A 72,089-nucleotide genomic window follows, 5' to 3' on the forward strand; every position below is an offset into this window, starting at 1 on the left:
TTTGTCTAATTTTGAGACCAAATTTGTCAAATTTTTTTTGTAGTGTAGATACTGTGGGTGAGCGTCAATATAGATGTGCAGAACCTAGAAGGATTGTTAAAAGAGGATTTTAAAATATTCTGGCAGCATTTATGTCACCTGATTTTTTAAAAGAGAAGGGTTGTTTACGATAATTGTGTGAGCAACTAAGTTGTTTTATATAGTATATATTGTAATATTGTAGGGTCGAGTTCACTGGCAACCATGGTATCAGTATAGCGATTGTACCTTCATAATATAATATAAAATCGGAACTAACCGGAAACTAACATTGTACTGATTGGTAAAATGCTAACAGATATAACTTTTTACCGGGTCAGGCCGTTGAATCCACATTCACATCAATGATGAGAATCGGCATTGTTCCAAACAATATTCCATCGGCAAAACAATGCACTAGAATGACATTGAGGATAATCACTCCATAGTTGGTATCAGTGGCGGCTCGTCCTATAGGGCAACTGGGGCATTGCCCCACCTACAATTCTGTTCAATAACAATTCTTTACCATTTATAGACGCACACCAATCTATACATACCGAAATCACAGCGAAAATCGTATTCTTCTTGTCCTTTCGCTTGTAAATGCCCATATATAGCGAAGTCTCTGCGAAAATCGAATTCCCTTCTGTGTTTTCGCTTCGCGAATGCCTAGCCGGGGCATGCCCCGGTAGCGCTCATAACAAGCTTTCACTGTCTATTCTCTCAAAGTCGCGCACAATAAAGAAACGGTGATTTACTCTCTCCTATTCATAAAATTACCGAGCAACCGGGGCACAATAGCTCTGTGCCCCTAAGGTGTGATGTAACAATCGTATCTATAGCTGAACTCGGTTACCGTCATATGCGTTTAGTCGACCTTTGCTGGTATAGGTCGATTTTGATGGTGTTTCACACCATGAAAACTCTTGAAACTTGGTATTTCATGTCGTGATGGTGGTATTTAACACTGCCCCAAGTTCCATGGTTTCTACTTAGAGCAACCCAAAGCCGCGAGGAAATTGAAAAGGATTCAGGGATCTTAATAAAAGTGCAAATCATTATCTTGTGGGATTTCGGCACGCCAGGCCGTCCATGAGAAGCAACCATGTCATGTTCCACTTTGCTTCAGACATTGAGATATTTCCAAAGATTGTAGTTAAAATGAATAATACTTTGACGAATGGTGCCGGATTGGATTGATACTCATTGGATCGATTGAGGCAGAGAAAAATAGTCTTGCTGAAAGACTATACATATTATTCGAGTACGAGAGGTGAAGAGATGGACACTACAATGCAACCTGTGGATAATTTCGTGTGCCTTGTGAATATGACAACCAAGTTCAGCTACAACTACCATTTAAAGCCATATTGCATTCCAGATAATATTGCTTCACTTGTACTAGCTGGAAAAAGATATGCCGCTACAGCAAAACGGGAGATATTCTTATGCCGCAGAAACAGCAACGAAATTCGTGAGCAGGGAAGCTTATCAAAGAGACAAGAAAACAACAACAATGATAAATTTCATACAGACATTTTTGCCAATCCATCGAGCAGACTACCTCATTATCACCAAGAGATTGAGTCTTGATCCGTTATTGGAATCATTTTTATCCTGATCAGGAAATCTGGCCGCACCTGCGATATGGTAATTTTCAAAGAATAATTGATTTCTAAAGAGGCTTGAAACATACTAGTCTTCAAATGCCATGGTACTTGATGCTTGAATGCCCTCCGATGTTCAACGTCATGTGAGATCGCTGCTCTACCATCCAACTGCTGTCCTGTTATTGTCATTAAGAGAGGATAAGAAAGCTCGAAAAAATAACATTTGAGAATATGTATTTTTGTTACGTGACAAGAAACATTGACGTTATCAACTACTAGGCACAGTTATTCGTTTGTTCATAATAGCACAGCACAGTTTCATAAATTACAACAAAAATAGATGCAGACAGTACATTTATCGAATGGCTTAAACATAGGTATATCTGATTTTGTAATTTGCATAAACAACAAAATCCCTTTTTGCTACATATTCACTTGACTTAAATGCTTTCCGTTGACTAGGATTTTGGTTCTTGTTATTCTGAATTTAGATGACAACAAGTCTGACATGATAACAAAATTTGTTTATGCAGTTTTCAAGTGTTATAGTAAATGAAATATCCATACCCTGTATAAAATTCTCAATGATATTATGGTGTTGGTATCCTCATTGAAATTTAGACACGACTAGTATCAGAGCATTTAGGAGTCCATGAAGAGGTGAGGTATTTAAGCTGTTCAAAATCCTGCTTCTGTAATACCCATGCGATGACACATTGTTATGATGCTCGGATTCGATCAACTTCTTCCATGATCACCTCGACCGTTGAGGGAATAGATGGTGATGTGTAAGTTCGGAGATTTGTTGAGTGAAGGGGATTGTTGGATAGTCTCTATTCCTTCCCATTCTTCGAAGTCACCATCTTGCAAGTCAACTATGATTGTAAGAGTTGACAAACTGGACTGGACATGGACAACATTACAATTTAATGACCATACAAAGTATATGCTGTGAACAATCATTTATAGATCATTGGCTGTGCACAAGTCTATCAAACCTGACATGGACAGTGGCAGGAACTTTCTACCTATTGTGGGTCGCTCTTGCGCACACATACACTTATAAGATATACCATCATATCATGTTAAATTGTACTCATGAACAATGTTCCCTCTAATTTTTCACGAGTCTGCGCAAACACGTTAACTCACTGCGCAGGCCCTTGGACAATAGTGCGCAACCAGCCCCCCACATAAGGTGATAAACCGAACTTATCGGGGGCGAAGTCCCCCAGACCCCCTATCGGGCTCTGCGCTTTTTGCCGATATCATCTACATCGGGGGGGCTTAGTGGCTATCTCGCCTGAACGCGCGAAGCGTGAAAATTCTATATGATTCATGATTGAATCGGTCAATATGATCGGGAATTACATAGCATATATCTATTGCTATCCATTTTTATCATCTCTCTGCTCACATAATCAGATTTGCCGGTAAAGCTGATCAAGTGATGTGTGCTAGAAAAGGTAGGTCCTCTAAATATTAATTAAACATCTTCGCGCGCACTCGTTGGTATAATGACTTGGTTATATGATGCTATTTCGTGACCTCCCATCGGCTATGTCAAAAGACATTGAAATCGCTCAAACGTACTAAACTAAAACACGAACACGATTTAAATTGGTATTTCTCAACTGGCAAATAATGTTCCCTCGACATGGCATTTGTCTTGTTGTGGGACTCGGATCGCCAGCACATGAACATTCAGCGCCAGCCATTTACGCACCTGTGGACAATTAAACTTATATGTATGAATCGAAGTTTTCGGTCAGCATATAGGGCAGTCCTTTTCGGCCAAGCTTTTCTCGCTGCTGATCGTTTTGGCGCACTTCTCGGAGTCGCATGTCACATAGCCTATAACTTCATCTATGTCTTGGTGCGCCGTGGCATAAGGTAATGGCCGACGCCCAAGTGCCCATTTCTCTTAATCACGCCTATTTTTGTTGTGGGACGGGTACCCAATAATCAAGACATTTGACAAAATTAATTCGCGCACGGCGCGATAAATATTTTGAAAAATTCCCAAAAAATACACCATGATTTATGTTAATTCACGAAATAATTTTGGGTTCCTTTCGATCTCGGCCCCCTAATTGAGGGTTTGGGTGCGGCAGATACGGTCCTGAGGAAATCTTACGCAATGTTCATGACACGCGGAGAAGACTATGCGCTAGTTTCTCGCAGATTAACTTCGAGCTCGCCCATTGTTATTTATAACTATGTTAAACCATGTTATTTCGCCATTCCCGGAAAATAATGCGCTATTGAAATGATATCAGTATCGCTCACGCGTAAGAGACCATACAAAAAGAAAAGATTTTTCGTTAGGCGCTCGTGATTGCAAAGTCTCATTTCTTCACGGAGTGCAGTATTTACCTTTGCTGGCCGCACTTGTACCTCAATGTAAGACTTCAGCGATAACACTATTTGCCCCTGGCAATGTTCCCTCTAATTTTTCACGAGTTTGCGCGCCTGCGTGGTGCCATGGACAACAGTGCGCAACGACTTCAAAAAAACATCACTTCGGATTTTCTGTGCGCAACCTAGATTTTCTGTGCGCAGGGACCGCTTCAGCACTGCGCATTTGCGCACGTCCGCAGCTTAGAGGGAACATTGCTCATGAAGTACCGTAGTTTGAAAAAGTAGGTTAAGACCAGGTTTTGCAGACGTTTCTTAGTCAATTGGATATTGAAATCTACTTGTTGAAGCAGAAAATGAACGGTCTGAAAAGTACTCGAGTAGTATGAAGAAATGAGTTAGACTTTACTTTGTATACATCTGTTAGTCAATTGTATACTGTATCTACAAGCTGCTGACGATTACTCCTGATAGGTTGCCAGTAAACTCGCCCCAAAGTAAATTCGGCCCGTCGAATTCGGCCCTCGGTCACTTTGGCCGTCGGTGAATTCGGCCCTCGGTAAATTCGGCCCTCGGTAAATTCGGCCAGGGCCAGAGTAACAATAACAGTTACAATACCATTACCTGACCTGAACCCTAACCCTAATCCTAACCTAACTCTAATCCTAACCTAATCCTAATCCTAACCTAACCCTACTCTTAACCTAACCCTAATCCTAACCCTAATCATAACCTAACCCAGGGATATCTAGAACTAGTTCTAGATATCCCTGCCTAACCCTAATCCTAACCTAACCTAAGCCTAATCGTAACCCTAACATAATCCTAACCCTAACGCTAATCCTAACCCTAAACGTAACCCCTAACCTCCAAATCACTTGATAATATTATAATTATGTAATATAATACACATTATTAGTTATTAGTTATTAGGTTTAGGGTTAGGATTAGCGTTAGGGTTAGGATTAGGGTTAGGATTAGGGTTAGGTCAGGTTAGGATCAGGGTTAGGTTAGGATTAGGGTTAGGTTAGGATTAGGGTTAGGTTAGGGTTAGGTTAGAATTAGGGTTAGGAATAGTGTTAGGGTTCAGGTTAGATAATATTATAATTATGTAATACAATACACATTATTAGTTCGTAATACAATTTCACACAATGTTCTCCGAGGGCCGAATATACCGATTGAATTCGGCTGTCGGTAAATTCGGCCCCGTAAACATCGGCATATATATATACATATATATATTTATACGCATACCCTGTTCCCCAAATCACTTGATAATATTATAATTATGAAATTAATTCACATTAATAGTTGGTAATACATTTTTATAAAAAATTCTCCGAGGGCAGAATTGACCGAGTAACCAGTGAATTCACCGGTGAATTCGGCCGTCTGTAAATTCGGTCCCCGTGAATATCCGCGCTATCTCCCGTGATTACGCGATCTACGCATACCCTGACATCCAAATCACTTAATAATAGTATAATTCTGTAATTAATTCATGTTAACGGTTGGTAATACATCTTAATACAATATTCTCGGTGGGCCTAATTTACTGATGTAATGGCCGAATTTGCCTGGGCCGAATTTACTTTGGGGCGAGTTTACTGGCAACCCTCCTGATATGTATCAAATAAAAATATTTTTATTTTTATTCAATTGTATATATGAGCATTCGGATCACAAGATGAATCTCTGTAACAAAGGAATAATGACTATTATTACTTCAAAAACGTGATGCTTTTTGCGATATCCTCAAGTAGGTTTTGCCTACTGTCACAACTTCAGAAGGCCTGACTTCAAAGTCAGTTTTAGAACCTGCCTGAATTGACTTGAAAAATTTAGAAATGACTTCGTGACTTGATTAACAATTTGCAATGACTTGAAGATAGTGACCTGATCCCAACTCTAGCACGTACTATGAAGTATCCACCTTTATTTGATACTGCGAGATCACCTCCGATCACAATGTTCATCACGTAGGCACACTGGTACATCAGTTTCGTCTGAATATTAAGCCATGCTACTGGTATCGGCCAAAACTTGTACAGTATGCACACATTTCACGTGCAAAAGAGGTCTCGATAAAAAACTTTTCACTACGTTAACGCCAGTTCCTGAAGAAAGATTGCTGGCGAACCGTTTGTTTACATCGATTTCATTCCTGTAGTGAAGCATGACTCGCGACGCGCTCAAACGCAGAGCTCACTGGAGTTTCCAATCATTGTATATATATCATTGTACTAACCGACTCTGGTCGCATCAGAAGATATGTGAATCCGGCACCAGCAGAAATGAAAAGCTCCGGCTGGACATCCAGTCCGGCTCTGGTACATGCCCAGCTTTGTTGACTATACCACTTTAGCACTACGGCCCTCTCATATATAGTCTATGCTTCATCCTTTCGTCCGAAAACTAGACATAGCACGGTAGCATGATATGGAAAAGAAAATTTCCATATTCCCCCTTTCCATGCCACACATATTCATTTCATTCGTCCATACCATGTTTGACACATTTTTAATACCTTGGCAATTGCCGAATATGTTTTTCATATGTTGAAATTTTTTGGTGTATACATTCGAATTGATATGGATTAAATTATCCACTATAAGAAGCCCAGAAGCATCAACTCCATTCCCATTGTATGTGTATCATGATCCGGATTCCTGCAAATGTGGACAAGATTACAGAATGCAATATCTTTATAAATTAAGAAATATGCACGATGCACATGGCTGTGTTTGTACATTGGTACCTAACATACATGAACGTACTCATTGGGAGTTAACGAATCCAAGTACACCACGCTGCTGTGTTGTGACAACATCATATATTCGATCGGCCATCGAACGACAATCTAATGTTATTGAGATAAGCAAAGTCATACTTGTTCCCCTAAATAGTGTACACGTACACAGGAAATATATATATACATATTTATAATTATAATTATGGACATGGAGAATGAGTTTCACAAATGTTTTGATATACGTTGCACAAATCACGCTATTCACTAGAACAGTGGTTCGTAACCTTTATGAACCTGCGGAACAGTTACGCTGGTATAGAAGCTTTCACGGAACACCAGATTTTCGCTGCGTCATGAAAACAACAAATCTATCCAATACAAATCTTATTAAAGCCTCGAAGTGAGCCGTGCTACAAGTAGGCAGCTACGAAATAAAAATGAAGATAATTGGCCTTGTGTAAATAACCAATGAGCAATACGACCATAATAGTCGACAAATACCATGTATACTACAAACAACAACAACAACTACAACAACTACACATATAATACATCATTATAGATCACTGCTGCACAAAAGGAGCTATGCACCAACAAAGTGTTGAGTGAACAAAACCACAATATATAATTTTCACACAAAACGAAAACATGATAATGAATATTTCTTGCAGTTCAGAGCAAGATCTACTGTTCCCTTTCAGATACCAGTTCAGAAACGCGTGCCTTAACCTTGACAATTGTCATTGTTTGTTTGATTGAAACGCTACAGCGAGACACCAATTGCTTAATTACAAATACGCCTTGGAAATGCCATTGGGATTTCTAAAGGACGGCTTTTCGATTTCGCCTCCCTACGCCACTGCACACGACGTATATCACCATAACAGTCATAACTAATCATATGTAGGCGTTGAGTATGTCCTCTGACCTCTAGGGAACCGTTAAGACTGGTTCAGGGAATCCGTAGTGTTCCATGGAACACCGGTTAAGAACGACTGCGGTAGAAACATGTCTTTCAAAACGAACAAATGGGTCATTAGATGCAAGACCATAATTTGTCATATAACACAGTTGCGCATTTAATATGAAATCCTTATCACAATATTGCAATATCCAGCCATTGGGATTAAATAGTTCATCTGACGGTTCAAATTATTGCCAGATGCAGAAGTTGAACAGTAGGAATCCTTGCGATGTAGTTTACTTAGACGTTACCCAAATCGCCATTCGAAAGAAGTCCCGTAGTTTCTCAACGAAACTCTTTACTCAGTAGTTACACCGTAAATTATGTGCGGGATTCAAGGAATTATTACTTATGATGGCGAAATTAATCGCCATGGTGTACGATTTCCTTGTTGGAAATATCATATAGCTTCATATGAAATGGCGATTTCGCGTCAAAAAAGTAGACTCGTTCAGATGCATATTATTGCAATGTAATACGCTTATCCATTCCTTCGTACTGGTCTCGTGCAATCAGTTGTAGAGTTGTTATCAGATGGTGAAATCGTGGTGTACTTTCGTTCGAAGTGACTCTGTGGCGAATCGCATTTAGGGCTGGATCGATGTAGTTTGCGTGTTCACGGTTATAGTCTGACCTGACGATTCAGGCTCTTCTGTTATAATATTGTTGGTTGCAGTGGGGGTACTCATGAATGTGTTCGTGGACACTAGCGTAGTGTGACCTGACGATTCGGGCTCTTCTGCGATATTATTGTTGGTTGCAGAATCGTTGGCCGCAAGTCTACTCTGACCTGAAGATTCCGGTTCTTCTATCATGATAATGTTTGTCGAAGTAGCCGTATCCACTGAAGAGTCTCTATCCTGGAGAGAAGTCTGGCCTGACGATTCAGGCTCTTCTGTCATAATATTGTTGGTGGCAGCAGCCGTTTTTGCAAACATGCCCGTGATCGCAAGCGTTGTCTGACCTGGCGATTCAGGCTCTTCTGTCATTCTAATGTTTGTCGAAGTAGCCATAGCCACAGCCACATATGTGTCTGAAGCCACAAACGTAGTCTGACCTGACGATTCAGACTCTTTTATTGGAATGCTGTTGGTGACGGAAACCGTACTCACAGCTGTGTTCGTGGCATCAATTGTAGCCTGACCTGACGATTCAGGCTCTTCTGTAGGAATATTGTCGGTGGCAGAAACCATACTGACAACTTTGTTCGTGCCCTCAAGTATAATCTGACTTGATGATTCGGGCTCTTCTGTAATGATACTCTTTGTCGAAGAAGGCGTATTCATATATGTATCTGTAGCCCCAAGCGTAGTTTGACCTGATGATTCAGGCTCTTCCATCGTAATATAGTCGGCGGTAGTAGCCGTATTCACATCTATTATCGTGGCCGTAAGTGTAGCCTGACCTGACGATTCACGCTCTTCCGTCGTAATATAGTTGGTGGCAGTAGTCGTACTCACATCTATGCTCATGACCGCAAGTGTAGCATGACCGGACGATTCAGGCTCCTGCGTCGTAATATTGTTGGTGGCCGCTTCCGTATTCATAACTGCGAACGTGGTGGCTAATATTGTCTGACCCGACGATTGTGACTCTTCCGTCACAATAATATTTGTCGCAGTAGTCGTATTCACGTATGTATCTGTAACCTCTAGCTTAGTCTGTCCTGATGATTCAGGCTCTTCCATCGTACTATAGTTGGTGACAGTAGCCGTATTCACATCTATGCTCGTGGCCGCAGGTGTAGCCTGACCTGACGATCCAAGCTCTTCCGTCGTAATAGAGTTTGTGTGAGTAGGCGTATTCACATCTATGCTTGTGGCCGCAAGTGTAGCCTGACCTGACGATTCAGGCTCTACAGTCGTAATATTGTTGGTGGCAGCTGCCGTACTCACAATTGTTTTCGTGACCGCAAGGCTACTTTGACCAAACGATTCAGGCTCTTCTGTCGAAATGATATTTGTCGAAGTAGCCGAATGCACGAATGTGTCTGTAGCCGCAAATGTAGTCTGACCTGGCGAATCGGGCTGTTTCGTCGTAATAGTGTTGGTGGCAGCTACCGTACTCACAATCGTGTTCGTGGCTTCAAGCGTACTCTGACCTGACGATTCATGCTCTTCTGTCGTAATAACGATTGTCGAAGTAGCCGTACTCACAACTGTGTTCGTGCTCGCAGATGTAGTCTGACCTGACGATTCCGTCTCCTCTGTCGTAATATTGTTGGTGGCAGCTTCCGTACTCACAAACGTGCTCGTAATTTCAAGTGTAGTTTGTCCTGACGATTCAGGCTCTTCTATCGTAATATAGTTGGTGGCAGTAGCCGTGTTCACATATATGTCCGTGGCGGCAAGTGTGGCCTGGCCTAACGATGCAGGCTTGTCTGTCGCAATAATATTTGCCGACGTAGCCGTATTCACTAATGTGTCTGTAGCCGCAAGCGTAGTCTGACCTGACGATTCAGGCTCCTCTGTCGTAATATTGTTGGTGGCAGCTACCGTGTTCGCAAACGTGCTCGTGGCCTCAAGCGCGGTCTGAACTGAAGATCCAGGTTCTTCCGTATCAATAATGTTTGTCGAAGTAGCCCTATTCACAGATGTGATTGTACCCGCAAGCATGGTCTGACCTGACGATTCAGGCTCCTCTGTCGTAATATTATCGGCGACAGCTGCCGTACTCACAACCGTGTTCGTGACCGTAAGGCTGCTCTGACCTGACGATTCGGGATCCTCTGTCGTTATAAGAGAGGTCGCGGTGTCCGTGTTTAGATCTTGTGTAGCACTGGTTGAAGTTATGTCGCTCGTGAAAGGAGTGGCCGAATCAGTGACTGCGCTTGTGACATTCGTTGGTACTTCGGTTATGTTTTCGTTTGATTGTGTGGTTGATTCATTTCCAGATCTGCAGAGATTAGTAGAGAGTTACATGCATTTTGGAAAGATATGGTACTGCGATGATCGAAATAAAGTGCCTGCCTCGACGACAATACAAAAAAGCTCGAGTGTTCGTGGCAATTGTGACATAACATTTAGTCGTCCAATTCCAGTAACGTAAATTTGGCAATCCTAATATAAACGAACACGATAGTCTGTAAAATTCTCTGATCGACGTTGTGCGTTCCCGGACCACTTGGAATAATATATGTGGTCAATAGGCCTTGCTAACACAAGTGAAATTTTCCACTACGTCGATAGTGAACTAGGGATGGTGTTAACGTGAGGTTCACGTTCGTGTTCTGTGTGTGGACCTCAGAAATTTGGAATGCATTGTGTACATTTTATTATGTAATACAATGTTCCGCGTCGTTATAACGTCTTTGAATGAGCTTTCCGTTTGTGAATATTTAGTGACTCTGTGCTGAGAGTTTTGCACGCAAACACACAATAGCAAGAATGCAACACACGACATTTAGGAAGTCAGCGAACTGTGCTTGTCAACCAATCAATATTATTTACGTCTTGATTTGATATCTATATTGTATCATAAAAAACAGATCCATCCGATTTGGGTTTTGGCTAGGGTTACCATATGTTTTATTTTAAAAGGATTTGCCCTCATTTTTCGTCCGACGATGACGTCTGAATGTCCTTCTTTTTGGATATGCGTCCTCCTTTGTAGCTTTGACAGCCAGTTTAGTGGAAATAAAAGACGTGAACTCTGCAATGCAGACGTTCGGGCGAGTCATTTGGGAGTAGGACTGGACAAATGACCTTTTATTCGGGCAACGCCACATCAGTTTAGGCAAAAAATGTCTAGTCGGGAGGATTTCTTTTTTTTAGTCAACACAAAAAAAATTCTAGTACAATTTATAGAATCATGAGTTTTCTGGTCCGGTAATCTGACTTCTATGTTTTGTAACAAGGTGTCCTTCTTTCCGGCTTCCAAAATATGGTATATATGGCTAATGTATACCATGTTTATTTGACATAATATCTGGTGCAAGTATAGAAACCGGTGTTTCACTCTTACGACTACATCTGTCCTGTCTAGCCGAGTCCGTGTCGAAATTGTTGGCTGTTGGGTATCTACCTCGGCATTGCGGCAGATGCGTACATTTACTTTAGTATATGACTTGACGGAAATGTAGAGTTGGATTTAGCTATTTAATGTCACGTGACGTTATAGGTTCGTACCTTCCAGGGGTTCGTACCACCCCTATTTTAAATAAATTTAAATATTCACCCAGGCTGACCCTTCGGTCGCAGGTAGGCTTACTGACCATAGACGTCCAATTGTTCACGATTAACTGCATACAAAAATGAGGTTGAATTATTCGCGCAGCACGAGATTGATAAATGTACCGACTGTTGCAAGAGCAGCGATTAGTGATCCATTTTTCCCATACCTGTTTGCCGGAATCGTATAGAGACGAATAGTATCGTAACTGATGTAAAGAAGGTTTAACCGTGGTTAATTCCATTTCATTGATGCTATACGACCGGGAAACGTCATGGTAATTTGGTAAAGATATTGAATAACCTGTATCGGGCTGCAAAAGCCATATTGGTTGCATTACGGTTTTCATCGTTCTGCCTGGATTAAAAATACAAAGCCCTATCTGCGGTCGGGACCTCCAAGCGCGCCGCAGTGCTATGGCGGACATTTCCCTGTTAGCCAGAAATAGGGAAATAGAAGATGTAGCAAAATCACCTCGATGTAGTAGTCTCGTGTGCTAATGTTGAAGCCGCCGTGGTTGAGATGTTTGAAATTCTTCTGAATAGAGATTGAAACGAATCGAACACAGATGTATCCAGAGAGTACAAGTCCAGCCGAACTGGAACTTTTAAGCTCCGAGAACGAAAGACTGTCCCAGCAGTGGACTCTAATAAGATTGATTTACATATAGAAATGAAATCGGTTACAATCACCACAAGAGCATGCAATTCAGGTACGATGTCTCCGTTTTCCGAATGTAAATATATATTTCACTCGAAATATTAGCACAGCTCGAATACAAAACAGATGATCTTGCTAGTCACAAGCAGACTTGGACAACTAGAAAATTCTAGTTGTCTAATCTCACTAAATTAGAGCGAAATGCCAGTAATCTAATTCTAATCTAATTTGTGAGATGTTTCTATGCTCTAATTCTAATTCTAATCTAATTTGTGAAATGTTCCTATGCTCTAATTCTAATTCTAATCTAATTTGTCAAATTTTCCTATGCTCTTATTTTAGTTCTACTCTAGTTTGTTGTTTTCCTGAAAATCCTTCTTTGTCCGAGGCATTTTGCAACGAGTTAACAAGAATATCCGTCTCATACAGGGAAATCCAGTGCCAAGCAGCCAACGCATTATTTACATACACCGTATAGTCATAGTAGCTATTGTGACGAATAATAGCCATGCTGGCATAGTGGCGTGTAGTCTGCGAACAACATTCTAGTTTCGATCAGAAGCAGAACAGCAGCGAAGAAAAAGAGATAGTTAACACAGGCTTGTTCACCTTCATTACCTTAACCACATCAAGAAAAAAGAGGATGATTGCTTTAGATCTAACCAATGAAAAGAGATCGAAGCAGAGCGTGAGAGCATGGACTGCGATGTTTTGAGTTACTGGAAAAGAGAAAACCGTTTTCCTCATGTTAAGGCATCTGCTCAAGAACTCGTAGGCAGGACTGCAACATAATATCCATCGGAACGAATTTTCAGCCATGCAGGAGAACAGCAGGGGTCGCCAACTCAAAACGGGTCGCGGGCCACTTTCAAAATTTTGTAGAGGCCGCGGGTCGCACTCATGCAATATTGAGACAAAATATCCAACACAGTTGATCAACCATGCTATTAAAACTTTGCGTTAGTACAACGCCGTGCTCGCTAACATGGGCGATTGGCATAGTTACCACAAAAGGAGTAATATTATATTAAGGAAGTACATATAAAACCTGAATATCATGATCATAAACTTCATTTAAATTTTAAATATGAGCTGCGCACGGTACCTGGTCAGACTTTTCAGTGACAAACGAATCGATATTAGGGATAGGCAGACATGTTACTATATCTGAAAGACTATCTCATCCTATAAATTGATCTTGTAGGAAATCCCTAGGCCGTTTTCTAAACGCCTCGTTCCCGGTAGTGTCTGGGCCATTGTACGTCAAAGCAATATGCTCATTGCTCATATCAGCTTACTCTTCATCGATGTTTCCATGGCCCAAGTCTTTTCAGCTAGTGAGGAATAGTGTTGTTGGGTACAGGCGAATAGCTTATTTTGAAACAAACACTAATTTGATACTGAAATCGATTTCAGATTTCAAAATGCTTCATCACATTCTTCCAAAATCACAAACCAGATCGTCGGTCGCATGTGGCTACATTTCGGTGACCACTGGTATAGTGTAAAACGAGACAAGCTTGATCTACAGACGTTAACTATTCTCATGCTTATAGGAATGCACTGAGATTTGATATGAACTGAGTTTGATTTTTGCTGTAGGCTATTTATTTTTCATTCACAATTTCATTCAATTTCCAAGTTTTTGGAAATTCAGAAATTCTAATTCTAATTGTAATCTAATTTGGAAACACTGTATAGCTCTAATTCTGATTCTAATCTAATTTGGGAAAAGCTGTGCAGCTCTAATTCTAATTCTAATCTAATTTGGAAAAATTGTGTACCTCTAATTCTAATTCTAATCTAATTTTGAAAAAAACTGTGTAGCTCTAATTCTAATTCTAATCTAATTTGGAAAAGCTGAAAACTTTCTAGTTGTCCAAGTCTGGTCACAAGTGAATGATTGAAATATAATCCGTACTGTACCTTACAAACCGAAAGTAGGCTTCATCATCGACGTCGTTGTAATAGCACCGATAGTCATACTTTCCGTAAAACGGTCCGTTCGAACTCACTGGGATCTCTCCCGATTGTGGAATTGTAATTTCGAACGACTGATATCCAGCGCTGCAAAATTTATCTCCCAATGTGACACGGTGAGAAAATCGGTCGTGATATATAATGAGTGTAAGAATGAAATTATAAATGAATGTGACAATTTCAGATTACTATGAGAAGTAAAACCTGGATAGAGTGGATTGGTATGTGGAAAAGTTTTTAAGGTATCAGTTACATCAATATCTTACGGCTAGCGAGATGAGTTGAGGCATAGTTCAACTTGAGAAACAGTATATTTGGGTGGGAACTATTGAAAGAAGTGTAACAATAATTGGTAATTAGGTATTAATCTAAAGTATGGAGTTTTAGTAATATCGGGGAGGTGACCATCTCTGAAATGACCTGATCCCAGTTCATTATAACAGAGTTAATAAATATGGCTCGATACTTGGTTCTGGAATTATTCCGTCCTCATTATTTATCATGAAATACGTCTTTACCGATCTCGAATAAGTCGGTAAAGATACTATTAACCAATTGCATTTGCTTATTTTGGTTCGCAATTTTATTACCTGTACGACACGCCATTCTTGACATCTTGTGAAACTCCTCGCGGTTCGTACGGTAGCATTCCGTAAACTTCAAACATATAGAGACAGCATGTCACATGTAGATTACTGATTAAAATGTCATGAAATTCGGTTTGCTAGTACTTTTGACATTATATGCCAGAGATAAAGATGTTTGTAATTACGCGATATCATAAGCAATGTATATGCCCTCGACGATTGGGTACGCGGACTCAACACATGACATCAATTATATTTTGACAAGTACAAAGGTCAGCTATAGAGTTACAGTAGACATTCAATACATATAATTTGAATATAGAAAATGTAGTACTGTCATGAACAATATCATGTGGACTGGGGTACAATCAGGTATTGAGTAATTCCGTGCCTCACCTATCGGCATTATAGCAAGCTATATCTCAGGTAATCATGTCGACGGTTCACCGTCCAAGAGTAGAGTAATGTAAAATTGTACTTTCTTTATCTAGCAGGTCAGTACGCGATGAGGATACTCAATAACATAATATTTATGCATCGGGCATTTTGTAGTTTTCCATTTAGTGATCGCGATGCACAACTGCTGTTTGATGTCGAATTAAAAGAGCATGGGCCGGGGATGAGCAATTTTTTTCTCGGCGGGTCAAATGCAAAGCAGAAGATACGTTGGCGGTTCGAGTCAAATATTTTAACTATATTCTGCAGCGTATTAGTTTTATTTTCTAATTTGAAGCAGTAAATTATATTGTTAATGCATGCTGCTCAGTGGATGTGTTGCTATTATGTTATGAACAAGTGACGGTTAATTCACAAAAAATAATTTATAATAATTCAAAACAATGTTAAACTTACATTTTAAACTATTTTCCACCCCCAGACACGTTTTTCCTATGAAGTCATGAAAATATATCACAATGACTCTACAGATTGTATTGGTCGCTGCCTCCCAAGCAGTGTGCAGCTTGATGAACAAGCCTCGTTGTTTAACGAAGGTATCAGTTTTTCCAAAATTCGACCTTCCTTGGCCAAGTGTATGTCTTTGTGTTTTTGCCATTAGACCGACTTAAATTATACTTGTTAAACACGGCGATCTGCTCGATACAAACTACCAAAAAGACGGATGTAGGGCCTACCTCTGATTCTAGTAAACTAATATTTACTGCTCCAAATCTTATTGGAATTTCGGTCTTCAGCCGGTACTTTTCTTTTTGTGACTTGTCTGTTCATTATTTATGGGTGATGATCACTCAGTCAATAACACTCGTTGACTTGTCTTAAGAATAAAGGATTTGGAATTGTATCACGTAATTATTTGAAGCACAGACAGTGTAATGCGTTTTGTGATAGTGGCAACAAAGAAGGTTTGAACTAAATTATAGTGAAAAAAGTGACTTCTCATGACTTCAATTCTGACTGCATTGACTTTATTTTGAATCTGGATTACGCATGCGACGTACACAGGCTACGTAACCACGCCACATAAATAGACAGAATTTAAAGCAAACGAATTTACGGTACAGTTTATACAGCCTATGATTTTAGGCCACGCATTAATACTCAGAAGTAGATTTGATATTTTGAAATACAAGCGACTTTTCGCTGGCCGCTCAGATCTCGGATCGCACATTGCTCAGGCCTGGTACAGGGCCACAAGGTAACTTCTAGTCTGAACGTATGTCAAGGAGTGGTAGGCACAGCGAGGGAGTTCGCAGATACTGTACATTATAAGATGTGCCTGGTTGTGAGCATGTGCAAAACATAGGCCTGCATGCGAAAGTGTGAAGAAATGTATGTAAATAAAACAAGCTGTATCTTTGAGTGAACACCGTGCTATGATGTTTTGTGGTTATCGAATGCTCACGACTACGCAACACTCATCGTTCTATTAATCAGGCTCCACATTGCATACGTCAACATGTCTATTACGTAGAGCAGGCCCCTATACCCGAAATATGGACTTTATCGACTTCTGCCCATCCTGATCTGCTACATGGCACGTTCACACATGCTCCGTAACTCCACGTCCGGCGATCTATGTAATTCGTCCATTCCCCATTCGCCCGTCTATAGATGGAGGTTATACGAGTTCCTCTGATTTGATTATGTTGAGAAACTTCCTCGTTGTTGAATACACGCACTGCGATAGAAGCAAATACTATCTCAAAATGAACAGATTACAGGAACAAACTGAATGAAGAAATTGTCACCAAGCCCCATTCCTTTGGGCCGATTTTATCACTTATTGACATACATTCATAATATGGCAATTCTGTTTGAGGAAAGGGATATAGGTTCCGCTGGTGAAGAACGTATGGAGCTCTGTGCCTGTGCTCCAATCCTGCCCGATTCATTCTTATCCTAGATATGGAGCTCTACAGTATGGTCCATTCAATCTGTTCTGTCCATTGCTACCATGACCAGTAACTAAATTGCTGAAATCCAGCCACGTAATCGCGATGCCCGTACCCGCGCTTCACATTGGGAAAACAAAATGTACCAATGTAGGACGTTTGGGATTTCAGCATTACGACGTGGTCATTATTACAATGTTGCAGTAACACTTTGAAGTAATCAGGTTTTGGCCGAAACCCAATGGATGTGAATTTCAGTTGTGTGGTTAACTTGAGATTAATAATGTGAATTGTCTTTTTGTCATTGATTCTGGCTTTCGTTGACAACTAGCATTCGTAAAAGCTCATGTTCACACGAACACACACATTTTAGCGGTTCACATCATCCCTGCTATATACCATGTTATGACTGATTTATTGCCAAAGATGGACACATCGTAATATTTCTACATTAATACCTTTCATGTAACAATAGGAACCGACCAGGGCGTCTAGATTCCATATTCTCCGAATCGAAGACAAATCGATTGACGCTGTCAACACCGTGCTTGTGCTTCTCGCCATTCTTCCTCTCCGAATTCTTGTGTCTGCGGCGATCTGAAATAGGATCGTGAAACGTTTGAAATCTAATTTTGTTGTGGCTTCATGCAGCAAGCAGGAAACTTGGCCACCTAATTAGACTTTCTATGACGTTGAAATAGGAAGTCATCAGTAGTACGAAGTACTCAATTTGGTTTTTACTTCCTGCACGGCAGACTGAAATGATTACTTGAACAGTTGGGAAGCGAGTGGCGCAGTTGGTAAAGCACCAGCGTCACGACAACAGTGGCGATGGTTGAAAACACAGTTCTGACTAATTTCCGTATGTCGGTGGTTATATGGGCTCCTCATCGCCGACCTCGCTGTAATTGCAGTGACGGAAAAAAGTTCAGAAATTACAATAGGCAGCAAAAGAACCAATGAGCCGCGCCTGACAGAGACTGCCAGAAGGAAATGAAAGACTGCAGAAAAAGTCATTTCGTGGAGCACAAAACCTAACGCACTTCTGTTGTGTGAAATAATTAGGGCTGGGCAAATCGAGTAACTGAGTGATTCGATTCTGAATCACGTATTACGCTTCGAGTCGAGTCGAGTATTCGAGTATCACTCATTATGACGTCACAACAGAATGTACTATATCAAAGTTCAAATATGTACCTTTTATCCCCCCACAAAGAACACAATGCCTGTTATCCGTCACAACAAGGATACTTCGGTATTTTTCGACCATACCGATTTCATTGCACTTCTTGACAATGTTGTGTGATGATCATGGCTTCCAAAATGTGTTATTTCCAGTAACGTTCCTAGGTTTGTACTATGTCTCGTTTGCTGCGACACGGCCAATCAAGGTTTCAAGGCTTTCAAGGTAGTGGAAAATAATATCAAAACTATAATTCTCTTTTTTAAATTAACTTTCAGTAGCGAGGAGCGTATAATTTCAGTACTCGAAAAAATGGTCTTTTACTACTCGACTCGAATCATTGAAATTAATACTCGATTCAGATTCGAGTACTCGAATCATTGTGCCCAGCCCTAAATAATATTAGCGATAATTAGGTCAAAATTTTAGCGTTACGTCCAAAAATGTCAAAATTTTTTACAAAGTTGAAACTGTTTTGCAACCCGCATTTCAATAGCTGTGGTTCGAGGTACAGAACTTGAATATAGCTTTCAATACAATATCCATTGTATAATAATATTTATTAACTCGAAGACTTTTCGGGTGCCTCTTTTCAAGAGTTAACGGCACACTAAAGGGATTTAAACAGATTTAAAAGCAAAACCAAAAAGGCAAAGTATGAAGCAACAATCAAAATCACAAACCATGAAATTCGCATTGTACCAATGGCAACAATAACAAACTATGAAGTATACGGACATACGGTACTAACTATAGCAGCAACGCAATTCGTAAATAAACAGTTACACGCACGAAACACATGCACTAATGAGAAATTTGTAGGTTATAGAGGAAATCTGTCTGTCTGCATAAAATAGGTTTGTTCAACTGAATAATAGTAGACTCCAGCACTTTTAGATGAAACAGAGACCTACCACGCGCAATGAAAGTGAACATATTGTCATCATAGTGCTGTGCACAAGCGAGGTTTTCACTCAAATGCTGACCGATTGACGAAGCATATGCTTGGTAGTCGTCATAGCAGTCTGTTTTGGCAGCCAACCCGCATTTCGTTGGTATCGTAGATTTTAAACTGTCGGTGAAATCATCATTTGACATTTTACAGCTTGTAGCCTAACGTTGTCTAGACGGCCCATTGTCTGCTCCTTGTGAATCATCAACATTCAAAGGAAACAAATAGGTTGACACGGTGTTATTATAGAGTATGACTGGAGTGACGACTCGATTGTTCTCCCATTGTTCGCCGGCAGAATGGTCACGGTCAGATGGATGCCCCCAAAACAGGATAGCTCAGTGCTTGTTTCAATGGCGTTCAAGGCGATTCTTCGTGTATTTCTTGAAGTTGCGTCGGAATTAGTTAGACAGTTCAACATTTAGGTAGCGGTGGCGAGTCGTTATGACTAGTGAATAATACCGTGTAGCCTCTGTTATATTTTTCGCCAGATTTAGATCATATTTCGTCACGGATAGAAATCGGTATCATGACTGATTCAGCGAGATGGGTTGAAAAAAAATGAACAATATGCTCTTTTAGTATGGTAGTTTTTTCTCTCTGTGGCAAATGCTGCCTATCCACATTGAGGTTCCCTACCTAAAAAAGGAAACCAATGCGTTGGTCGAAACCTTGACGTGGTGCATTGGCTTACTACTGATGTCGACCGGCATACGTCTTGCTGTGTTCTTGGCAATGACAACGAGTTCCCTTCAAGTGCGATTTTGCACACTTTCAAGGAGTAAGCTCTGGCTATTGTGAGTCGAGCTCAAGCAGAACATTAACGTTACCCAAGGCTCTTGTTCTATTCATCAGGGCCGTAACAGCACTTCGTCAGCCCCCCCCCCCAAACGTTGGTCATGGGGCCCCCATAGGGTGATAAACCGAACTTCTGGGGGGCTTGGCCCCCCCAGACCCCCACTGGCTATATGCTTTTTACCGCTACTCATCATCTGTGTTCACCGTCCGTTTAGTGGTGCAGCATTGGTCGACCACACGCGCTAAGCGCGAAAAAATTCAAATTCATGATTCAATCGGTCAATATGATCGGAATTGAATATATAGTGTTATCAATTTTTATCCTCTCTCTGCCCACGTAGTCAGATTTAACGGTAGACCTGAGTGAGGTGTGCTTGAAATGGTAGGACCCCTCAATAATAATTGAACATCTTCGGGCGTATACCCGTTCGCAGGAACGGAACAGCACTTGACCAGGCCCCCCAATAAAACTTGGGTCTTGGGCTCCCAAAGGGTGATAAACCGCCCCCCCCCCCATCACGTTGTTCGCTTTTGTCACGAAATAAGGGCCACAATTTAGTGAGCCAGCGCGAAGCGCGAAAATGTTCGATAATTCATGATAAAATCGGTCAATAATATTGGGAATTGCATATATATTGCTATCAATTTCTTGTTCTCTCTGTTCACGTTGTCAGATTTACCGGTAGAGCTGAATGAGGTGGCTTGGAAACTGTAGGGCCCGTAAACAATAATTAAACATATTCGGGCGGGCGGCCCCGTTGGTATGACTTTGTTTCATGATGTCATTTTGTGATCTCCTGTCTGTTATATCAAAAAATACAGAATCGCCCAAATGTACTAGACTAACGACGCACACGATTTCAAATTGGTATTTCTTTGCGGGCATACAATTTTTCCCTGCGGAATGGTATTTGTCTTCTGAGGTTCAGATTGCCAAGACAGGAACATTCGACGCCAGTCATTTAGGCGCCGATGGACAATAAACCTATATGCATTTTGCATAAATAACGAAGTTTTCGGTCAGCGTAAGCGGGCAGTCCTTTTTGGCCCAGGTTTTCTCGCTGCCGATCGTTCTGACACACTTCTTGGAGTCGCATGTTACATGTTCTAAAACTTTAAATGTCTCGCCGATATGTCCATTTCGATAAATCTTGCGTATTTTGTCTTGGGGAAGAGTAGGCCACCAAATAACTAAGAAAGTTGGCAACTTGAAATCGCACGCAGCGCGGAAAATTTTTGAAAAAGTTGCATAAATATTTGAAAAATACTCCATAATTTATGCTAATTCGCGAAATAATTTTGGGCCCCCTTCGAGCTCGGGCCCCCCGCAATTGGGGGGTTTGGGGTGCGGCAGTTACGGTCCTGCTAGTCATACTCAAGTTTCTGCGGTTATCGGACAGGCATTATATAAGACTACAAGACAGTTGCAATATTATTTGTTATATTCATACTCGAGTTTCTGCAGTTAATATAGGACATATTTTCAATCAACGATATTGTGAATTGCATATCGGTATAGTTCAAGATCTTTCCACTTTGTAGTATTCTTCAGTCTTTCTTTCCATGAATTCATCTCACAATGCAGTGAACAGTGCACACGAACCAGATATTCTATATCTTCTGTCATTATATTCATATACGTAGGAAACTCTACAAAGGATCAAAGCCACATTATCACATCAATCTCGTGAGAAATGTAACATAGGCTACACAGTATTATTCACTAGTCATAACGACTCGCCACCGCTACCTAAATGTTGAACTGTCTAACTAATTCCGACGCAACTTCAAGAAATACACGACGAATCGCCTTGAACGCCATTGAAACTAGCACTGAGCGATCCTGTTTTGGGTGCATCCATCTGACCGTGACCATTCTGCCGGCTAACAATGGGAGAACAATCGAGTCGTCACTCCAGTCATACTCTATAGTGTTATGCTCAACGTACCGCAATATCCCAACTGAAGCAAGACTACGTGGACATTGCATGGTTCTTATATCAAGAAGCGCGTGATGAAAAATTGTGATGTAGACACCATTGCCAGAATGAAGCAACACGGTGTGTCACCAGCAGTGTGCGCACAACTTCAGTGCTGTCAGCCAACCACTGCTGCTGTTGAACGTCCTTTCTCCATTCCTGGCAGGCTACTTAGTAAGGACAGACACTTTCTAGCCGAGAATGTAGGAAAGTATGTCAAAATTTTGATTTTTAGGTCAAAATCTTCCGTTTTTAGGTAAAAAAATCGCCCTAGTGATAATGATATTTGACCAGTTTTTGCAATTTGGGTTTTTGTAAAGTAGGAGGTAGTCATAGCATCAATTGCCATACAACTTCACGAAATAGCTCCTTCAACACCTATATCCAGGCCGTGTTATTTTTGGCATTTCAGGAGCCAGATGCCAAAACTGTCAAAAATAAAAATTTGAAAATGCCAAAAATAAGCAATTTTTGGCATATGCCAAAATAACACGGCCTGCCAAATAGTTTATTTCGTTCATGGTGTTGTGTTAACAGGACCACGTTACAAGCGAGAAGAGCGTTTGTGAAAGGCAGGTTTCTTAATCTGAGTCCAGCCAACCCATTAGGGATGAAAGCCTGGTGTCCTAAATGGTGTGGGCACAGCGAGATTGAACGGCCGACTGCATTTGGTTTACGGCATACTTTCCATTTGTCCGAAGGCAAGTTTACGACCATTTTTGACCGGCTTGTCGAGCACTAAATTTGATAAAACGGGTATCAATAAGAAGCTGCTGCAGTACTGATTAATAAAATATAAATTATATTCTGCTCATGGAACTGGAACCCCAAAATCAACCACGATTTTTGCATTGAACATTGTGACGCAACAAACTGTCTGGCTATTTCTGAGCCTCATAGTCTCGTTTTGCCAGACAGTCTTCTTGCGTCAATGTTCTTAAACAAGCTAACCTTCCCAGGACTCTTCCATGCGAGTTGGTAATATTAAAGCCACCTGAAGTGACAAAAGTCATCCGAAAATATATCGATAGGCTGAAGGAGAAATGATAGTCGGGCTACTAAATAGAATGTGTTGAGAGACAACACAGGAAACTCCTGGAAAAGGATCGGGAAGAAAATTCTTTCCGCGATGAGATCGATGGCACTGGCGAAGTGATCTCTTTTCATGATGCATGGAAGCCGGTTCGGCCCTCCAAAGATTTTGACGCTCTGAAAACATTTTGTGGATGACTGGCAACATTCTTTCCCTCAACTGCTACTGTTGAACCCGATATTCCCTAGATTCGCTGGGCGAGAAATGAATTTAGGAGAAACTTAGCTGACCTGAGTTTGGAAGCACTGTTACAGTGCAAACGATTTAAGTCTATTCAACAGCTGTAACAATCAGCTGTTGAGCGTGTTTGTTAGGCTTTTCTTTCTTTTTTTTTGCTGCTTATTGGCACCGATTCCGATGGATACTGCACATTTTGTGGTTTCGTTTGATATTATTAATCTACGAAATCGTTAGATTTTTTCTTCTTCTTATTTTTTGTTAGCACTGATTATACGTGGATGCTGCACATTTTGTGGTGTCTTTTGACAAACTAGCCTAAATAAAGTGTTTTTGTGACTAATTCGAGGCTGAAACTATCTATAGGACGATGCCAAAACTGCCAAAAATAAAAATCGAAAAATGCCAAAAATAAGTTAGTTTTGGCAGTTTTGGCATATGCCAAAAATAACACGGCCTGCCTATATCACAATAAGTAAGTATATAGTTGAAGATTGCACCTATTTGTAGTGTCATTAATCGTTGTGTTCGTCATGAAGATGCATATTTCAACCAAAATGAATTTCATTAACTCCTATTTAATAGTATATTAGCATTGAGATTAACCCGAATATTTTCGGCTGACACTCGTCAGGGTTAGTCGTCAGCAACTGGTAGAGAAGTGAAAGGAACATTTTTTTTATCAACAATCGTATCACAAAATATGACGTCAACGGCATGGAATTTCGAATAATCGGGGCAAAGAGAGAACTTGAGCTTCTTCTTTCTAGATGGTACACGAACTCCATCTGTAGGCACAGACTTGGTTGGCGTATTTTGATGAAAGTCGACTCCAGAGCACCATAATCAAAGTGTAAGTGGCCTCTCCCAACAACACGAAATCCGTCGTCTCGATAATTTTCGAGCAGACAGGATTATCCAACAAATGTTTACCAATAGCAGAATTTATGTCTGTTCTGCATCAAGCTTCATAGGATGAGCTTGATGCAGTGCACTAAGCTAAAGTTCTCTTTTCTCCTTGATTATTCGAAATTCCATGCCGGTGACGTCATATTTTGTGATACGACCGTCTACATTCAATGTTCTTTCCAATTATCTACTAGTTGCTTGCTGACGATTACCCCTGACGAGTGTCAGTCGGAAATATTCGGGTTAATTTTAATATGTCTATACTATTTAATTGTACATTGAAGTTCTGTACGTTCAGGAAGCTCTTTAAGTTCTATTTTAAAAGAACGAAATATCTATTATAGACACTATCACATCAACATCATATGACAATGTGCTGCATGTCATTAACTTCTCCAGACAGGTAGGCTAATCAATATAAAATAGCTACAAGTCGAAGGAATTAAAAAAATATATATAACATAAAAACGATCACTAGACCGATTAGAGAATTTTAACTAACATGTTGTTCATACCTGTAGATTGGTTGGTGCACCCCAGTCCACAGAATTGTTGTCCAATTCAAATAAATAGATGTCTTCTGGATTTGTGTCATTCCCCAAATTATCCACCGATAGCTCTATTTGTACCTGGAGAATATTATCTCAACCGTTATTTGCATTTCAACGTCTACAATCGATCTGTTTGATTTACTTGACACATATCCTTGAAGACACATTAGCATACGATGGGACAGCTAGTTGAATCATCAGTAAGTATTTTGTTACCCCATTCGCCGTTAAGGCTTTTCCGTTACTTGCAGTCTCCAACTTCATTTCCAACATGCCATGGCTGATCATTGGTGTGCCGTTGGATGACAACTCGGCGGTAATACGTTGCCTGTCTTCGTCGCTTCCCGTGTCAACGAATGCAACTGCCATGTCGACCTGCAAGATAATTGGTTTTATTTGATGGATCAGTTTATACTGAACTAGCCAAGGACGATAACTCTTTGAGTGTCCGTGAATCGACAATCTCCATCTTGACCCTGGCAATAGGAAAAGCATAGGTTGTTGTTGTTGTTGCTTGGGGGTATTCGTGGTGTTTGTGAACTGCAATTTTCATTTATACCAGGCCGAAATTACTCATTTTTGAATCCGTAACTGCCGACTTGTAGCACGGTTACCTTCCATGCTTTATTAAGACACCGATTTCGCGGATGAGATGGCGAGGAGGAGCCTGGATATACCTCCAACACTTAGGTAGGAATTCTGGAGTCTAACTCGGTCGGATTCGAACCCACAACCCATTGGTGTTGCAGCTGTGAATGATACCACTAGGCTAGCTCGCCAACTAACGCATAGGTAATTATCTAAAGGTTACTGAAAATTCCGTATCCGCGGCAGCCGGGCAACAATGCGAGTGTCAAATAACGAGCGTCAAAACAGCGCATGTCCTAGTAGCGATGACCTTCAATAGCGAGTGTCATAACAGTGAGGCATTCAAAGTAGCGGAAAACCATCAAAAATTCAGAAAGGGAGGCACTTGGGAGAAAAGGGTTAGGAACAACTGATTTAGGCAATCAGTCTTTGTCAACGGATCGAGTCGTTCGATCATTACGTTCCTTTTTGTGGAAGTTTGAAAACTGGGAAAGCTAACTATGAGTGGCTGAAGTTTGATATAACCCTACTGCTGTCTAATTCATCGTCATCATATTCGAAATCCATTTCGATGCGGTAAGGAATACAATTAACTCTATCTAGATACCAGTGTTAAAATGACTCGAATCAGACTCGAGTCAACTTTTTTCTTATGACTTGACTTGACTTGACTCGAGTCACTTCGCAAAAATGACTTGACTCGACACCATGTTTCAGAAATTCGGATTGACTCGTGACTCAAAGCCAAATTTACGAGTCAATTTCAAGTAATCACGCGTCTCATACATGTCCAGATTCGCTGGTGTGACCTGTGAGCGCAACCTACCACTGAATGATTTTGCGTCTTATCGAGTGTCCATTGTTATATCACAAATAAATTGACCGCAAACGCAGTGATCGAAGCTTACAGCTTACCCTGTCGTAAACTAATAGCAAAGTAATCTAACGGCAATGTAACAATCTTCTATAAGCTGCTCACAGTGCCCAGTGCTTATGTAACCAACTCGCCTGCATGATTGAAATCGAACGAATAGAGTTTATCCGTTTATATAACTCACGAACAATTGAAGTAGGCTTAAATTGTATATCATAAATGTGAGATGGTTAGTGTTGCAAATATTTTTTGTATTTCTGAGGTTTGGTATTCTGTCCTGTATTTTGGCTATACCGTGACTTGCGAAGTTTAGCAGTTCTACGTGCGCGCGAGCGATGCAGCGCCTTTTTGCGTTAAATATTCGATATAAATGGGGACTCAGTCTCTATTTAATACAACTATATAGCACAATGCAATGACTTTGAATTATGCCTCGTTTTGTAAATTAAGCATTACTTTACTTGACTTGACTCGTGACTTGATTTGACGTTACTCAACTTGACGCAAGTCACCTTAAAAAATCCAGTGAGCTGACTCAAATCTCCTTTTACAATCGATTGACTTGACTCTACTCCAGTCAAAATGTGCAATGACTAGATATGACTTGTGACTGGAAGGTAGTGACTTGATACCAAAACTGCCAGATACCTGATCAGGGGGCAGTATTTCTACAAAAAATTTGTCATAATTATAGCGTCAGGTCAAAAAAATCATCAAAATTGTTTACAAAATCTACATTTTTCTGTAACTTGCATTTCGATTGTATTGTAGATGTTTGCACTGTCAGTGAGTGAACTTATCAATTGACATTTTGAATATTGTAGCCTACTTCAGGCGTACCGTTGTTGAAGGCTCATTGTCTGCTCATTGTGAATCATAAACATTCAAATAAAACAAATAGGTTGGCATGGTGTTATGCTCAACGTACCGCAGTATCCTAACTGAAGCAAGACTGCGTGAGGCATTGGTTCTTATATCAAGCGCACGATGAAAAAAATGTGATGTAGACCAGTGCTCCTCAAGCTTTTACGGCGTGGTAAACCCTTTTAGCGTTTACTCGAATTTTGTACACCCCTGTGCTGATTCCGTATAGTAAGCCTGAACCAGGGGTATTCAACCTTTTTGCTAATCACGGTCGTACTTCAATTCCATATATAACATAAGGCTGCATTCCGGCGGAGACTGGTCATGGCCAATTTGGACTACCTATACTCAGGGTATATTGACTACTGGGAACTGCGCACCGCCGAGGAGGTTTTGTGTGGCCTGCGAGGTAATTTTCCAAATTAGGTATCACATCAGGTAAAATTTCTTGCATTTAGTATTGAAGCCCCCCCTGCAAATTATAAATACGCGTGGTTTACACAATTGAGTCTAACTATATTCGCAGTTAGGAGAGAACGTGTCGTCCAACATGCGACTTAGCTTGTGCGCTCACAGGGAGATCGTCGGCGACGAAACATTTGCACAAAATGGTAGAGGCATGTTCACCAAAAAACGTCGATATTGCTATGTCTAAACGCCGAATAATCCTGTCCTTGCCAAATGAGCCCAGTGGTAGCCTATACAGAGGCGACCCCAATATATGTAAGTAACCTATTTATTGATAGAATTCATTCATTAACTTTAAAAAAGTTCGTGCCTCGCGCGACCAGGACATGACTATACAACACAGTTACACACGGAGTTTCATGACATAATTGTCATCAGTTTTAAAGCGTATAGTAATATAAGTCTTGGTTTCAATGTTACCTAAATCGGTTTGCTCCTATCGGACGATTATGAAAAAAGGTTATCAACATTTTAGTTGCCCGCCCGCGCAATGGTTTGTAAATCTCATGTGGCCCGTTGGCCGGAAAGGTTGGCCACCCCTGATATAGATAAAATTGGACATTATTTGCAAATTACAATTCAGTTGCATAGAGGAAGAAAATCGCAATATATATCTTCGCAATGCAGTCACCAATTTATGTAAATTTTGGAATTGTACCATGATACTGTGACAGAGTAAATACATCGTCTGGTCTTGTAAAATTGATGTAACTTTAACCAAACACTGCTTCCCACTTGTCAAAATTAAAAATATTAGTAGTGTGACTTAGCTCCTTGGGTCGGACAAATATTTAAGAAAGACTCCAAGTACTAGTCCTTGAATACTTGACTAAGTAGTTCATGTAGACTAGACATATGCTATTTGACTACTTCCTAAATTTCGTTAATGACCAATGTCTATTAGTAGTGAGGTAAGTAACATCTCTGTATTAGTTGCCGACTCATACAGAAGAGCTACACAATCGATTGTTTTATGTTCATTTTAATTATAAAGGATTGGATATATGTCATGTTTGAATGATTATTACATATTAGCATATTAAAGAGTCCATGTTATAAAAACTTATAAGATATGAAAAAGGAAGAATATTTAGAAAGGCATTCTTTCACGTTACTGGCATAGTGAATGACTCGAGCTGTGCCACAATGAAACAATTTTGCATGCCATCGTTAATCATATGTTTGCATATGTTTAATGGTTATATGATAGTCATTTACCCGTCACTGTGGCATATAATTTTCGAAGTAAATGTGTAATACTGTTGGATTCGGAGTTGGAGTCGGAGTCTGTATATTGAAAATGTGAGGAGTGGGTGAAATAAATTTACCGACTTCACAGCTCTGCTTTCTACCCGAGATTGTAGGAAAATATCTTTCGTTGTACTACAACAAATGTTAATTATTTCTGTAACTACTGGAATTATATGCATAGGACCAGATTTCGTAAAAATAAAGTTTTTTCATGTAAAAATTTGTCAGTTTTCAAGTCAAGTTCAAGTTTTTCAGCCCAACTTACTTTCTAAGGACAGACAGTTTCAACCAGAAACGAAGATTAAATAGTACAATTGTAAAATTATGTGCGAAAACGCCTAATTTACATACACGCGGGCAAAACTTCGTCATAATTAAGTTTTTTTCAACGTTAATATTTTCATTTTTCAGGGCAAAATCTTCCGTTTTGTAGGTAAAAAAAATCGCCCTACTGATTGTCAACATATTGTGTAGTCGTACTTGGGTATGGATTATTTGAATGAACACAATTGGCTACATCCTATCTACGCACATGAATGAACAAGAACCAAGGCACAAGAAACTCTACTACAGGTAGGATATAACTTACTTCTCCGTCATATGGTTCGCCATTTTCGTCAACTATGCTGTTCGGCTGAACATTCAAGGTGACCGCTTCACTCGCACCCAAGTTGATAGTAGTTCCATTACTGGCGAGAAATTTCACCGGAACTGGTTTATAGAACACGGACACTTTCACGTTAGCATAGGACTGTGATGCTCTGGAAACTTGAACCACCTGATAATACAGAGTTTAGTAGTGTCTCCTTCTGACTTCAGTTAATCATCTCTTGAATAGGACCGAGAAATCCACGGTGACATACCGACTATGATTTCAACTTGGCTGACAATTTAGCTTCAACGTTAACTAGATACAATCTCGTTGCTGCCACGGACAGTTTCGAAAATCATATTGATTTGCACTAGCAAATCGCACCGCATATATTGCAGTGTTGGGATCAAGTCACTACCTTCGAGTCACCAGTCATCTCGAGTCATTGCACATTTTGACTCGAGTCAAGTCAAGTCAATCGATTTTCAAAGGTGACTCGAGTCAAGTCAAGTCACTCGTTTTTTGGAGGTGACTCAGTCAAGTCACAATTCAAGTCAAATTGAATTTTCGAAGTATGAGTGATCATTCAAATTCATTATATTTTACTGGCTATGTTAAACAGATCAATTGGTCATTTATCTTGAATCAAATAACGAATATAAAGTTAAATATAAATGCAAAAATGCCTTGTATCGCTCATGCACACGTAGAACGGATAATAAAATACGTAAGTAACTGTCTAGCTACATCAGGGGTGTCAAACGTACGACCCGCCAAATGATTTCATTCGGCCCGCGAAGAAATTCTGAGTATATGGTGAAAATTGCGTGACTTTATCCAACACATTTTCGAATTTGCAGTAAGAAATACCACTAATAAATATTCCTTTAAGATAGCAAATTTCGAGTATGTTCATAGGCTACATTATAAAAACGCGACAGCGGAGTTGTGATTGTAGTTATTGTCAGGAGAAAATCGCTGACAATAACACCTAATTCCGAGAATGCGAAAAAGTGCATATACTGAGTTTAGGGTTCGTAATATTTAGGAATCATTTGACTGGTGCGGCCCGCAAGTGATCTGTATATTTGAATTCGACCCGCGACGTCAGTTGAGTTTGACAACTCTGAGCGACATGCTATACATTCTCTTATTATCAGCAAAAATAGAGGATCGAATACGAAGCGTCGAGAAGATGAAAGAAATTGATATCCTACAATACACTAGCCATCTATACACTTCGGTGAGGATACAAATACATAAAATATATTTGTTAGATTCAAATCATACAAGAGGGTTGGTAAAGGTGAGCGCCGTGTAATGTAATGACAGAGCCGTCCATTAAACAGCGATACGTTGCTATTAAATTAATCTGCTACTACGACAAGGCAAGCTGTGATCATTTCGTATGCGGTCAGTGTATATGTGATGTAACAATGCAGGATCAGCGAAAAGTACAATTAGTGAATGACTGGTTGCTCTCACAAGTTACGATGGCGTATCGTGAATAATCCGAACATGCACAGATTACATTGATTTAGTCGACACCGTTTACTTGATGACTTGAAATTGACTCGTAAATTTTGCTCCGAGTCACGAGTCAATCCACATTTTTGAAGTGCCGAGTCAAGTCAAGTCAAGTCATTTTTTCAAAGTGACTCGAGTCAAGTCAAGTCATTCGAAAAAGTTGACTCGAGTCTGACTCGAGTCAAGTCATGACTCGAGTCATCCCAACACTGATATATTGACATCATCCTGACATTGGCAAAATCAAGAAATTTATTATGTAGATAAATCTTAAATCTGGTGTTAAACCATATTGGAAAGCAAGAAAACATTCCGATAGATCTAATAGCCGAGAAAAACCAGCACGAAAACAGGGCTCGCAATTTTCAAGTGATCATAATCAATCACTTTCGACTCAGAGTAATTGGAATCGATTGCTATGTAAAAGAACGATTATTCAACTACGGCGTAAACCGAGTTAGGAATAGTACGATGTTTCATATTGACAATACAAATGATGGACTTGTGAAGAGTATTGATCATTTCTGCATTAGATACCGTCATATGACGGGTCGGAACTATTTTTAGATTCACCTGTAGTCGCGTATTCGAAAGATATTCTATCTTGGACGTACAGTATAACTGAGAAACCACCGTTCTACCATATTGCTATAGTCTGGCTAACATATTTTGGATTAGGGAAAGGAGGACACTTTGTCAAAATTTTCAAACTTAGAATACCGGTGGAAAATCTTGAAAAAATTGTCAATTTTTCCCACTTCGTAGTCGGTTGATTAAAAAAACAGGTCAACTTTCGCCCAACTCCCGGAATACCCGACTCAGCGTTATTTCAGTGCTATTTTATGGTATCTCGATTTGGCCCTGTCTTTAACCGAAATTCTTAAAAAAGAGGACAAAATCTCAGAAAGGGGGACATTTGGGCGTCCTCGGAGGACATTTTCTAAAACCCGAAAAAGGAGGACATATCCTCCTAAATGAGAACGTATAGTAACCCTATACTATAGTCACTAGGTCTGGCTTGACACAATGATTACGGTAGTCGAATCTGATTCGAGTATTTATTCTGATGCCCCGAGTCGAATGGAGAGTGATGCTTCTTTCCAGTACCGGTACTGAAACGATGCGCTTCTTGCCACGAAGAGTCCTCAAAGTCTGAAAATCGGCGTTGTTCCCAACAATCGCGGCGATGCAATAGGTCAATATTATGGTCATTGTGTTGCGGCGCTTCCATTCTTCGTAACATGCTGATTTACAGATTTTGCGGGCTATTTCGTAGTGGTGGTTCCATTGTTTGGACATATTTTAAGGTATATTCTCGGAATCAGCGCGACAGTGATAGCTTTAGATACAGACCAGTTTTATTACAGGAACAGTAAGAGCTATCTCACATCTGGCAAAAAATGTCAATGACGCTAATCAACATTCAGTTCAGAAAATGCTTATATGTTGCTGCAGAGGCTTGGATAGTTACTAACGATAAGATTACCAGATTATATTTCGAAACATCGAACACTTACATGAGTTCTGTCATCATATAAACCTTGCACGTCGGCGACATTGACTACAAGTCGTTCGCTGCTGGGAAACGTCGTCGGAAAAGTATAATATCCGTCAACGTTTGACCTCGTTACTTCAATTCCATTAACTCTAAGTGAAGTTTCGCACGACACGTTGTTAAGACAGTCGCCTATGATCCTGAAAGAGTAACCAAAGTGAAAAAATGCTCGCAGATTCTGCAGTAGAATTCACCTCCCGGATACACTCAGAGGAAAGTTGGCGCAGCTAACACAGCTACATCCAACTATCTTCGAAAACGGGACTTGCAAACCTAAATGTAACGCCCGGCAATGAACATTGGTTCATCACGAGTGGATTCACACATATATAAGTAGCATACCTGCACATGTTTCGCTTCTTTCTTCAAATACCGGCCCACAACACTCGGTACATCCTTCACAATATTCGCCCGAGCAAGTACCAACGTCGACTTCGCAGTCGTCGGCAATGTATTGAATATTTTCAGATAGAGTGGAATTGCATCCTATATCAGTAGGAACAGGTTGTGTTATCACTAGGGCTGGGCAAAATCTTGAGTGATTCTATTCTGAATCAAGTATTACGCTTTGAGTCGATACGAGTATCACTCATTATGACGTCACAACAGAATGTACCATGTCAAAGTGCAAATGTGTACCTTTGATGACATCACATAGAACATAATGCCTGTTATCCGTCACATTAAAGATACTCTGATATTTTTTCGACCATACCGATTTCATTGCACTTGTTGGCAATGGTCTGGGATGATCATGACTTCGGAAATGTGTTATTTCCAGTAACGTTCGTAGCTTTGTACTATGTCTCAAATGCTGCGACACGGCCAATCAAGGTTTCAAGGCTTCTTCATTGGAAAATAGTATCAGAACTATAATTCTCGTTCGTAAATCAACTTTCAGTTGCGAGGAGCGTATAATATCTATATTCGTCGTATAATATTGTCTTTTACTACTGGACTCGAATCTTTAAATTATTACTCGATTCAGATTCGAGTACTCGAATCATTGCGCTCAGCCCTAGTTATCATCGTTCATTCTGGTGCATATATATTACATTAGGATTGCAGGATCGCGATATTGTTTACACTAAATATCATTGAAATTATGTATAACTATATCAAGATGCTCGGAACTGATGTAACCATTAGCTTGTCTCTTTCCTAGCACCATCGTTGCTGCATTAAAGACACATTTCAATCAATATTCACATTATGGGCTAAAATGCTAAAGTAAAATTGCGAGTGCACTAAACATTTGTTCGGGTCTTTAATGCTGGAAATATTCAGTCCTTTTTTCGTGTGCCATCAATTGAGGAAATGCAGTTGCGTCAGTTTCATGCCTCCTTTGCACAGATTTGCACAAACATCGTTACTGCTTGGTTCAACGCCTAGCATTGTTTGTGCAATAACAATCAAGCAGGTATAGGTAAACCTGTAATTCAGCATGTTTAACTATATTTTTTTCTGTGAATAAATACATTGTCTCGCCCAATTTCTGTTCAAAGTATATGAAACTAACGAATCGAAAAAAGCGAACACTTTGGTGTCCTGGAGGACTACATTCTTTTCTCGAGAAAATAGGACAAATCCTCCTTCATCAGGACATATAGGTAAGCCTTCGTAACAACAATTCTGCGTGCCACAGTTATTGTGTATTTTGGCAGTGCTTCCCGACAGGTTTGTTGCGTAGGAAACAGTTTCAGTTGGTTGGCGAATAATTTTTAAATGTCAGATATGTATATTCAATTTGCCAAATATGCCAAACACGTCACATCTTCTCATGATTACAGGGACAAATATCCGTTTTTTCTCCCAAGAGTTATATTGTGTTTTCACCCGAGTAAAGTGTCGTAAACCACGTTTCCGTGCTCAAAATAATTCTCCTCCTCAATGCCTCCTCTTTACATCACCTAGGCCAAGGTGGGTATCTGATTCAATAGACTACTCCAAGTCCCTTCGACACCTTCCTATCTTTTCTTGTATCGCATTTTGTGGTGTATTGAACCGATGAAATTGCTAATAAACCAAATGATGATGATGATGATGATGATGATGATGATGATGATGATGATGATGTTACTTATGTTATATTGCAGACTTTGATGTTGTCCGTTATTCGTGAAATAGGCGTTGAATTATTGATCGCGGCCGTTTATCATAATGGGACGCGTAAGTCTATGTATGGCCACTGGGCAGTGTTGTCTATTCCTCCAAAAGGTGGGATTTTGGATACCCCGGTATAAACTGAGAATTAGAGATTGTACAATTAATTTGCATTCATGACCACTGACCAGAAACGTCTGACCATCGACAATGTCTGTTGCGGCTCATTTGTCAGAATTTGGAAGGCGTCGGGGCATACATGAAATAAAGTGGTAGAGCGTTGGCTTCCCCATCTGTAGATCATGGGTTTGGGGAAGAACCAGTGTTGGGGTCAAGTCACTATCCTCGAGTCACAAGTCATCTCGAGTCATTGCACATTTTGACTCGAGTCAAATCAAGTAGATAGATTTTCGAAGAGGACTCGAGTCGAGTCCAGTCACTGGAATTTTGGAGGTGACTCGAGTCAAGTCAAATCAAGTAAATTGGGGTCATTAGTCAAGTCAGAAATCCAGTAAAATTGAATTTTGAAATAACGAGTTATGATTCAAAGTCATTACATTTTGGTAGCTGTTTGAAACTCAGATTTGTTCGCCATTTATTCAGAATCAAATAATGAATATATACTTTGAGTCATCCCAACACTGCTTAGAACTCGATACGAGTAAAACTGAAGACTGCTCTAACACTGGTATCCATCGCTTTCCCGATAAGTGATTGCTGTCACACCGGGATTGCATGGGAAGGAAAATGGTAATGTTGCGAACTCTCAACCAAACGATTCCTCCTCATCACCATGGCGCCGCGATGATGCAGTCATTAAATAAACTGCCTCCTTCCAACACGGTAATATCAATTAACTACACATTGGCCGGATTGGATTAGAACATATGTAATGACAAATACCTATTCAATTGGATATTGTGTAAACTACTATATCATAGCATTGAATAGTAGCAAGAATATTCTATTCTTCGAGCACTGTTTGTATGTCCGTGCATGCAACCGATTTTGGCGTTTTGCCCTAGCTTCGGTCCATTTTCGTATTGAAAATCCTTTCCGTGAGCGCGTGAGCGTGTTTTGCGTTATCGGGATTAACTTCGAATGGTAACCAGGGTAAAGACGACGCAGCATTGCTGTCGGAAACACGTTCGATTTACGGCATGCCGTAACTTCCTTAGTACGATACATTCGGCTGCAGTATTGTCTCTAGACCAGAGGTTCTCAACCGCCAGTCCGTGGACCGGTGCCGGTCCGCGACGACTTTCCTGCCGGTTCGCCAGGTATATTACAATCCACACCTTAATTTCAAGATGCAATATGTTGAAGACTTGTCCATTGATAAAATAAATAAAGCATAAAATTTCACTCTGATTCTGAACTTCGTGAGGTAACACTAGGTCTCGAAATATGTTCGATTTGACGACACTACAATAACGAGCTGACTCGGTAAGGCGCGCGCGCAGTTTGCACGATCATTCGTTTTCGATTCATTCATTTTGTACAGGACCATAACTTCCGCACTCCAAACCCCCAAATTGAAGGGGCCGAGCTTGAACGGGGCCTAAAGTTATTTCGTGAATGAACATAAATTATAGAGTATTTTTGTTGAAACTACATCAAAATTTCTTCAAATTTTTTTCACGTTTTGCCCGACTTAGTGTCAATAAATTGATTATTGTATGCCCTTCCCCCAAGAAATGGGCATGATTTATAGGAGTACGCATTGCGGCATCAGCGACAAAACCTTAGTAGAAAGGGACTGCCATTTTTTCTACCGAAAACTTCGATATAGATATATATGTCAACTTGTCCATAGACACCAAAATGCGTCGACTTTCGCTCTCCTGGCAATCTGTACCCCACAGAACAAATGCCATCCCACTGGCAAAATTTTTTTCCAGTGAAGAAATACCAATTCGGAATCGTGTGAGGCTGTTAGTTTAGTACACTTGGGCGATTTCAATATCTATTCACTATGTAACAGACCGAAGGTCACGAATTAATGACATGCAACGAACTAATTGTTCCAACAGCCCCGCCCGAATGTGTTTAATTACTGATTTCGCACCCTAAATTTTCCATGACGACATCTCACTCAGCTCCACCGAAAAATATGATAATTCTGAGAGGCTAAAAAATTTTATCGCAATATATACGCAATTACCAACATTATTGATAGCGCTGGGCATAATGATTCGAGTACTCGAATCTGAATCGAGCAGTAATTTTAATGATTCGAGTCGAGTAGTAAAATACGATTTTTTCGAGTACTGAAATTATACGCTCGTCGCCGCTGATAGTTAATTTATCAACAAGAATTATAGTTTCGATACTAATTTTCACAGACGAAGCCTTGAAACCTTGACTGGTCGTACCGTAGCATACAATACATATAGTACAGGGGTCGCCAACTCAAAACGGGTCGCGGGCCACTTTTGTAATTTCTTAGCGGCCGCGGGCCGCATGAATTCCATATGGATATAAAGTAGGCGAACACGTTTTAAAACTCTACGTCAGTATAACGCTATGCTACCTAACTTAGGCGATGGGCATGGTGACCACAAAAGAAGTCATACGTTATTAGAGGAATAAAAATACAACAAAAAATCATTGTCATCAATTTAATTTAATTTTGAACTCTGAGCTGTGCACGATACCTGGGAACGCTTTTGAGGGCTAGATACGTTATACTAGCTGAAAGACCATCACCACGTAAAACTTGATATTGGGGGAAAACCCTAAGCCAGTGGTTCTCAAACCTTATTAGACACGCCACCTTAATGATACTGAAACATTTCGCGACCCCCTTATCGTCATATCACAAAATGCAATGATAATGCTAGCAATCCCAACGCATAGTTTCATGGCAGGGCAGGTTATGAATCTTGATGAAAGAATTATTGTATAATATGAATTCCGGACTATAGACAGAGCAATAACTCTAACAATGAATCCGAGGTAAATCGCGTAGAGCGCGAATATTTTTTCAGTTGACCGCAGCTCAGTGCCCCCTTTCAGATGCTTTCACGCCCCCAATTTCAAAACCACTGCCCTGAGCCGTTTTCTAAACGTCTCGGTCTTGGCAGTGTTTGGGCCATTGCACGTCAATTTCAGCATTTCAAAATGTTTTCTTAGGTCTCTTCCGAAATCTCAAATCAATTCGCGGGCCGCAAAGTATGACCTCGCGGGCCGCGTGTTGGTGACCCCTGATATAGTGCAAAGCTACAAACGTTACTGGGAATAACGCATTTCTGAAGTCATGATCATTCCACAACATTGCCACCCAGTGAAATGAAATCAGTGTGGTCCAAAAAATACCTAGCTGTCTTTAATATGGTGGCATAAAAGGTACATATTTGTTCTTTGAAATACTATATTCGGTTATGACGTCATAATAAGTGGTACTCGATTACTCGACTCGACTCGAAGCAGAATACGTGATTCAGAATCGAACCACCCGGGTACTCGATTTTGCCAAGCCCTAGTTAATTCAAGTCGGGATTATGACATTCGGCTGAGGCTGCAAGAAGACGAATGCGACCAACATGGCAGCGAAATTACGAAAACAACAGGACGATTTCACCAAGTTACCCACCGCTCGGGACAGTGGAGCATCAAGCTGTAACCAACCAAGCTGTAACATCCGATACATTTTTGTGTCTTAATAGAAAGACGTGTCTATCGGTTGCTGTGATTAAAAAGAGTTAACAATGTTTCTTGTTTACCATTGTTTTGAATTATTACGTCGGATACATATTATATTTGTATACGTTGAATCTGAATTTTGAATGGCCTAATAGTAACCCAGTAGCTTGTGTTAACTACGTAATTCATTGCTTTCAATTTATGAATTATTAGAAATTAATACACCGCCGAATATAGTGAAAACGTTTGACTTTGCTCTCCAACGTATTTCCTGCCTGTCATACTCGGAAAATAGTTGTCCGTCTGTGACTTTGGGGTTCCCAGGTCATTAAAGGTTAAGAACCGCACGGAACTGGACTTCATTCTACCAGTCAACACATTAATTTTTATTTACTCGAAAATAGCAAACATTAAATTAACATTTGAAAAGAACTGAGTTACGAGTTTGAAATGGGAGAGATTCCGACCCCAATTAGCAACCCGATGACTAGGACACTGTCGGGAGTGTCTGAGCGAGCAATGGCTGCACATGTGCACAAGCATCGTTCAACAGAACACTGGCATCTTGATTCGCCCAAAACCACGATACGTGTTTTCTAGTTGTTCGGCAACTAATATTTTTTCAAAAGTGCAACTACAACTAGAACTACTCAATTTTCAAAATCAGCCACTAGAACTAGAACTAGAACTACTCAAAAATCTGTCAGTTATTTGACCATCAACTAACTAAATATTTAATTTGTACAAGTTTGGCGACAACCAATTAGGCGCCTATAGTTAAATATAAATTGCGTCAAATCGGGCCATGTGTAGGCCTAATCACCTTCTGGTGTAATCGTTCCGGTACAAGTAGCTGTCGTAGTGCTGCTGGCTCTTGTGAAAACCACGGCCAGGGTAGTAGCGACTGCAACAATGACTAACCCGGCAATTGAAAATCCGACTAAAGCCTTAGGTGAGCATGGCAGTGTTTTTCCCTGAACAGAAATACACCGTTATCAAAATCTGTAAGTATGCATACCGTGCATGCGACATCACTTATGTGGTAATGCATATATTGCAACTGTGCTGGTGGGGCAAAACCTGCCAATTACTTCTAAATGTCTTCGTTGCGAATACCTATATTGGCAACGTATAGGTAGTATATCCTTGATCAATGATCAGGCAGGCACTGCCAGACCTGTTGTCATGACATGACGGCAAATGAAAATCATAAGGATGAAGTAACTCAGAAACTTAACAAGAGACATTGATAGACAGGTTAATTGTCGAAATTATTTATATTACAAAAAATGAATTGCCCACGTAATTTATTGTGAACTTGCAAGGTCAACCGAACGTTTGATTAGCTTGACCGTGAAATTTAGGATGTCGATGACGAAAGGTCTGTGACACAACCGCATTAGTGACTTTACTTATGCTGAACGCACTCGCAACAGATTACAGTTTGTCCTAATCACTGAACGCATGGAATGGAATAACCGGATCTGTCATACATAAGGAACAGAATGATTCACGAGTCAGTATAACTATCGATTATAATATCGAGCAGCAGGCTAGAAGCTGGTATTTTGACTCCTAATCATACAATTCACAGAACCAACTCTAACTTACCGATGTTTTTTTCGGACTTAACACATCAAGGCAAACTTCTTCGACCGCAATGGATGGAAGACCGCTCAGATGCACGTGACCGCTTGTGTCATTCGCATCTGCACCGACCTTTGCGCCTCGCATGATACTAAACGCGTCTGTGAACCTTTGATACTTTCGGAAGACTGCGTTAGTAGGGTATGAAGTTTTTAGGATCACCTGAAAGCATCTGAAATCACAAACCAAAACTAACACTACGACAAAGAATTTAGCTAAACAGTCTATTCACGAACGATATGACTTACTAAGGTACCAGAAACCCGACTTGTTCAGAATTCATATTACATCCTTTAAAGCGAATAGATACCTTTTATATTTGTCGGCAAAGTAACTTCAATGAATACTGTTCTGTATACAAAACGGTGAATTAATCAGGTTGATATAATTAGCGAAACCTAGAAGGACAGGTGTTTCAAATTATTATTGACACATTCGTAAAAATTTGAGCTATTATGTTTCGGTTTTAAATACCAGTGCAATATTGACAATAAGCGCTGATAGTACCAAGCATGACAATAGTATCTTTAACTGTATTTTACACACTTCCTCTTATGTAGCGGTGTAGGTGATTGTATCAAATCAATTCATCCAAAGGATCACACCAATGGGATACGTGGTGCGGTATTAGTTGTGGTTGTATATCCACAACAATAGCAGCACTCTCGTTCGTGGAAAATTCTATTTGTATAGCATGGTTTACACCAGTGTTTTCCAACCTTTTTTGGTGTCAGGGTCACATCTTAGACTTCAGAGTATACGGATGGGGCCGCGCATGAAAACAGTCAAGTAAATATTAGGAATGGTGCGAACCCCTGAAAGGTTCAGGTTCGTGTGAATGCGAACCTTTTTCAAAGGTTCTGTGTGAACGCGAACGTGAATCTCATGACGCGAGGTGACGTCATAATGCTTATTCCAACCCTACATTGCAGTGAAGTGATATATTAATGTACATTGTACACCAGTGGTCGGGAACCTATGGCTCGCGAGCCATATATGGCTCTTTTGCGTATAAGATATGGCTCTTTGACAAATATTTATTTTTGTACTGAATTTATCAATATTGCAGCGATGTGTTGGTGAATTTTTATCATAGCCCGTATAATTATTCTCGTGGTAGTGTAAACATGTCTTTGAGAGGTAAATACAATGTCGTCTTCAGGTTTAGGGGCTCGGTCCCCCTCTTTTCAAAATCATCAAATTTTAGTTACTGTCACGCCGGCGGCCAATATCACTCGCGAATTCTATTCACCCGACTCAAAATCTTGAATTTTGCGATACGTTGATTAATCACAGAATATAACATACATGGTGACGCCCATTTCAAAACGCAGTTTTCATCTACGCATCGTCTTCCTGATCTACGGCGCGAAATGAACTGCTGTGGATGTCACAATTACAAACTCGAATTACAAACAACGTCATAGCTATTCACGTTCTTGATTGGTAATTATAGCTGTGTGTAGTACCGGCGATAAAATGTAGACGTGTAGCGCAACGTTATGTTACCGCCGAATACTTTGAAAATTGAGAAGTCGATAAGTATTTAGATTTTCAGAACCAGTGTGACAGTCACATTAGATTAATATCAGTTATAATAAATTTTACGCTACTTACGATGATTTGCGTTATCAATGGTGAGGCTTGGCCCGTCTTATGCCATACCTCTCGTTGCGAGCTTTATTTTCGTACAATAAATACCAGTTTTTCCATGAAAATATGGCGCACACGAAGAAACTCATGTAGTGAGTTCGAATTAGTGCTACCATGACGTGACGAATTTTCAAATGCGACGTAGCAGTTGATTGACATGTATGGCTCTTTGGGAGTTGAAAATGAAAAAATGGGGCCAATATGGCTCTTCGGACAAAAATGGTTCCCGACAACTGTTGTACACGATACCTAGCGACGACTCACGTCACATTATGCCTTGATACCGAAGTATAGGCTACATCAGTGACGTGCGGTCCAATGAGGCAGGTGAGGCAGTGCCTCACCTGTCGTGTGGATGAGTAAGTGAAAATTGTGAAACCCCTCCATGAGTCGATGATTATATTGATGTTACACATCCACGTTCATAAATAACTCAATTTGAACATTTTATTCATCCAACATCATCAATTTACATTATTATCATCTAAAATACACCCCGAAAAGAGAGGTGAGGCACAGGTGAGGCACGGGCGGGTCGTGCCTCATCTGCAACAATGCAATTGATCATAAAAAGCTCGGAATTCTTAATAACTAGTATCAATGAAACGCTATGCTCACACTGATTCCGGAAATCTAAATATTAACAGTGTCAGGGCACCAGAACCCCAAAAAATCGCCAAGGAAGGTGACCTTTGCCTTTATTACAGACGATGCCATCGTAGAGAAACAATGGCTAGGTGAGGCACAAACGAATCTGCTTCATGCACTATTCGCTAACAATTGGACAATCGAAACATTTTGAAACGCGCTATCGATTTCGGAATCCAACAGTCTAGTACAGGGGTTCTCAACCTGGGGGGCGCGCCCCCCTTGGGGGGCGCGGAAGGCTCTCAGGGGGGGGCGCGAAAAATTGACGAAGTCACTATAGGGGGGGCGCGAGAAATTGACAAAGTCAGTATAAATTGTACATGTCCGAACATGTGTTTCACATCCATTATGAGAAGACGATTAATGAAGATGAAATTTATTACATATTCAAGAAAGCTTGCAAAATACAAACTCTAGTAACCGCGCTCAACGGAGTATAGTCTGATTTCAACTTGATTTGAGCAAATTTTTGAAATTCTTTGGAGATATAGAGAGCAATTCCCACGTGTAAGTCATTCATTGCTTGATAGCTTTGACAGTAGCCCAAAGCTTGGCGCGCTGGGCAGCTCTTGTTAGTAGCTTGCGAACTGCACTGCCTAAGACAGAATTAGATGCAACATAGGTTGCCCGGTTTCGCCCTCAATTAGGCTATAAATCAACACAATTTAATTAATTTCCAAAACTGATCAAATTTAGCCTGGCAGGACAGAACGACGCCTTGCGCTCTGTACTCACGACCAGCATCAGGATTAGTCTCAGGGTGACCTACCTTGAAATTAATTAATGGATGTCTTGTTCAATGTTTTTTGTTATTTTCAAACAAGTTTGGAGAAATTTGTCATGTAAAAGACTCAACAACTGGAATGCCGATTCAAAATTGGCGTAAGATATACCTTATGTATACTATTAGATCAGGGGTGGGCAGCCTGCGGCCGTAGAAGGGAATTTGAGCGGCGTTCGACGCCTAATTCAATTAGTAGGCTATATGTTGGCGGCCGTAGACATGCAAATTGCAATTACGAATTCACTCTCGCATTTTCGAGAGATTTTAATTAATCTTGAAATTTTCTCCGCCCTCCGCGCAAGTCAACAAGACTTCATTTTTTGATTTTAATGCAGTAGCGCCCGTCTTAATCTGAGCCGGAATGAGAATTGGCAAGAAATAACAATTCGTTCGCAGCCCTGAAAAATTTTCGCGCTCCGCGCGACAATATGCACCTCCCGGCAACTATTCATAACATTGCCACTCGCGATTTCGTTGCGTACAATAGGCCATTGTGAAAAGTAGAATAGTCCGGAGTTCACCGGGAATGGATATGGACAGTTTACCATAGGAATTTTGTGTCCAGATCGTTCATTGCGGCTATGCCCTGGAATGCGGCCTTACGCCACCCCGTACATAAGTAATCGAAATGCGGCCATGATTATCAAAAACGTTGCCCACCTCTGTATTAGATGATGTGCTCTTTTTGACATGACGATAAATGCAAGGGGGGGTCAGGGGGGGCGCGATTTTTTTGACCATCTCTTAGGGGGGCGCGAGTCAAAAAAGGTTGAGAACCACTGGTCTAGTAGGAATTATATAAGAAGCGACGGCCAATGCGTAATGCGAAACCAATACATTCCCTTACTTATGTAGCTGTTATGTATTCTGCATCCATAGCTAAATTGTGGTATGTGATAGCTACTTGCATAGGCTTCATTGTCGTTGTTCGTGTTCTTTATGATGTGTTCGATTGCAATCCCTTTAACCCCATATTGTGGTACGTGATAGCCATAGCCAATTAGCCATATAGCCTACCTATAACGCCTGCGTTGTTGTTTGTGGTCAGTGGTGCCACTCCTAAACACTAGATCTAGTGTATTTTGACTTGACCTAGTGCAATTTCTTTCGAAATTCGGCAAATCTAGTGTTTTTTCACTGAAAAAAATGTAACTGAGGATGCTTTTTTGATGTTCTTCGAATAATTTATACCGAAAGGCCTACTTGAAAAGATAGTAATTATTATTTGTCTAAACTTGCCCATTTAGCACAATAGGACCAGTCCTACATGTATCATGGAATGTGTAATTGCAACGGCTATCAATGTGCAAAGAAATTGCTCTCTATACCCGCTGCTGTTGTTATTCACATTTTAGGTCTCTTTATCAGGTGCTTTACGTACTTGCATGCGTGTTGTGTGTATATGTGGGGGGGGGGGGGGGCGTGCCTCACCAGCCATGAACCTCACCGCACGTCACTGGGCTACATGCTGACTTTTTAAACGTCACAAAATGTATCAACTGAAGCAATCAAATGCTATAATAATCCCATAAATCAATATGTTCCGTCGCTTTGCCAACAATTTCGACGAGGACTAGCAAGGGAATGTAAGCTTACACCTTGACGTCGAGGCCAGACCGGACAACGTATTCGGCGTCTGACTATTGCGACATAGACATTGAGCAGTTGGATCCCGTACGCCTGCTTGATTGTTTACGTTAGACAACGACGAATTCTTCATATCAATTTCAATGATTGATTGAATATAAGCATCATTCCCTGATTACCTACAGGTATTGTATTTTGTTCTTGATGTCATGTGATTGCGGGTCAAGCTCGCAGCAGAGAGTCACTAAATAACCACAACCGGAAAATGAATATTTCGAGCAAACCTTTCTAACACAGCAAGTAACATTTTGGGGGTTGACAAAGGTGTATGCTCGCTTCGTGCTGATTTTTTTTATGCTGCAAGGAATTTAAACCAAAGATGTAATAATGACGTGATAAATTGTAATACATGGAAAATGCTCACAGTGCAGAACCTACCACAGTTCCTTTGTGAACGCGAACCTCTCAATTTCCGAGGTTCACACACAGAACACGAACGTGCACCTCACGTTCACACCATCCCTAGTAATTAGGAATCGAATTTTAAAGCATGAAAGCATGTAACTAAGGACACCTCCATCCGACTGATTTTAAAAGCATGCTCGTATTGCTCATATACTTCTAGATATTCTATATACACGCAGTGAAGCTTGTCGCATGAACTTGGACATCACTACCTCTGACTACGTTTTGCCAGATTCTGGTGGGATCAGGCAATTGAGTCACGTCGGGAGTATATCCAATGCCAATAGATTGATTGGTGTAAATCAGTGATTGCCACCGCGGCTCCATGCGACTTCAAGCTAGCCTTCTCGCGAATATTATTGACCCTTCAAAGTCAGACAAAATATGATAGACAGTTGTAGTTGTCTCAACAAATGGTTTACGTCAATTTCTGTAAATCAATGTTGAAATAGCCGATATTAGTTATGTCTCCGCCGCTCACCACTTCTGAAAACCGGGTAGAGAACTCTTGCAGATGACTGTAGCCTACCATCGACGGCCGCATGGGCGAATATTCGATTACCCGTCACACCCGTCTGACTTTCAAGGGTCAATAATATTTGCGAGAAGGCTAGCTTGAAGTCGCATGGAGCCGCGGTGGCAATCACTGATTTACACCAATGAATCTATTGGCATTGGATATACTCCCGACGTGACTCAATTGCGAGATCCCACCAGAATCTGGCAAGAGGTAGTCAGAGGTGGTGATGTTCAAGTCCATGCGATAAGCTTCACTGCGTTATTGTTGCTATCACTTCTAATTATTTGGTGTATCTAATTTCCCACAATATTCGTGTACGCGATTCTTGTTCATAGGAATCATTATTCTTGAATCTGTCGTCAGTGGTGCCCGTCCGCTTATGTCGTTTTTCCAATAAGATTTAGTCGATATCACAGTAGATATCACGGTAGATGGAGTTTTAAAAAAATCGGCACTTTTCTTGACTTGCAGCTTGGTGTACTAGGAAATCAGAGATCTATAATCTGCCTCTGCTAGACTGGGAATATATATATATTCGTTATAGCTTGCATGTGTCCAGACTTTCAGCTTTTATAGTTCAGTTCATGCCCATTTGCCCAAGCATAACAATGGCTGTAAAGCTGTTCATATAAATACTCTGACGTTTTGGAAATGCGGTTAAAGTAGATGCTATATCTTTCAATATCAGCTGAATATATCGCCGCTTTCGGCGAAAGTGCTAGTCATCGGTTTTATCGGCATTGGCTCCAAAATTCGATATCGGACGGGCTCTAGTCGTCACCGTACACACGAACAGCTTCTAACGTAGGCCTACTGTTCTGATCAAGTCCTGCCACTGACCCCAAATTCTGAGGATTGTCATTTATAATGTTATTAGTCACGATGAAAAACAAATAACGGTTGAGAGCTTTGTGTTTTGTTGTGCCCGCTGATTTGCTTCGCCCCCTTTTGTCGATATAGAAAGTGTATCGTTCATTATACATTCTTTGAATCACATGCTCATTGATTGTTTATCTGGTTATCATACTTAGATGCGGTGATAGAATTTCACCCCATCACAATAAGAATTTAAAATCAGTTGCTTGATGTTGGTAACCTCAATGGCGAAATTTGATCTGTCGAAATAAAACGTTACACAATGAAGTTCCAAGCCACCAGGGTCATCAGGGTATATTTTAACATGTAACGGTTAGTTAGTCGACTATACTAAAAAAACACGTGGCAATGATATGGCAACAGATATTGCTCATCACTAGGGTGTTTTTTGACGTTTAAATTGTAGCGTTAGGTCAACAAATTGTCAAAATTGTTGACAAAGTCAAAATTCTATTGCAACCCGCATTTCGTTTGTATCGTAAATTTTTGCACGGTCGGTGAACTTATCATTTGGCATTTTACAGCTTGTAACCTACTTTATAGGCTTGCCGTTGTAGACGGCCCATCGTCTGGTCATTGTGAATCATAAACGGTCAAATGAAAACAAAATAGGTTGACATGGTGTTATGCTCAACGTAGCGCAATGTTCTAACTCAGTGGTTCCCAACCTTTTTCGACTGATCGCCCTCTTTTCAAGCTCAACGCCGATCATCGCACCCCAAATTTTGTGAACCGAAAAATCGGTATACAAACTGTAATCACCGGCGGGTTGACTAGAAAAAAAAGTCAACTTTGCCGTTCGATGTCGAATTTTACACTTTTGCAACTGAATTTTTGTGGGATGACTAAAAAAATAGGTCATTTCTCCGACTTGACTCCAATATATCCGTTTTAACGCGTCATCGCCCCCTGTCGCCCCCTTCGCTATTTTCGCCCCCCGTCGCCCCCATTGTCCATTTTCGCCCACCTATCGCCCCCTTCGTCATTTTCGCCCCCCCCCCCCCTAGACCGCCAAATCGCCCCCTGGGGGGCGATATCGCCCACGTTGGGAACCACTGTTCTAATTGAAGCAGGACTTCACCAGCAGTGTACGCACAACTTCAGTGTTGCCAGCCGACAACTGCTGCTGTTGAGCGTTCTTTCTCCATTATTGACAAGCTACTTTGTAAGGAGAGACGCTTTCTACCCGATAATGTAGGAAAGTATCTTTCGTTGTACTAAAACAAATTTTAATTATTTTCACCAGTGCGTGATGTAACTACTGGAATTCTTCATAGGTTCGTGGGTAAAATACGTTTTTTTTATGTAAAAATTTGTCATTTCTAAGGCAAAAAAGTTTTGTCATGCCAAACTACTTCGTAAGGATAGACAGCTCCAACCAGAAATGAAAATAATTAGTAGACTTCGAACATTATCTAAGAAAACAACTAAATTACATACATGATGTCAAAATCTGGTCCAAATTAAGCTTTTGAAGATAAAGAAATACCGAAATTTTGATTTTGTATGTCAAAATCTTCCGTTTTCAGGTCAAAAACAAATCGCCCTACTCATCACTGATTAAAATCAGGCATCATAATTCGGTATATGGCGCGCAATGAAGACATAGTCTAAAATCTTTGTTTATTAGCGTCAGCAATATGGCTCCCAACCCGTGAAATTATTCCCACTCATGCATGATGTCAGGGGTTAAATTCAAACTTCACTGATCATTAGGGCTGTTCAAAAATAACTTTTTTCCTGAATCTTGCTGGCTACTTGATTAAATCGTTAGGTTGCCTTAAAAAACGACGCACACCAAATTTGAATTCATTCCAACCAATTTTCGCGGCTTTCGTAGAGTTTGAAAATTTTAAATTTGCCTAAAAAGCAAAAATAAAATTTTTCAAATTTTTCTGCCAACCCCATGAAATTGTTGGGCTGTCTTCAAAAACTATGCAAAACAAATTCGACTCAATTCCAAGCGGTAGAAGCGGAGTTATGTCCGTTTTTCTTTGATAATTCTTGGATTATCCTTGATCGGTGCGTATTTGTGACGAGTGATGCTTAGCTGCTACGACTTTGTGCAGCAGAAACGAGTTTATTACTTGGCACTGAAATCACATGTCACATATCCCTTCCGTTCACTACAACAAAGTCAAGTAACGGCTCAATCGTTCTCCGATCAGCAAGGAGTGAAAACACTGTGCAGAGATCCGTTCTCCGGAATATTTGTTACAGGACAGAACGAAATGGTTGCACTTTAATATTATTGTTAGTATCTTTGAAGAGGATCAGGACCGGGCAGTGTCCAGTCCGCCAAACGATATCATCCGGCCAGTGAAGAAATCTGTTGAAGACCAAATGACAATACAATAGAGCAATCACCGGAGCTCCGATTTGAGATCGCCCAATTCAAGAGCTATATGTTACACTCCTGTATATGTCGATAGGCAAAGCTGTGATGGTGTGACGTCATATTCACAGACAATGTATTAACACCTCATTTTAAAGCCCGCTAGTGGGCGCTGAAGACTGTCCGTAATTTGAGCCCCAGAAATATGGTAACCTTATTGGGCGCATGGGCATATCATGGTAGAAGGTTTCGGCCAATATAAGTCGACGATATCAAAACCCGTTGTGGGCCACGGGTTGGCCATCCCTGCTCTAATGATGCCATTTGTTTTTTTCAAAATATTAGACATCAAATCTTCCGTAGACTCAGGACCTAAAAAGTTCAGATCAGATCAAGGCCACTGAAAGCTAAGACGAGCAGCTGAGGCCTGGACAGACTCAGATGAGAAACGACGGCAGTTCACTCATACATTATAACTATACACGTTACTATATTGAAGATAAATTACTTTGATGCAATCCCTTGGAAGGTTCTGGTTCGTGTGAATGGCTCTGTGTGACAGCGAACGGGAACCTATGACGTCACGTGATGTTATATTGCTAATTTCAACCCTACTTTTCCATAAAGCAATACATCAATGTACATGGTAACTAGAGATTGCTCAGGCCATATTATGCAACAATGCTGAAAGATGCTGCCTTTTCAAACCTCACTTAATGTATCAACTGGAACAACGAAATAAAGCTATAATAATTCCACAAAATCATTATCTTCCGTCGCTTTGCTAATAATTTTGACGTGGAATCGGCCCGGATGGATAAATGAATTCTTAAGAATGAAACGCCAGTTTCTATGCATGCGCCAAATATTATTTTAGAAACAAGTTATACAGTAGGCAACCCCCCAATGGGACGGATTTCCAATCAAGATATATCCCGCACGTCTGACATATTTTTTACATTAAACATCGATGTATTTTTATGTCAATTTAGTTAATGTTTATGATTGATTAATTGACTAAATACGCTTCACTAACTTCCTACGCGTAGTTTATTTTGTTCTTGCTATTGTGGGATTGCGGGCAAAGTTCGAAGCAGTCACAAAACATTCACAAACGGAAAGCTGAATATTCCGAGCTCTATCACGTCTAATTTTTTCAGTATGAATTTTTCCCATTTTCGTTAATTAATCAAATTCCGGCTTTCGTTAGTGACATAACGGTTAGCATACAACAGCAACAGATCAAATATTGTTATTAAAATCATTAATCAATAAACCTGAGTTGTTGTAGTACAGAATGAGTGAGTTTTCGATGAACTTGAATCCTGTGATTCTCTATCTTCGTTCAATCATCAGCTCTTTTCGACCCATAAAATAATTTCAGAAAGAAACCATTATGATGAATCATCGACCATGGCTACGACCAAGCACGGATATGCAGGAGAGAGAGAGAGAGGGTCGGTATTCGGTTTCGTCTGCGCCATCGAGATGCTTTTGACGACGGCGATGCGATACGACCATAAGGTCATCTAGTCAGCAACCCCGCTTTTTTTTCTCCTCCGTGCTATCCGTGCAGGAATTCGCAGGGATGTTGAAAGGGCCATTGAAAGGCATGAAAAGCCAGGAAGGAGTGTTTCAGGAATGGATCAGTAGGAGCAGGAGCTCTCTCGCGAATTGGTCTGGCTCGTATCTAGCTAATTTGCCATAGTATATCTGTCACGCGCAGTCACCTCACTTCATGCGTTACACGGTGACTTCTCCAGCTCCTGGATACCGAAGGTGCATTATATTTAACATCTACGGGTACGAGTTCTATACATCGTCATAAGTTGAATACAGCGTGGAGAATTCACTTAGAATACTTTATATAATTCGCGAAGCGTAACAGTGCCATCCCATATATTACAGTGTATGCGAACTGACATCAGCATGCGAACACATAAAGCTTTATTTTACCAGTATGTGAATTGACGAGTTTAACAGTCTATTTGGGCACGTTTCAAACAGTACCGCTTAATCAGAAGCCATTTGATCCGCGAAAGCGGTGTTCAAAAAGTGAGACGTGCTACAATCATATAATAAATTATATATCGGTCTACCGGAACTGGCCAGTGTAGTTGAACACCACCACGAATACCAAAAACAACAACAACAAAAAACGACCAGAAAGGCAGTAACGCAACAAAGTCTTCGCCTGTCAGCGGCTGTGGGTTAAAGAAGGCCGATACTCCCGACAAGGCGATATGGAATACTGCTCCATCTATGCAAACGGTCCCAACCTTTGAATTTCAGGAGGGATCGGTTCTGGTCTTCAAGTCCAATAATTGCTTGATTTAAAAAGCACTTGGTTTCGGTGATGTCGGCGTGAGACCGATATAGTTGACCGGGAGTTACGCGTGAAGACGCGCTGTTACTTTTATTGCAGACGTTGATGTTATCCGGTATTCGTAAAATAGTCGTTGGGGTATTGATCGAAGCCGGTTGTCATCATGGGTCGCGTGCGTCTATTGGGAATGTTGTCTACTACTCTAAAAGGTGAGATTTTTGCAATCGCGGTTTTGACTGAGAGTGCGAAATGGTACAGTTAATTTGCATGAATGATCAGGACCTCTGACTATTGACAATGTATTTGGAGCTCATTTATTGTGGTATGAAACGAGACGGTGCATACCAGATATGAGAGAAAGTAGCAGAGCGTTGGTTTCTCGTTCTGTAGGTCATGGGTTGGAACTCAAATCGAATTAGACCAATGACCACTTGAAAAACTGGTATCCATAAATTTCCCGTTTAGCGCTTGTTGTCACACCAGGATTGCGTGGAGAGGGAAATGGCAGTGTTGCGGATTCCATAACCAAACAGTCCCATCAAGGCGTCGCGATGATATAGCCAGTAAATCAACTTCCTCCTTCGAACACTATCGATAAAGTGCACCTTGCACGAATTGAATTAGGACAGATATGGAATAACAGGGACACATTCACTTGGACTCGTACAATAGTATATATAAATATATATAGATAAATAGCAGTGAATAGTAGCCTTATATTCTTTAAGTTATATTGGTGTGTACGTGCATGTAACCGCGTTTGGCGTTTTCGCCCTGGCATCGGTTCATTTCCATATAGAAAATGTTTCACTCCGGGAGCTTGTTTTCCGTTCTCTAACGTCGAATTGTGACTCGAGTAGACCACGAAACATTGATGTCGAAGCCGCGTCCGATTTACGGCGGGCGGTTACTTCTCTTGACACGATACATTCGGCTTTAGTATTACCAGAACCGATTAATACATAGGCCATTCTTATCCTACTCTTGTTACAGATCTTGTAAACCTGAGTAAAGTCGACCTGCGTGATTTGGAGGTCCGGATGGTGGTGTTGATGAGCAGCTTAATGGGGATCATAGAGTTCGTCGCATCTGCCTTTTGGTCACGCTATTTGATGATAGAAGGCATGCTTTTTGTTTCTATATTCACATGGTTTTGCGGTTCGATCTACATTCAACACTTGCCGATATCGCCAGATCTTTACGACATCAAAATGCAATTGCGCCGGAAAGATAAAAATGACTTGGGGCGAGCAGTCGGATCATTGCGCGCGGTCATAGTAGCGTATATGGTCTCTCTTGGGTTGACAACGTTCATTGTCCATGGTTTGTGTGGAGTTCGATATTTCACAACGCAAATCGGTTCTGACGAACTCCTTAGTAGGTTAGGTATAGATGTTGATAGCCTATCGATATGCTTCCTCCTCCTTCTGTGCGTTTTGATTCGGACAAGGTGTACTTTCATCGTCAAGATCATGGAAATGCGGCAGGATATCGTCAGGAAATATTGCTACTCAGTCGAATAAACAGCTCGTTATCCGACAAGTAATATAAAGATTCCTGCATTAAAATCGCAATTCATATCATGTGTGCTAGTCAATTTCATCTGTGAATCCGGATGCGCAGTCGATACGATTAGTGGGTAATTGCAGAGTTGCCATACGTCCTCTTCTGAGAGGATTTGTCCTCTATTTTTCTTTTTTGAAAGTGTCCTCGGAGGACGCTCAAATGTCCGCTTTTTTGAGAATTTGTCCTCATTTTTGAAATATCGGTTAAATGTAAGAAAATTGGACGAGATATAGGAAATCAGCACTCAATATCGGTCCGGCGTGTTTTTCTATGGTTGAACCAGAAAGACACCCTTTTTGAAGTCAAGTAACTACAAACTCGGGAGTAGATTTTCCGGTATTGGAAATATGAAAATTTTGAAAAAGTGTCATTTTTTTCAGATTCCCAGAGTATAATATCCCTAGTGATTAAATACGCGCAGCAGCCAGTAGCGATCTGTATACTTCGTATGTATTGCGTAATCCAGAAATGACCTAGCGCAGCATGCGATGGAGCAAGAACATCGTTATGTTGTAGAAATATTGGCCCGATGCACATAGTTTTTGCGACTATCCTATTCTGCGGTACTTTTATATCATCATCTCTAAACACACGATGAAGTGCTATGATGCGATACAAAAGACAGTTTTGGGGTAGGCAAAATGACCAAGTACGGTCTACCACTCTGACATCTGCCTCACCATACTTCTGGTGTCGCTAGCGTGAGCGTATCACTAGCGCCAGATAGAGCACTGCTAGATCTTGATCTCTCGCATGTCGTTCTATCGATAACGCTGTGCCGACACCAGGTGCACGAGGCTACTTAGACAGGTCTCTTCAGATAGTGACTGTTGCTGTTGTCGTATCTTCGCCGGCACAGCAACGGTCAACCCCGACAGATTGGTGACAGTGGGTTCTCTTTCCACCGCTGTCGCTCGCTTCAGGAAAGGTTAAATACGAACATGAACGAACATGCCAGACCGCGTTCGCTGGACGCAACAGCACCCGAAAATGCAAAGCCGGCTGACGTGTTCCACGCCATCCGCACCTTAGACAAAATTGAACACTTGATAGATGAAATAGAGTCCATCTACCAGTTTGGACCAAATACATATAACCTTACAGTCCGAGCAGGTGACAACCTGCAAACAATTAAAAATGAACTCTTAGACGCCTTGAAGGAAGGGATCGCGGCAGAAGAGGGAACTATCACATTTGAGAGCGCACGTAATCCCTACGCAACCATCAACGTCCGAGCGATACCAACAGAGGCTATAGCGACGAAGAAGTCACAAACGAAATTCATAAATACCGCTGCGGAGAAGTAGTGAACATCCTACGAATTAATCATCAAGGAACCCGTATCCACAACGGATACAGAAGGATCCTAATAAGAAATTACATGGCAGGAAAACTCCCGGCACACATCAAAGTTAGAAAAATACCGTGCAAAGTGTTCCACCCACCTGGGGAATACGTTCCAAACTGCTATAGATGCCTTCAAACAGGACACATAGCAGCAAACTGCATGACGGAAACAGTGTGCATGGAATGCAAACTACCGGGCCACCGACGAACAGAGTGCCCGAAACTGATGAGAGAATTTCCAACAGCACAAGAAACATCGACCTTACGAGTGCAATAAGATAAAAATCTCGAAGAACAAAAAATAGACGCGGAACAAGAACAAGAAGAAAACACACCAGAAGAACAACACGAGGATATCAACGAACTTAAACAAAGGGAAGATCAACCAGTGCAACAGGCAATTGAGTACAAGAATAGACCGAACATAGACTATAATATGACAGAGGAAAACTCGTCCGAAACCGAAACAGGGAACTCGACTGGAGAACTCGAAACGGTAACCGAAGGGGACACCGATGATGAAGACGCAAAGTCAGCTGCAAAGGTAAAAAGGTTAGTTACCTAGAAAAAACAAAACTAAAACAGGTTACAATACTGACAAGGAAACAACGCCCGACTCTCTCGAGCCACCGGAGATCCCGCCCAGACAATACAGTAAAGAAACACAACGACGCGTAAACGAGCTAACACCACGCGTACCTGATCGGGTCTCGGAGCTCGTGATGAGGGAATGCCCATGCAGCCCAGTCAAGAGGCCGCACGCAGGCAGCCCGGAAGAAAAAAACGAGTAGTAAGAAACCAAACACGAGACAGAACAGAAATAAAAAGTAAAATCTCTCGAAATCCCTTAAAATGGAGCCAAAAGACAAAAATAAATAAAATAAATATTCTTCCCTAAACAATCCCATGGAGAGGTCAAAGCCACCACCAATTAGAGTCCTGAACATCAACGCCAATGGACTCGAAAGACATTGGAGAAGCTTCATAGAATTTATCCGCAACGAAGAAGCGTACGTGTACTGCATTCAGTAGACGCATAGGATTAATTTTAACAAATTAGCCAAATGGGCAAAAAACGAAGGTTTTATATATCACTCCAATTGCTTTGGGGTAGCCTAAACGATAAGAAACAAATCAACCGGAAGCATTACTTTCAGGGATCCCTCGTCTTGATAAGAGAAGAATGGATAGGGAATGATAAAATAGAACATAAAATACATGTAGACCATAGAGTGCAGCAAATCATATTACGTTCAAACCAACAAGAGGCACTAGTAAGCGTAATCAACCTATATGCGCCACCGTCCGGAACAACAACTTGATGGTATCCTCGTAAAAGTTTTTTCAACAGTATCAAAAATATCGACTACTCCTGCATCATTGCCGGAGACTTTAATATGATCGTGTCGGAAAAAGACGCCGAAAAACAGCATACCTTCAAACTTACACCTGCAGCAACGTTGTGGAAGAACTTCATCAATCTTTCGATGGCGAAAACCTTTCAAACGACTATATACGGTAACAAGATGGTCGAATTCAAGACGAATAGACCGGGTTTACGTATCGAAAGACCTAGCCTTTACCACGAAAGGATGTGAATATAAGATCAATCCAATATCCGATCATAATTACTTCATGGTCATAAAAAGAGAGGATAGAAAGCCAACCAAGTGGGGTAGAGAGACCTGGAGGAACAACACGGCCCATTTTCAAAACGAAAACTTCAGGGCAACAGTCGAAAACCTCTACAACGAGTTCAGTCTTCGTAAATGCGAACACAACAGCCTAGGCGAGCGGTGGGATCACCTGAAACTCACGATAAAACAAACCTCTATAAGTTGCGGCATAAACGAAGCGAAGAAACGCTCCGGATATCAAATACAAACACGTCAAGAACTAGAAAACCCGAACATAACACCGGGGAAAAGGGAACAGATAATCAAGGAATTGAAAAAGATCGAAAAGGATAAAATGAAATTTCTTATGACACTTCACTACAGAGAGGAAATAGAACAGGGAGAAAAACCCAGCCACTACTTCGATTCTAAACTAGAGAAAAGGAAAACCAATAAACTTATCACTAGCATAAAAACGGAGGAGGGCAGGAACACGAAAGAACCATCAGAGATACTGAGTACCACGTGGGATTGCTAAAATAGCCTTTGGGGACGAGCCTGCGACGGACCGAAAGAAGAGAGACAGAGAGACTCCCTACAAAAGAGCCTCACCAAAGAACAGGCAAATATGCAGGACGAAACTATCACGCTAGAGGAACTGAAACTTGCCGTTTCGTCACAGCATAACAACCGGTCACCGGGGCCAGATGGAATAACGGCCGAATTCTATAAGACCTTCTACTACTTGATTAAGAACGACTTACTTCTACTTTATAACAATGCAATCGCATTTTTGGGAATCGCAAAATCCTGGGGTGAATCTGCGGTAAAGCTAATATACAAAAAAGGCGACCCGGAGCAGTTGGAGAATTGGAGACCTATTTCACTTACGAATGTAGATTACAAAATATTTACCAAAATTATCGCAAATAGGATGAAGCAGGATATGCCGGACGTAATCGGACAGTCCCAAAAGTCCTCGATTCCCGGCAGATCGATGACGGACGTACTACGTAACGTAAATGCGACGAAAGACTACGCTGCAGAAAAAAGAACTCCACTGGTCATCGCAAACTTTGATCAAAAAAAAGCTTTCGATATGGTATCACACAAATATATTTTCGAAATAATGGAAAGACTGAATTTCGGGGCTAAAATTACTAGACTAATACAAACGATATACCAAAACTCTGACAACACAGTGTACCTAAATGTAGCCTCCACAGAAAAAATCAGAATAAAGAGGGGACTCAAACAAGGGTGTCCCCTTAGTACCTACCTTTATACGCTAACGGCTGAACCGATAGCGGAAAGAATAAGGAAAAATAGAAACATAATAGGAATCAGGACAGGAAAGTGTGAAGTGAAGATACAACAGTTCGCAGACGATGTTGCCACTCTTACGAGAGATTACGAATCGGTAAAGTGGGTGCTGGAAGAGTTCAGATTACAGCGAGCCGCAACAGGCCAAGAGCTGAACGAAAACAAGACGGAGATCTTCCAACTTAATATCCCGAGATGCAGAAGAGCGAGCGAAAACCTGAAAAATCAAATTAAGCTAGGAATAAAAGTATTGGGACAGTACATCGGAGAGAACCAAAAGGAAGAAATCTTGTCCAAAACTACGCAAGCAATAAGAAGGAAACTATACGACTACAGTAAAAGAGACCTCAGCTGGTATGGCAAACAGCTAATACTCAACACCGTGCTAACACCTAAGATCATATACCAAGCGAAGACAAGCACACCCAGCAACGAGATGATAGCGACTCTGAACAAACTATACTTCAATTTTGTGTGGCAGCCTGAAAAGATTGAAATAATAGCTAGACAGAAACTAACCAAACAAAAAAAAGAAGCAGGGATGGAAATACCGTATTTAGAGGCAAAAACTAAAACATGTAAACTGGAAAAAATTGGAATACTGGCGAAATTAGACGAACCAACAGAATTTTGGCACCACCACGAATCATACCTATTAGGACCGACTATCAGGAAATGGAACAAAAATCTTTTCACTAATAATATGCCACACAAAACCGAACTAACAGACGAATGGAGAAGTATGATAGGAATCCACGAAGACCTGAAATGGAAAATCGAAAAATGGAAAGAAGCAACGCACAAGGATATATACCTAGCGACGAAGAAACTCTTGGAGGCGAAGCATACCAAAGCGCCAATAGAGACTAATTGGATGCAAATACACTTTCCAAAAAACGTAAATGATTTACTAAACAATAAAGAAAAGGTAACTAGCTATCGTATCGCAAATGAAGGCTACCTCTTCGGAGCAAAGAGGAAGGAAAAATATATATTAAACACAAGAACAGGCGACATTGCAATCACAGAGTGTAGACAATGCGGGAACCAGCTGGAAACAGTGAAACACATTGCATACGATTGCCCAACAGCAAAAAAGATACTTGAAAAACTAAGTCGCATCACCGACGGGGATCCAATTGAATTAAAAGAAGAAAATGTCATACAGAACGAAGACACCGAAACCAAGAGAGAACAAGCTAGAATAATACTCGCAATATATAAACAGAAAATGATACAACACAGGAAAAAATTAGATCAAGAAAACCAGATGGAACAAAATGAAGAAGTAGTCAAAGTGATCTATAATCAAACATGTAGAACTCTGAAAAGTAGATTAGAAATACGAAATGAGCTAACAAAAGAACTAGATCAACTTAAACATGCGTTGGACTCGCCTTAGCTTACCCAACGTTTTACGTAGCCGCTGGCACAAAAAACAACCAAATAAATAAATAAAAAATGAAAAATGAAACCAAGACCCCGAGCCGGAGGCAGCCCTAATTCAGAGAGGGCTGCTGAACGCCGGCGGATACGGAGAGCCGTAAAAAAATGAACAGCAACAAAATTACCTTTCTTGAAAAGAACATCATACTATTTATTAAATAGTATATTCATATTGAAATGAACCCGAATATTTTCGGCTGACACTCGTCAGGGGTAATCGTCAGCAACTAGTAGAGAATTGGAAAGAACATTGTATATCAACAATCGTATCACAAAATATGACGTCACCAGCATGAAAGAGAGAACGTTCAATGTACTATTTTTAGGTGGTACACGAACTCCTTTTGTTGACAGAGTTTTGGTTGGTGTATTTTGATAAAAGTTGATTCCAAGGCACACAAATGGAATTGTGAGCGGCCTCGCCCTACGATTCGAAATCGGTCGTCTCGATAATTATTCGCACAAATCGGATTATCCAACAGGTGTTTGCCGATGGCAGAATTAATGGCCTTTGATTGATCAGCATCAATTTTAAGTGGATGAGTTAAGGGTGAGCTTTTCACTGAGCGTGTTCTGATAAATCTGGGGACATGTTGGTTTATGCGGTCCTGCAGACGTCTTGACGTTCTTCCCACGTAGCCACAATCACAGTGGCACCTATTAGGGATGGTGTGAACGTGAGGTTCACGTTCGTGTTCTGTGTGTGAACCTCGGAAATTTAGAGGTTCGCGTTCACAACAGAACCTTGGTAGGTTCTGCACTGTGAACCTTTTTGATAAATTGTAAATTGCACTTAATTATAAGATCTTTGGTTCAAGTTTATTGCATTTCAACTGCGGGTCACTGTATGCATGGCGCTGGCAGCATAAAAAATCAACACTAAACGAGCATGCACCATGACAACCTTAAAAGTTTTACTTGCATTTTTGTTACCAAAAATTTCTCGAAATATCCAGCTTTCCGTTTGTGAATATTTAGTGACTCTCTGCTGTGAGCTTGACCCGCAATCACACAACATCACGAGCGATATACGCAGTCAGCGAATGGAGCTTATTCAACCAATCAATGACATTGATATCGTTTTCTGATGTGAAAAATCGAGTGGGCGTATGGGGTCAATCTCGACTTCATATCTTTACTGTATCATTATAACCTAATCCGTGCGATTAAGGTGCTGGCTACTGCTATATAACTTGTTGTTTATGGGATCGGTAGCGAGTATAGAAACCCGTTTTACACTCTGCTCTATATCAATGTAGCAATACTCAGATTCCGAACACATTGTCCGGTCTGGCTAAGACCATTAAGGCGTAAGCTTATATTTCCTGGTAAGTCCTCGTCGAAATTGTTGGCAAAACGACGGAATGTATTGATTTTATGAGATTATTATATCCTTTGATAACCGCGGTTGATACATTTAGCGACGTTTAAAACGCCAATATGTACTTCAGCAATGCCACATTATGTGGCCCGAGTATCTTGCACAATAATATAGGCTATCACTTCATTGAAAGATAGGGTTGGATTCAGCAATATGACGTCACGAGGTTCACGTTCGTGTTCACACAGAACCTTTCAAAAAGGTTCGCGTTCACACGAACCCGAACCTTTCAGAGGTTCACACCATCCCTAGCACCTATATTCGTACACTACATTACTTTGTTGAAGTGCAGGAAGCATGTCTTTGCGTGTTGAAGGGAGCAGTTGTGTTGTTGTATAAATCACATTGGTTTTGACCGTGTCGTAACACTTACTGACAGCAGAAATCAATTGTTTATCAAAGCGGGTGGAAATGGGGCCAATCCACGGCCGAAAATATTCGGGTTCATTTCAATATGAATATACTATTTAATTGTATATTGAAGTTCTGTACCTCCAAGAAGCTCTTCATACTATTTATGTAGAAATCGGGTAGATTTTTATCATTTCAAAGCTCATTTTGCAGCTGTATTTTTGAAGTACACGGTCGTGTCTTGAATATCCGCGTCTTCGATTTGATATGAACGAGAGCTGAAGTTCCATTTCCATGAAGATGGAGGCCAATGTGATATTAACGCGTAACGCTTCTGACGTCACATTTCGTGTGATCACAACATTTATGGCACCAAAATGAAGAAACATATTTTTAATGAACATAACACGCTCTGCCAACTCATTTTGATCTAGCATCTCATCTTGAAGTTATTCTGGAATAGTAGTGTTATTCTGGGATTGTCGTTATGTATATCACAGGATAAAATGGATGTCGTGGCGAAGTTTCAATCCCGTCATTGGGATAAATTAGAGAAAATAATTTAAGATTTTTTATTGCTAATGTAGCCGTTCCCTCGCTTATCTAACACTTTATAGCATGAGAGGATGACTACTCCTTTCAGGTTCTTCCTGGATACAGACGGATCACTGATTGGAACAGATGTATTGATATATATAACCAACAAACGCACAGGTCAGTCAATACGCAACGAACTGCTACTCTCTACCAGAAACCTTATTTTCCCCACTGCATGCCCGAGTGATCTTGCTGCGCCGGGGTCAAAGGTCGGGCGGCTACACTAACGACTAATTTGATGAGACTTGAAAACTTCAAATCGAAACGGTTTCACAAACATTACGGAGTCACCCTGGTTGACCTTACTATCTTCATATTTTTATTTGTTTCACAACCCCAACAAAACGTCTCTTAACAGCAATATGTTTGTATCGGTAGGTTATTGGCAATGTGGCAATTAAAATGAATTTGAACAGTAGGATATTTCATATCAGGTAGGATATTTCATATCAGACGATTATTCTGATGAGGTGAGTCATGAGGTTTTTTAGCAGTTGTGTAGCGAAACGGTGTCATGATTTCCCTAATATAGAAAAAATTCAAAGTAGATTATCAATGATTTTGGTAATTTAGAGGTCTCGCGGACCCCCGGTTGAGAGCCACTGATCTATACCCGTAAATGCTCAGAATGGAATCAGGAAACCACAATCCACAGTTTATATTTATAACCATATGTATGCCTGGAGAATCATCACCTATCACATTCGTCCTTTAATTATTATTAACTTTCGAAACACTTTGTCAACCTTAACAATTCAGCAAGACGACTGAATTAAACATGCCAATGAAAACATGACTGAACTAGACATTCAAATGAAGATATAGACCAGGCCTGGGCAAAGTGCGGCCCGCGAAGCCATTCTGTGCGGCCCGCGAAAGGTTGCTTGGAATTCATAAAATTAAACCTGCTTTTTTAATGTTCATGCATGGTCTAAAACCATAGGCTGTATCAACTAAACAGGTAATTCGTTTACTTTGAAGCCTGTTCATTCATATGCCACGATTACGCTGCCTACGTATCTCGCATGCATAATCCAGATTCAAAATAAAGGCAATGTGGCAAATTATGAGTAACAATTATCTTCACAAGAAATCACTATTTCAATATAGTTTAGGCCAAACCTTCTTTGTTGCGATTGTCGGGTAGGCTACGTGTTTCAAATTGTTACGTGAGGCGTTTCCAAATCCCTAATTCGAAAAACAAGTCAATCAGTGCTGGCGATTACTATATGTCTCATCATATCGATCACCGATAAAGGATAAACTGACTCGGACATGTCAGAAAGAGAAAGCCGAAAGCTGAAGTTCAAAGAAGGTTCAGAGCACTAAATATTTGTATACTGGAGTTGGGGGTAAACCCGTCCTTTTAGTTTTTGCCGAGCATGAAACACTCGGTCAAGGGAGGGCTGAATTTAAAAAAAAAACTTCGCTCAACATCAAGGCTATTTGAGCTGCACACTGTTCGGAATGCAGCAACCAAGACAAGCTTTGTACTATCACATATACATCTCAGCGCAGTGGGACTCGAACTGAAGGGCGTGAATGCATCTGAAGGGAGGCGCGAAGCTGAAGATTAATGAAAAAAAATTTCGCGTACCGCGCGATTCAACCCCAGCTTCTAGTTTATTGCTCTGTTTATTGTCCGATTTTGATATTACAGAATTCTCTCATTAACAACAATAACCTTCCATGCCATCAAACTATCCGTCGGGATTGCTAGCATGCTGGTTGCTCTTTTTAATATGTTGTGATATCATGATAGGGGGTGGGCGCAAAATTTTTCACTATCATAAAGGGGTGTGTCCATAGGCGCCGACTTTTATTTTTGCATGGGGTGGCAACCGGCGCGTAGCCAGGGGGGTGTCGAAACCATCTCCTTTTGAAACGCAAAACCCCTTCCTTTTGAAATGACCATTCTGACGCGAATATTCAGTTGTAATTCAACAAGCCGTGTTATCAGTGTTACGCGGGGCCAATTAGCGAGATTATTCTGTGCACGCATATCGCATCACACAGTGTAACGCGACGCAATCTCCCGTTGATATGATTGCGAAAGTAGGTCATTGATTGTCGCGCACTCGGCATTCGTCGCTGGACTGAGCACTGAGCAGTAACACGGCGCGACAATTCTGGAACACGAAAGACAGGCAAGAATGATGATTACAAACGCGCGCAGCCAATCAGTAATTATCCCTTACCGCCAACGCAATGGGTTTTTACTTAGTATCAAGTAGCTCACATCGCGACAATTGGTTGCTGATTAAAACATCGATTTTGACTACATTGCTGCATTTACCGATTGATGTTCGAAAAGCATAATTGGATTAATATTATCGGCACTGGAATAAATTCCAACTAGCAGGCACACACAATAAAACACTGTTCAACTTGGCGCTACGAGAATATTTATCACAAAAATACTTCACAAAATATTTTAACGCGGCTTGCGGCCCTCAACGATGCAAATAATGCACTTTAATTAGTAGAAGGTGAACGTATATTTGGTCGTCATATCGCGATAGAAGATTGTGTTTCTCAGAGCGCGCGATGAAATCTACGTTTGCGATGAGGTCGAATTTGTACATCTAATAAGAATCGTCAGTTTGCTGAAATCAGCATCAGTACGCTGTGCGAAATACATAGTCATGATCAATTTTATCGGACTGTAGGGGAGACCGGGGACAATTGTAACACTTTTCGTATTTTCCAACATTACGTGTTCTTCTCGTGGAAATTTTACTTCCAAAGTTTTATATAAAGAAGCCAACAACTCGATAGTCGATATGAAAACTAAATTGGAACTCAATCAACAATCAATCATGGAAATTTGGGGTCGCAAAAATCGCTGCTCAAATGTTACAATCGTCCCGTACCCAGGGGCAATTGTACCACCCTTGCGGGGCAATTGTAACAGTGTTATTTATAACTAAACACAAACTGAGTGAACAACGAAAACGGAAGCACAACTTGTAATATTGCATGAAACTAAAGGGAGAGACGTTTGAACGTTTCCAGGCTACGCCCCATCGCATTTATGGCATCTGAATGCAATATCACCCTTCGTGTCTTGTTCAAGCTTAAAGTGTACAAGAGACACATTCATTCATTCATCTCCCTACACATATTCGGCTTCTTCTACCAAGGCTCTGTTGTTTAGCGGGCATCATGGCTTGGTCATTCGGTCACCTGCGAAGGTGCGAAACCGACCTAGCTAACATATCTTGGTTGAATGGGCCGATGATAGTATAGTAAATAAACGAGGACGCAACATTGTGTGGCGTCAAAGCTAAAATGACATTTATCTGTGCTGTAGAAAATTAACATAAATTGTTCACATCAAATATCAAAATGTAAGTGGGCCATGATCGAAGTCAGAGGACGAGAATTAAAACATGACTATTGAAGTTCGACACACCAAAAGTCGATCAACATGTGAAAGGGTGGTTGAATCACGAAAATAACCGTCAGATTCACATCACCACTATTGTATGGCCGTTTCGACAGATGATCATGTTAGAATTGGTATCGCAAGGCAGTATCTGTTCTGGTGAACTTCTGGCTGTTGCAAGATTATTCTGCAGTAGATGAATGGTAATACCAACATATGAACAAAGACATTCAGAATTGATAACGTAACGGGGCAAAAGTAACAGAGTGTTACGATTGCCCCTGACACGCTCGACCATGATTAGTGTCTCAGTATTGTACCTTCCGGGTGATGAAAGTCCCATTCTTTCCATCACCACGGTAGAGTAACATTGTTCCAGCTACACATATTACGTTGTAACTACTTGAGGTACTATTCGTCCAGACAAATTATTCCAAACCAGAAAAACTTTACTCAAGGGTCAAAAATTTCGTTTTTTGCAAATTATTCAGGGGTTTCGCATCGTAGCTCAACGTAACTCCAGGTATAATAGGAGAGATAACTACTGCATGCGCACTTAAAATATCAAGTTGATTTCTCCATCCTACTAGCGGTTAGGTCGATTGTTACATTTGCCCCTAGTTACATTTGTCCCCGGTCTCCCCTACAATCGGCCGGCAAGGTTGCGCTGATTACGAAATCGCAGACATGCCGCAAACCTTCAATAATTACAATTACAGGGTGCGCTAGTCATACCTAAATACCCAGATTCGGCAATGACAACGAGCACAATTTGTTCAGACGCGGGCATAAGTTTTAATCAAAAAGATACATAAACACTAACAATATTACACTCAGAGATTGTTACTGTTTGGCGAAAGTGATTCTGCAGACGGTAGTAGGCCTGCATGCGGGGGCGCTAAATCATACCACCGCCGATAGTACCAATGAGACATCGATGACCCATTTCGCATACAAATGATTCTCGCTAATTTTCAGTACGCAGCATCGATAATACGAATTAGTGAATTGGCATTTCAAAAGGACTGGATTTCTAGTTTTAAATGAGAAACTCTCTGGCTACGCACCTAGGGTTTTAATACCGACACGATAACGCGCTGGTTATTCAGCCCGGAACCTACGGCAGACGCAAGTCCCGATCAGTCAGTCGAATTTGATCGTGAAATGGTGCGATTTTAATTATCCAGGTGTTATTGCTGCAAGAGCATTATGGCTGCACAATGCACATGCTGCAACCTTAACAATGGAAATACAAATCCCGACGGTTTGAAATTCGATCCACGACATAGTTATGCCCGATAGAGTCCGTCCAGCAATGAAGTTTATTGGAACTTGAAAGGTTCCCGCTCAAAATAATCGAATAAATTTATAATTTCCGCCACCGAGAATCTCTTGTTGCATCAACATTTGACAACATTATTCAACGCCGTGCACAATGCACAGTGTTAATAACAGATCAAACTCTGATAAGTGTCTTCGAGGGAATACGAGTGTTGGTTGGTTGGTTTGTGGTGTTCATGGTGTTTGTCGACTACTATGGTCAATATGGTCATGGTCATTTACACCAGGCCGATATTCTTTTTACATTCCGTAACTGCCGACTTATAGCACGGCCCACCTCTAGGCTTTTGTAAGACACCGCTGACGCGGCTGATACGACTGTGTAAAGCAGACAAGAATTAGTAGCCTAGAGATGATAGCAAACGAGAAAGCGCGTCTCTAATCAGTAATTCCTCAACTTGCGTATGGCACAATGGAGTTCCGAGTCTGACATCGCGACAATTCTTTGCAATTGAATATGCGCACTTAGCGCAGGAATGACTTTCAATTCGCAGGCATACAGAAACACACTGTCCTATGTCGCGGTCCAATTAAAAAGGCTATCACGAAACTAACTCAAGAATTATTTTGTAAACGAATATGCGTGCGAATACAATTTAATTGAGAGAAGTATAACGTGAATTCGCTCGTCCGGTAGAGAGAGCTGGTGTTTCTCAAAGCACGCCTGTCCCAATCGACGTCGTAAATGAGGTCGCGTCGATTGTATGATTACCAATCACGGATTACAATTTATTTGGCCGTTAAGCACTAGTTTAAGCTGCATATACAATTAGTCGCGCGCGTATCGGTTAATAGCAAATAGTTGGCATTTACGCGATAATCACAGACTCGCTAATTGACAGCACAGACGGTGGGCGTTTAAGCATTTTGTATGGGGTGGCCGCCTCCCCATAATCATGTCGTGGGGTGGCTGCGCCACCCCGCCACCCCGTAACTCGGCGCCTATGGGTGTGTCTAAGAAAATTTGAGAACCAATGTTTAGTGTCTTAATAGAAGAACGTGGATAGGGTTATATGTATAGGGTTCTAAAGAGAGTTAAAAATGTATAATGTTTAACATTTTTTCGAATCATGACGGCAAATAGATATTTTTTAATTAACCGCCTATATCTCATTACTTAACATCAACACATTCACTCAGCAGCATTTATTAAAATACGCTGGAGAATATAGCTAAAAATTTTCACTCGGCCCGCCAACGTATTTTCCACTTCTCATTTGGCCCGCGTAGAAAAATAATTGCCCACCCCTGATATAGACTGTTAGAACAATGATTAAAATCTACTCTATGGCGGAGTAATACGGTTACTGATACCTCCAGTTAACGATTTTACTGCGGTCAGTCAGTAATTCATTCTGTGACATAATACGTTTGAGCACATCTCAACAGAATTGGTTAGTCGGATTCTCCAAATTGCGAATGATATAATGAACTAGAACAGGGCTCTTCAACCGGGTGCATCGTACACCCCAGGGTGTACCATATCTTTGAAAGGGTGTACCACTCAGATGGGGAGTGCTGGGTGTACCAGCAGGGTTGTAACCAAGTCAGATGGTTCCGAGTCACGAGTCAATATCACTTTTGTGGTTTTGACTCGAGTCAAGTCGAGTCATTTTCAATTCATCACCGAGTCGAGTCCGAGTCCAAGTCACAGCATTGAAGTCGTGTTCAACTAATGTTTTCAATCCTGCTTGGGTGATATCGAATTCCTTGCTTGCCAAACATGCTTATTTTGTCCCTATCAGAGTATTAGCACATGTTTATTTAGGCAGACAACGGACAGTTCCTGGCATCATTTACCGATGCTACAGATAAATGAGACCCCCAATATGATAACTTCACTAATCTTATAACATAAAATCAAATAACTGTCCTGTCAGTCTGATACATCACAAATACAAGCACTCAGTTTTTATTACGAGCACATCGACGACGGCTCACAAATAGCTGACGGAGAACCAACGAATTCAGGTCCACGTATCAGCTGATAGGGAATCAACATATGCACGTTTATGTAGAGGTATTTTCACCAGGCCAGCATGCTGTAAAAGTGTGCATGCACCTATGTGCAGTGACAAAAGAACAGATACCTTTTGATATTACTAAAGGTTTTCTCAATTGCATTAAGGACTATATCGCAGTTATAGCATTGGAGAAATAATTGTACAACGGGGCTGTTAAAAAACATTTTTTGAAATTTTCTGTGTACTTTTTAAAATAGTTAGATTGCCTAAAAAACTCAAATTTGGCACAATTTCAACCGGTAGAAAGCAATGCTATGAGAGAAAATTTTGGATTAATTACGAATAGAGATTTTTGAATTTTACCGGCTACCTCATGATATAGTTAGAGAGCGTGAAAATATGATTAATAGCAAATTTGGCTCAATTCCAATTGGAAGAAACGAAGTTATTGGAGTAGGATATTTTGGATATGAAAAAGTATTCGGCTTAGCACTAGTATATAATTATATTATATGAAAGAATTTCTCACTAAAATACTCTATTAATTTTCAAATCCAAAATTTTATCCTCGCATATCATTGATTCTACTTTTAAAAATTTTGCAAGATACAGTGTTCTTTTAATGCAACGTAACAATTTTATCAAGTAGCCTTCAGTGATGAGCGGAGTCTGCTTTTCGAGACTCCGAGTCCCTCCGACAACTTTGGTCTCTGAGGCAAAATCCCTCCGACTCCGGGGATCTCAATCCCAGACTCCGAGATAACCCGAAGAATCTTGTCCAGTCCCCGAAATATATTCAGACCATTGTCGAAGAATCCCAATCGATGTTTTCGATAGCCTGTCTGATATTCATACCAGTTTTTTTAGTATTCGTGAATTGCCGAACAGTCGCAACATTACTTCTGAGAGTCAAGTTCTCTCCAACAAAATGGACAGTCAAGCTAATAGAACTGCGACCCTTTAGATCGGTCCACATATCTGTGGTGATGCCAGCCAGCCCATAACACTTGATAGCAACTCTTAGTTCCTCTGACAGCTTCTGCTTCAAAGATGAAGCCTCCTCATCGAACTTACGTTTCACCTTAAATCTGGATGGCACAACGTCTTCTGCACAACACCACGGCAAACCGGCACTTCTTCGGTATTCTCCACCCGGCGATCAGTGTTCCCCATGATCACCTTCTCCTTTGATTACCCGCTTACTTGCATTTCAACTGCGATCAATTCTTCTTACAAGCTTCGATATGTCTTCGAAGATGCGACGTACCACTTGTCAACTTGTGATGCTTTAGCTGAACATTGCAATTTTGACATCTCGCAAACCCAGTATACTGGCCGTTATTATCATGCAGCATCAGAGTGAAATCCTTCCACACGTCACTCTTTTTCTTCGTCTTAGTGAGTAACCCACTTGACGTCGACGGTGCTTCAGCCATTATATTAAGACGACGAAGGAAGACCAGTCAGTTCGAACTAACTACCACTAACACCACTGAAATCGACGATCACATCACAGGTTTCAGTAAATTAAGTTCCGCATCGCCATGAAACAGTTGATGGAACTGCACTTCACTAAACATACATGATGCATCAATGACGCACCGATCGACGCTCCTTGTAGTTGACTAAATGACTAGTGACTTTCAATTTTGAAGCTGATACATGATATCTGGAATTTGGAGTCTGAGACAGACCAGCAGCAGAAACTTGATTGCGGTGCTGATTATTCATATGACATCAAAGTCATTTCTCAATCAAACCAAACATTACATGACGAAAATTCAGAAGAGTTCTGGATGACTGACTACGTCAATCAATATTGAAGGAAGCGTAGTTGAGTTGATGCGAGCAGAGCAAAGCAGACGGTTGTAGTTATTTAGTGTGGCTGTTCAGAAATTCGGAATATTCTGTTTTTACAGGTAAGATCAGCTTACCTTAGTGATTTATGTATTGTTGAAATCTTTAAAGCGGGCTTAGATGCTGGTATGCCTCTGTGAGCGGATCTTACTAGCGAAAATTCGTCGCAATGTCATTAAATCATGTAACACATTGCATAAGTTATTATTGTTTCCATCCAGATACTTGCTTGTTGTATGTATATTTCTCACAGATATAAAGGTAATATTGATGTAACACTTATTATCGATATCTCTCACTGCAAATTGCAAGTACGATGAAAGTTGCGAAAAGTTATCACAAAAGTGGTATCGGATAATATCTTGTTTCAACTGATACCAACGTTGGGAATACATTTTCACAAAATGGACCTATTACTATATTGAATGTCATCAGGATAATGGGATATATTACGTTATGATCATCAACTTGCTGGAAGAATCAGGGTAGCCAAAGGCTGTACCATAGGGAAGCCCCGCTGTATGTTGCTGATTGTAAATGTTGCGCACAATTACTGGGGTAGCATGAAAATTAGTCACGAAACAAATACGCAAGGAGGAATATGATGTGACTATAGAAGACTGCAATGACAGCAACGTGGAAGATTCTGGAGATCTTATCTCATAATATGGTGACATTCAGCAGTGGATTCAAAGACTGCATCTCATTGCAGGGAGAAAATGATGCTCTGCGAACGATATTGGGTGTCTTCAAGTTTGTGAACTACAGACACTGCTCAGCGGAAATGCCTTGCTAGATCACTAGGTTACTCTCCAGTCCCCAATTGCAGTGCAGATGGCTGATTTTTATGCACTTGTCAATCATTTTTGCATGTTACCGGTCATATTACAACTTGACAAGGTGTCAACTGTCTGTGTTTTGGTTTGTAATCAATAGTGTCTTCTGGTCAAAGCTATCGAAAGATATCTGGGGCAAAACTAACAATACTCCGTAAAACTCCGGAAAAATATCTGTTGTAAACTCCGACTCCACTCCGGGTATCACAAAATTGGCAAAACTCCGCTCCGACTCCACTCCGACTCCGCTCCGGTGCTCATCACTGGTAGCCATCCAGTAAAATAAAACAGAAGTTATTTTTGAACAGCCCTATTGTACAAACATCACACAAAATTAGCCATTCATTATTACTCACATGCACAATGCACATACCTAACAAAAGGTCAAATGGACGGAGGGTGTTGTGTGTTTTCACGGACGGCAGACCAAATGAATGATGAGTTACACTTCAAAAATACCAAAGTGGAAAGGAGATCCTCAGATATATTAAATCGGCATGGCCTTAGAATTAATACACATCTACTGAATACACTTTGCCCTGGTGCACTAGGTGAAGGAATTGACAAGCATTTTTAAAGCTCATTGAAGAGCATTGGATACTCATTCTTTCTAGCAGGGTTGTAACCAAGTCACAAGGCTCCGAGTCACAAGTCAATTTCACTTTTTTTGTTTTGACTCGAGTCGAGTCGAATCATTTTCAATTCACCACCGAGTCAAGTCCGAGTCCAAGTCATCGAGCAGAGGGTCAAGTCCGAGTCATGGTATAATGACTCGAGTCCGAGTCCAAGTCATTTGACTGCTCAGTTTCCAGTTAAAGTCTCGTTAAACTCACTTTATATTACTATGTTTGGTGATATCGAATGTTTCGCATTTATAATATACTAATTTTCCTAATTTTAGCAGATTCTGGTTGCATTTTCAAGTACCAGTACCAATCAGACGAAATCCCAGTAGGATGGTTACTTCACAATTCTTTGAAATTACAATGAAATGTCGGTCTTGGCCGTCTGAGTCTCGAGTCAATGACTTGGTCCGAGTCATGCGAAATGACTTGAGTCCAAGTCGAGTCAATGCACAGATTGACTCGAGTCGAGTCGAGTCATTTCCGTATTTTGAAAAAATGACTCGAGTCAAGTCGAGTCATCAGAAAATCGTGACTCGAGTCGGACTCGAGTCATTACAACCCTGCTTTTTAGTCGCCCTAAAATGCAAAGTATCATCGCCTTCAAATCTACACATGAGCTTATCAGTCTCTTCCAATTCTTGACCATCTGAGTCATTGCATTGGCTCTAATATAACTTTGCATCGATTATTTCCTTGTAAAATTGAAAAGTCTTGAGTACATTGATTGCGGAGGATTTATTATCTCTTCATCACTGGATGATTTTGAACAATGCATTGCTACTATGTACCATTGCCTGTTGTTTTTACGGCGGCACATCTGATATCAGACGAGTGCAACGAAAGCAGTGGTGACAAATAGCGATCTCGGCAGAATTCGTCAGATGCGTTGATCTAGCCATTACGATATGCAAATTTCTTCGTCTTCAAGTCATATAAAATAAGCCGAGTCAATGACTTGGACCAAGTCATCCGTAATGACTCGAGTACAAGTCGAGTCAATCCAAATATTGACCCGAGTCGAGTCATTTTCCCATTTCAAGAAAA

General features: G+C 40.7%; 1 protein-coding gene and 1 long non-coding RNA gene across 4 annotated transcripts; one reads left to right on the forward strand and one right to left on the reverse strand.

The window, feature by feature from the left end:
* Window positions 1–6,806: 6,806 nt before the first annotated feature.
* LOC145443763 (uncharacterized) lies at window positions 6,807–42,431 on the reverse strand. 3 transcript variants are annotated; one of them, XM_080321718.1, is made up of 15 exons: window positions 40,177–42,431; window positions 39,389–39,539; window positions 33,160–33,303; window positions 33,012–33,090; window positions 32,780–32,957; window positions 29,733–29,921; window positions 25,315–25,473; window positions 25,063–25,176; window positions 17,915–18,053; window positions 17,051–17,242; window positions 15,109–15,175; window positions 14,465–14,605; window positions 12,353–12,415; window positions 8,673–10,603; window positions 6,807–8,585 (listed from the first exon to the last, which is right to left on the reverse strand). In XM_080321718.1, exons 1-15 carry the CDS (start codon window positions 40,297–40,299, stop codon window positions 8,296–8,298), a joined length of 3,960 nt encoding a protein of 1,319 aa, XP_080177844.1. In that variant the 5' UTR covers window positions 40,300–42,431; the 3' UTR covers window positions 6,807–8,295. The 3 variants fall into 3 exon arrangements, with proteins under 3 accessions (XP_080177844.1, XP_080177843.1, XP_080177845.1); XM_080321717.1 differs by having other exon boundaries at window positions 6,807–10,603; XM_080321719.1 differs by lacking the exon at window positions 29,733–29,921 and having other exon boundaries at window positions 6,807–10,603.
* An 8,692-nt stretch (window positions 42,432–51,123) lies between these two features.
* Window positions 51,124–53,577, forward strand: LOC145443815 (uncharacterized). The gene is made up of 2 exons (XR_013916546.1): window positions 51,124–51,615; window positions 52,400–53,577. It is a non-coding gene; the product is annotated as an uncharacterized LOC145443815 (long non-coding RNA).
* Window positions 53,578–72,089: the final 18,512 nt, after the last annotated feature.

The sequence above is a fragment of the Botryllus schlosseri genome, chromosome 7 (genome assembly GCF_051294905.1).
Source record: "Botryllus schlosseri isolate E-star chromosome 7, Bs_hap1, whole genome shotgun sequence".
NCBI classification, from domain to species: domain Eukaryota; kingdom Metazoa; phylum Chordata; class Ascidiacea; order Stolidobranchia; family Styelidae; genus Botryllus; species Botryllus schlosseri.

What these genes read in the sequence shown, in the direction of transcription:
- LOC145443763 (XM_080321717.1), bottom strand. Translation starts at nt 40,299, where the DNA reads ATGCGAGGCGCAAAGGTCGGTGCAGATGCGAATGACACAAGCGGTCAC. An exon ending in CGATAAAGTCCATATTTCGG is followed by an intron (nt 15,176 to 17,050) that starts GTATAGGGGCCT and finishes ATATGTTTGAAG; the next exon opens with TTTACGGAATGCTACCGTAC. An exon ending in AAGAATGGCGTGTCGTACAG is followed by an intron (nt 14,606 to 15,108) that starts GTAATAAAATTG and finishes TAAATTTTGCAG; the next exon opens with CGCTGGATATCAGTCGTTCG.